Source organism: Rutidosis leptorrhynchoides, chromosome 6, assembly GCF_046630445.1.
Source record: "Rutidosis leptorrhynchoides isolate AG116_Rl617_1_P2 chromosome 6, CSIRO_AGI_Rlap_v1, whole genome shotgun sequence".
NCBI lineage: Eukaryota > Viridiplantae > Streptophyta > Magnoliopsida > Asterales > Asteraceae > Rutidosis > Rutidosis leptorrhynchoides.
Genome location: NC_092338.1, coordinates 379,406,651 through 379,478,739, shown reverse-complemented (window position 1 = coordinate 379,478,739; position 72,089 = coordinate 379,406,651). Strand labels below are relative to the sequence as shown.

Sequence of the window (72,089 nt, the reverse complement as noted above, 5' to 3'; positions counted from 1 at the left end):
TATATATAACAACAAGAACATAGTTTGAATGATTTCAAACTTGTTCGCAAACTAAATAGATCCATCTAAATTGACTTTTAAAACACTTCAAGACCTGTAATATATCATAATGATATGCTAACTTAACAAGATACAACTTGATTTTACAAAGAACACCTTAAAACTGAATCTACGTCATCGGAGTGCAACCGGGGGCTGTTTCGGGTTGGATAATTAAAAACTATCTTAAACTTTGAATTGGAAGTTTATATTTTGGAAAAATGATATTTCTTATGAATATGTTAACATATAAAAATCTCATGGTATAACTCAAAGTGTAAGTATTTTTATAAAAAAATGATCATCTAGATGTTGTTTTTATGACGAAAATGACCATTTTCATAAGATTCACCCAAGTTTGACCTATAACCTATGATTTAGAATGTAAACCAAGGTATTTACAGTTCATATTCATAAATAATGGCTCGATCCAAGGAATTGGCAAGTTGAACCAACAAAAACGGAGTTGTATCGAAGAAACTATGGCTAAAATAAAATTGGGTATCCGAAGCTAGTTTAGCTACGAAATTATTTGGAATAAAACTAAACTAATCATATCTTTGCTAATTAATATGATATTTTATATATATTTACTTATGATTTGATTTTATGTATTTCAGGACCACCCGTAAACAACACGAGAAGATTAATTATAAGACCTCATGATTGTACACAATACGTCATTTGACAATACGGTACTTTGGGTCACGATTTTAAATCATAAGACACCATGTACACAATACGTCATTTGACAATATGGTACCATGGGTCGAGATTAATTCCGTTCAATACGAATACGATGGGGTCTTTATTTATTTTATTGAACAACTAATTGTGGACCACTAACATCGGACTGCTAACTACAGACTATTGGATATTAAAAGTATTATAAGTATACATGTAACGAATTATTTGAAAAGAAAATATGTTGATATATTATATATGGTTAGGTTCGTGATATCTATCGGAGACCAGGTCGGGTTATATATCTTCAAGGCAAAAGTGAGTATATAGTCCCATTTTTAAACTCTAAATATCTCAGGATGAGAATACATGCATTTTATGATTTACGTTATGGACACAAGTAATTAAAAATATATTCTACGTTGAGTTGTACCACTGGCATACTTCCCTGTAGCTTGGTAATTACTATTTACATGCGATATTGTAAACGCGAATCCTGTTGATAGATCTATCGGGCCTGACAACCCCAACCGGACTGGACGACCAGTATTCAACGGTTGCACAGTACTTCGTTTCGGTAACTATACTTGGTACAGTGTAGTGAAATTTCATAATAAAGGGAATATGTGACGTTTATTAAATGTTAAGTATGGTTATCAAGTGCTCAACTACTTAGAATATTTTTTATTAAAACTTTTGTGTATATGAAATCTTGTGGTCTATATTTATAACGCTGCTAGCATTAAACCTATATCTCACCAACTTTATGTTGACGTTTTAAACATGTTTATTCTCAGGTGATAAATAAAAGCTCCCGCTGCATTATGCCGAATTTAAGCAAGATTTGGAGTATGCATATTTGTGTCAAAAATAAAACTGCATATCGGAAGATTTGTAATGTGAAATATGTTGGAAATCGTATTGTTATTATCAAATGTAAAGTTTGTAAGACTAAGATTATCGCTAAACGATAATCATTATTATGTTGTTTAAGCCTTTGGTTATAATAAAGGTTATGGTTTGTATCATAAAAACGTATGCAGATTTTGAAAAATGTCACATATAGAGGTCAATACCTCGCAATGACACCAATAAGTACGTGACGTTTATAATCGATATGAACGGGACGCTTCAGATTTCTTCTAACGGAATAGTGAGATCTTCTTTAGCAAAACATTTCTTCAAATTTGAGACGTGGAAAGTGTAATGTACAGCTGCAAGTTGTTGTGGTAAAATAAGTCGGCAAGCTACTGGTCCGACACGATCAATAATATTGAATGGTCCTATATACCTTGGATTTAATTTCCGTCGTTTACCAAATCGAACAACGCCTTTCCAAGGTGCAACCTTAAGCATGACCATCTCTCCAATTTCAAATTCTATATCTTTTCTTTTAATGTCGGCGTAGCTCTTTAGTCGACTTTGGGCGGTTTTCAACCGTTGTTGAATTTGGATGATAGACTCTAACGCACCCTAAAAACCACGGGTTGTAGATAGACTCTAATGCACCCTAAAAATCACGGGTTGACCACATTAAGACCGCCTAGTTCCCTACAACCAACGCTCTGATACCACATGTGACGACCCCGTCAAAACACTTAACGGATCCGTCAGTTGGTCCCACAGCTTGATCGGACTTAAATAAATTAAATAAACAAAGTTGCATTCTTTTATTACAAATGTTTCCCAAAAAGGAAACAAACCAAAATAAGTAGTTTTAAAACAACCAACCATAGTAATAAACCAAAAGTTGACACAAAACCTTGCCAACAACCCACAAGTTTAAATTATCCAAAAATAGAATGCCAACTTAAGTTTCATAAATTGTTTCAATAAAATCTGCCCAAATGCATGCAGACTCTTCTAAAGACAGCGGAAGCATCATATAACTCAAGTACCTGTGAAAACATGCAAGTAAACTGTCAACACAAAGGTTGAGTGAATTATAGGTTTAAATAAATAAGTAAACTTTAGACCACAAGATTTAAAAATGTTATAAAACATTAAACATTATTCCATTATCAATGAGCCACCTGGTAACCACTTAACCCTTTATTTACCCTTTCCAAACACAATAAAAATATACACTTGGACAGTGTATCTACAACAAATTACGAAGTACTAAACATCCCGATTATAAATTGCTAGCGCGACTAGCTCGAAATGGGGTTGTCAAACCCGATAGATCTATCCGTAGGATTCGCGTTCACCAGTAGAAACCAATGATTACAGTTACCAGACTAGGGAATATTTTTGTCCAACTCACAATGAATAATTAAATTTAACTGTTACTTGTGTCTAAACGTAAATAAAAATGCATGTAATCACATCCCAAAAATATACTTTAAAAAGTATGTAAAAACGGGACTATAACTCACCTTAAAAGCAACTGAAGAAACCACACAAACAAGCGAACAGCAAATAGAGTAAAGTGATCAGGAATGATCACAACGCCGACCTATAAATAAAGCAGGTCGATATAAATAACTAACTTAGGTCAAGTCTTAGTATGATAGCTATTGTACATGTTGCAAGTAGACATGGAACAATACTCGACAAGCATCGTTTTGACTGGAAGAGCGTACGGACACATACTTTCTATTTTTAGAAAGTTTCTATTTTTAGCAGGTTTCCATTTTTGGAAAGTTTCTATTTTAGGAAAGTTTCTATTTTAGGAAAGTTTCTATTTTAGGAAAGTTTCTATTTTTGGAAAGTTTTTATTTTAGGAAAGTTTCTATTTTAGGAAAGTTTCTATTTTTGGAAAGTTTTTAAGTTAGGAAAGTTTCCTTATTTAGAAAGTCAACAAAAGTCAACTGAAAGTCAAAGTCAACCGAAAGTCAACTCAAAAGTCAACCTTGGTCAAACATAGTCAACATTACTTTGAGAAGTGTAAATTATAATAATAACATAAGTTATAACGTTTATTAGAGTTAAAAGTGTATAATTATGTCATAACATAAGTTTAATTAAATAAAATGAATTATTAAAGTTAATTTAAGTTGAAATGATATAATTAATATAACATAAGTATTTAATTAATTAATTAAACATTAATCATAATATAAGTATTATTAATTAATAATAAATTTTAAACCATATCATAAGTATTATTAATTAATAATGAATTATTAATCATATCATAAGTTTCTAATTATAATTATTAAATCATAAGTATTTAATAATTAAATCATAATTAAATAATAATTAAGTCTTATAATAATTAAATAATTATTTAATCTTTATTATAAGTCTTATAAAAATATTCTTATAAAATACATTTAATACTTATCATAAGTATTTTCCATTAATAATAAAAGTATTATTAATCATAAGTTAAATTAAAATGTTAATTAAATCATAAATAATAATCAAGTGATATAATAAATATTTATATCATAATTCTTAAATAATAATAATTACTTCTTTTATCATAAGTAATTAATTAATAATGAGTTTCATTATTTTTATCATAAGTTTTAATTCAAAAGTTCATCGGGTCGTATCTTGAGCCCCGGGTGTCGATTTCTGGCGAGTCTTATATGCATCTCCGCCTATTCAAACCACCCGACACAATAGTGCACTCAAGAACACACCAAGAACAGTCCACAAGTCGTGGTAATCAGCCATGACACCACTTGGACCTTCAATCTTCTCAAAACCGTGTTTTAGTCGTAACGGGTGAACCGTGGCTCGGATTTAGGTGACCCGAACATGAAAGTTCGTCCCACCATCAGTCCTAACACACTAAAACACCCTAAAGACACCAAGGAAGGTCACAAAGTCGGACCAAACCTGTTTCATGTCAATCCACAATTCAATTTTAACAAAATAGTAATTTGATCATAACTAGGGCTCCGGGAATCGAAACGACATGAATTCGGAGTCTAAAATTAATGTCTTGATGAGAGGAACTCATTTACATACTTTATTTTAACTTTTATCTCAGTCACAAACCCAGAATACACGAAAAAGCTGCTGTCCAGAATTTAACAAACCGAAAACATGCAATTATGAGTACATCTATGCATACAAACATCATTACAATAATCCACAAACATCATACTACTAAATAATCATCAAAATACAGTAAATAAATGAAAATTTGAAAATTCTAGGGTTAGGGTTTATACCCTAATCGAGAAACGTTTTATGTAATCGCGTAGAGAAGAACGAGAGGAACGCGTTGGTACTAATCACTCCTTGATCCAAGCTTTAATTTTAGATGATGATGGTGATGTTGGTGATGAATGGCGATGGCAAGGGGAGAGCAAAAAGGGAGAGCACAAAATAGAACTAGGTTTTTGGATAAATTTAGAAGTGATAAGATAAAAATATCAAATAAAGAAAAATAAGGAGTATTAACCCCCTCCCCCCCTTGGCTTCGGCCGAAACTTGCATGGGGGTAGGCCCCATGGGTCCACTTTTGATAAATTATAATTTCCTGATGACCCGAAAGCCCGAACGAGTCCCGAAACGCAAAAACACGCTTACGTGATTAAAAATCCGGAAAGATAACAAACGCGCGACGAAAAATAAATATAAATACACTATATAATAATATGATCTTAAAATATCATATTTAAAATATTTAGGATTTAAAAATCCCGAAAACGCGTCCGTTGATTTTAAAACCGAAAAGATTCGCCGGATAGAAATTCGCGAGACGTAGAAACGTATAAATTAAAATATGAATACAAATATTCACATAACACATAATAATTAATATATATATTATTACAAAAATAATAATATAGGTCATAGAAATGACATGGCACCCTAACAGTTAACGGTCGTTAAATAATTAACTGAAAAAGATAACGGAAAAAGTAGGGTCGTGACAGTACCTTCCCGTTACGGAAATTTCGTCCCGAAATTTAAGCAGACGCAGGGGTTGACTCGGCATCTGAGAACAAATGCGGGTACTTCTGCTTCATCTGGTCTTCACGCTCCCAAGTGAACTCGGGACCGCGTCTAGCGTTCCATCTGACCCGAACAATAGGAATTCTGCTCTGTTTAAGAGTCTTAACCTCTCGGTCCATGATTTCAACAGGCTCCTCAATAAAATGCAATTGCTTATCAACTTGAAGTTCCTCCAAAGGAATAGTCTGATCAAATTCAGCCAAGCACTTCTTTAAATTCGAAATATGGAAAACATCGTGAACAGCTCTGAGTTCTTGTGGCAATTTCAAACGATAAGCCACCGGTCCAACTCTTTCAATGATCTCAAACGGTCCCACGAAACGAGGACTTAACTTCCCCCTTTTACCAAAACGGATTACGCCCTTCCAAGGAGAAACCTTTAACATAACACGATCACCAACTTGAAATTCAACATCTTTCCTTCCCTTATCGGCATAACTCTTTTGCTGACTTCTAGCAGTTCTCAACCTTTCTTTAATTTGTACAATCTTCTCAGTACTCTCGTGAATAATCTCTGGACCTGTAAGTTGAGCATCCCCAACCTCATTCCAACAAATAGGAGACCTACATTTCCTACTGTACAAAGCTTCAAACGGTGCGACTTTAATACTTGCGTGGTAACTGTTGTTATAAGAAAACTCAGCTAGTGGCAAATATTTATCCCACCCATTTCCAAAATCAATGACGCACGCTCGCAACATATCTTCTAATGTCTGAATGATCCTTTCACTTTGACCATTCGTTTGAGGATGATAAGCGGTGCTCATATCCAACCTAGTACCCAAGGCTTCCTGTAAAGATCGCTAAAACCTCAACACAAATCGACTGTCTCGGTCGGAAATAATGGACACGGGAACACCATGCCTAGAAATAATCTCTTTCAAATACAAACGGGTGAGTTTCTCCATTGAATCTGTTTCCCTAATTGGTAAAAAGTGAGCCGACTTCGTGAGTATATCTACAATCACCCAAATTGCATCATAGCCACCCGAAACTCTTGGTAACTTAGTAATAAAATCCATAGTGATACCTTCCCACTTCCATTCGGGAATTTCTGGTTGCACCAAAAGTCCAGACGGTTTTTGATGTTCAGCTTTGACCTTAGCACAGGTCAAACATTTAGCCACATACGTAGCCACATCACCTTTCAAATTATGCCACCAATACAGCTCCTTAAGATCCTGATACATCTTTCCTGAACCAGGATGAATAGAGTATCTAGACTTATGAGCCTCATCCAAAACAAGTTGTCGAAGACCTCCAAATTTCGGAACCCAAAGACGTCCCGCAAAATACCTAGTACCATCAGCTCGTACTTCAAACTTCTTAGCTACCTTTTCTACATTCTCCTTCACGAAATTCTCCTCCTTTAAGGCTTCTTGTTGTGCCTCAAGAATCTGCCTTGCGAGGTTTGATCTAACTGTCATATTCAAGGCCCTAACCCTGCGAGGTTCAGTCCTTTCTTTACGACTCAATGCATCAGCCACAACATTGGCCTTACCCGGGTGATACAAAAGGTCACAATTATAATCATTCAACGTCTCAATCCATCTTCGTTGTCTCATGTTCAACTGTTTCTGATCGAGAATATGTTGAAGACTCTTGTGATCGGTGTACACAGTACTCTTAACACCATAAAGATAGTGTCTCCAAATTTTAAGTGCAAAAACAACAGCCCCCAACTCTAAATCATGAGTTGTATAGTTCTGTTCGTGAATCTTCAACTGTCATGATGCATACGCAATAACCTTCTTTCGTTGCATCAAAACGCAACCATAGCCTTATCGCGATGCATCATAATAAACAACAAAATTGTCATTTCCCTCCGGTAGTGACAAAATCGGAGCGGTAGTCAACTTCTTCTTCAAAATCTGAAAAGCATCCTCCTGTTCATCCTTCCACTCATACTTCTTCCCCTTATGCGTTAAAGCAGTCAAAGGTTTCGCAATACGAGAGAAATCCTGAATGAACCTTCGATAGTAACCTGCCAACCCTAAGAACTGACGAATCTGAGTAGGAGTTTTCGGGGTTTCCCACTTCATAATCGCCTCAATTTTAGCAGGATCAACTTGTATTCCCTGTTTACTAACAATATGACCAAGGAACTGAACTTCTCTTAACCAAAAAGCACACTTAGAGAACTTAGCGTACAACTCTTCTTTCTTTAACAAATCAAGCACTAACCTCAAGTGTTCTTCGTGCTCTTCATCACTCTTAGAATAGATAAGGATGTCGTCGATGAAAACAATAATGAACTTGTCCAGATAGGGTCTACACACACGGTTCATGAGGTCCATGAACACAGCAGGTGCATTTGTCAATCCGAACGGCATAACAAGAAATTCAAAGTGACCGTAACGGTTGCGAAAAGCAGTTTTTGAAACATCAGATTCTTTAACAAGCAACTGATGATAGCCAGAACGAAGATCAATTTTTGAATAAACAGAAGAACCCTGAAGCTGATCGAACAGATCATCAATTCTCGGAAGAGGATAACGATTTTTAACAGTGAGCTTATTCAGTTCATGATAGTCAATGCAAAAACGAAAAGAACCATCTTTCTTCTTAACAAACAGAACGGGAGCTCCCCAAGGGGACGAACTAGGATGAATAAAACCTTTGTCTAACAACTCACGGAGTTGACTCGACAATTCTTGAAGTTCGGAAGGCGCAAGACGATAAGGAGCACGTGCTACAGGAGCAGCGCCGGGAACAAGATCAATTTGAAATTCTACCGCGCGTTGCGGCAGAAGGCCAGGTAAGTCATCGGGAAACACCTCGGGAAAATCCCTAACAATGTGAACGTCATCAACGTTCTTCACTTCCTTACTAGGATCAACAACATGAGCAAGAATAGCATGACAGCCTTTGCAGAGATGTTTACGAACTTCCATACAACTAATAAGATTTAACTGTGTGCATTTCTTATCTCCAAAGACCATCAGTGGCTCTCCAATCACATCAGTAATACGAATATCCTTATCATAACACACGATCTCAGCATGGTTCGTAGATAACCAATCCATACCAATAACAATATCAAAACTACCAAGTTCAATCGGTATCAAATCTATCTCAAAATCCCTACCATCCAGATTAATGTTACACTTACGATGTACAGTCTTAGCAGTAAGTTCTTTACCATTAGCTACTTCAACAACATAAGTATTGTCTAAGGGAGTTAACGGCATTTTGATTCTCGGACTTAATTTACTCGACACAAAACTTAAATCAGCCCCTGAATCAAATAGTACATAAACTGATAAATCGTTGACTGAGAACGTACTAGTAACAAGCTTAGGATCTTCCTCCGCATCCTTAGCATTAATGTTAAACGCTCGGTCGCGTGCAGTTTCAGCAGTCTTCTTGTTGGGACAAGCATCTCGGAAATGCCCCGGCTTCCCACACTCGTAACAAACCCTTTGATTACTTCCATTATTCGGTTTCCCATTACCATTACCGTTACCACCTCTATTACCAACATTATTATTACCACCAGCCTCGGGAGTAGCAGAACCCGACAAAAGTACTGTACAATCTTTAGCAATGTGGCCTTGCTTAGAGCACCTCTTACAAGTAACTGTGCAGTAACCATCATGAGCTTTATAGCAACGAGGACACACACGCTGATTTCTGTTGTTAGCACCTGAGGTATCCTGTTTCTTCTGCTGATTTTGGTTTTGATTGCAGTTGTTATCCCACTTTCGTTTCCCATTATCAGCCTTCTTGACAACCTCCTCACTAGTTTCAACAACTGTAGTCTTGCTTCTTCTCAACACCTTGTCATTAAGTTTGTGGGCCATAGACATAGCCGCCTCAATAGTCTGGGGTTCACTAGACTCAACCCCGTGTTCAATCTTCTCGGACAAACCATCAATGTAAGCCTCAATTTTGCGGTCCTCATCCGCATAAACCCTAGGACACAGCAGAGTTAACTCGAAAAACCTTCGTTCATAGGCATCTAACTTGGTGCCATGCATTTTCAAATTCTTGAGCTCAACCTCTAGCTTCTTAAGCTCACCCCGAGGTCTATAGCGGGTGATCAATCTTTCCTTAAAATCATTCCAGGCCAAACCATAAGCTACATCATTCCCCAAACTACTAACCAGATTGTTCCACCATGTCAAGGCACTATCCTTGAGAGTGCAACTAGCGAAACTAACTTTGTCCTCTTCACGGACCCGACTGACCCTGAAAATAGATTCGATTTTCTCGAACCAACGAGTAAGCCCTATTGGTCCTTCCGTACCACTGAATTCTTGGGGTCGACCAGCCATAAAAGTTTTGTGGGAGCATCCCACCTGGTTGTTGTTGTTGGCGTTAACATTAGCATTTGCTGCCATAGCAGCAGCAATTCCTTCATTGATCAGGCGTTGCATACGCGCTTCAGTGGATTCTCTTAGAGGCATGATCTTCAAAATAGAATAACACATCCGTTAGTACCAAGAATAATACTAGTGTCATAAAGGAATAGATCAAAACATGAAAAGACTAACCATTAAAATATTAGTCAACTAACACTATGAGTAATAACATGACAGTTATGATTGTTATAGAAATAACCATCACATGCATACATATTTTATGATAACATCATACAACATACATAGCACCTAACATACATGAACATATATTACGCATAATATAACATGCCAAGAGCCACAACATCAAAAATAAAACATGATAATGATAATAGATGTCATAAAAATAACCATCCATACATAATGAAAAAAAAATATCCCATAACAAAATCTTAATAAAATCCTCGGCAAAACGCCGTACATAACCCAAAATGTATGTATAAAAAGGACATTAAGTCTGATGAAATAGATAATCAATATGAATAATCATATCACATTCACTTAGAGCGGGTGTGATAAGCTGGTCCAGCATGAGTCTCAGCGGGATCCTCATACTTACGCAACTTCCCTTTCACAACATCCAACTCTTCCTTCAACACACGAACAGTGCTCTCGAGAGCCTCGAACTTAGCCTTAACTTCTCGATCACGCTTACGGTTCTCATCCTCAACCCTATGCTTGAAAGTGATAAAGTTATCCATGTCGGCACGGATTTCGTCCATAACTTCATTATGTGGCAAAGTGCGCAAACAATCACTAAGGGCGTTAATACGTGTCACCTCATTATAATCCCGGTTCATATGAGTAATGGTAGAAAAATAGTAATGAACAGGATCATCGATCTCTGGTTGATTAGCACGACGTCTAGCAGGAGACGGTGGAGCAGGAGCAGCAACGGAGTTATCGCTCGAAGTCGACATCTGCAAACAGCAAAACCGCAAACCACATACCAAAAAGATATAAAAGCTAATAATATAACTTATACGAAATGAAATGCATATTAATGCTATAGCATAAAGGTCGGGTTGTAGATAGACTCTAATGCACCCTAAAAATCACGGGTTGACCACATTAAGACCGCCTAGTTCCCTACAACCAACGCTCTGATACCACATGTGACGACCCCGTCAAAACACTTAACGGATCCGTCAGTTGGTCCCACAGCTTGATCGGACTTAAATAAATTAAATAAACAAAGTTGCATTCTTTTATTACAAATGTTTCCCAAAAAGGAAACAAACCAAAATAAGTAGTTTTAAAACAACCAACCATAGTAATAAACCAAAAGTTGACACAAAACCTTGCCAACAACCCACAAGTTTAAATTATCCAAAAATAGAATGCCAACTTAAGTTTCATAAATTGTTTCAATAAAATCTGCCCAAATGCATGCAGACTCTTCTAAAGACAGCGGAAGCATCATATAACTCAAGTACCTGTGAAAACATGCAAGTAAACTGTCAACACAAAGGTTGAGTGAATTATAGGTTTAAATAAATAAGTAAACTTTAGACCACAAGATTTAAAAATGTTATAAAACATTAAACATTATTCCATTATCAATGAGCCACCTGGTAACCACTTAACCCTTTATTTACCCTTGCCAAACACAATAAAAATATACACTTGGACAGTGTATCTACAACAAATTACGAAGTACTAAACATCCCGATTATAAATTGCTAGCGCGACTAGCTCGAAATGGGGTTGTCAAACCCGATAGATCTATCCGTAGGATTCGCGTTCACCGGTAGAAACCAATGATTACAGTTACCAGACTAGGGAATATTTTTGTCCAACTCACAATGAATAATTAAATTTAACTGTTACTTGTGTCTAAACGTAAATAAAAATGCATGTAATCACATCCCAAAAATATACTTTGAAAAGTATGTAAAAACGGGACTATAACTCACCTTAAAAGCAACTGAAGAAACCACACAAATAAGCGAATAGCAAATAGAGTAAAGTGATCAGGAATGATCACAACGTCGACCTATAAATAAAGCAGGTCGATATAAATAACTAACTTAGGTCAAGTCTTAGTATGATAGCTATTGTACATGTTGCAAGTAGACATAGAACAATACTTGGCAAGCATCGGTTTGACTGGAGCAGCGTACGGACACATACTTTCTATTTTTAGAAAGTTTCTATTTTTAGCAGGTTTCCATTTTTGGAAAGTTTCTATTTTAGGAAAGTTTCTATTTTAGGAAAGTTTCTATTTTAGGAAAGTTTCTATTTTTTGGAAAGTTTCTATTTTAGGAAAGTTTCTATTTTAGGAAATTTTTTATTTTAGGAAAGTTTCTATTTTTGGAAAGTTTTTAAGTTAGGAAAGTTCCTTATTTAGAAAGTCAACAAAAGTCAACTGAAAGTCAAAGTCAATCGAAAGTCAACTCAAAAGTCAACCTTGGTCAAACATAGTCAACATTACTTTGAGAAGTGTAAATTATAATAATAACATAAGTTATAACGTTTATTAGAGTTAAAAGTGTATAATTATGTCATAACATAAGTTTAATTAAATAAAATGAATTATTAAAGTTAATATAAGTTGAAATGATATAATTAATATAACATAAGTATTTAATTAATTAATTAAATATTAATCATAATATAAGTATTATTAATTAATAATAAATTTTAAATCATATCATAAGTATTATTAATTAATAATGAATTATTAATCATATCATAAGTTTCTAATTATAATTATTAAATCATAAGTATTTAATAATTAAATCATAATTAAATAATAATTAAGTCTTATAATAATTAAATAATTATTTAATCTTTATTATAAGTCTTATAATAATATTCTTATAAAATACATTTAATACTTATCATAAGTATTTTCCATTAATAATAAAAGTATTATTAATCATAAGTTAAATTAAAATGTTAATTAAATCATAAATAATAATCAAGTGATATAATAAATATTTATATCATAATTCTTAAATAATAATAATAATTACTTCTTTTATCATAAGTAATTAATTAATAACGAGTTTCATTATTTTTATCATAAGTTTTAGAATTAATCATAAGTTTTAATTCAAAAGTTCATCGGGTCGTATCTTGAGCCCCGGGTGTCGATTTCTGGCGAGCCTTATATGCATCTCCGCCTATTCAAAATACCCGACACAATGGTGCACTCAAGAACACACCAAGAAAAGTCCACAAGTTGTGGTAATCAGCCATGACACCACTTGGACCTTCAATCTTCTCAAAACCGTGTTTTAGTTGTAACGGGTGAACCGTGGCTCGGATTTTGGTGACCCGAACATGAAAGTTCGTCCCACCATCAGTCCTAACACACTAACACACCCTAAAGACACCAATGAAGGTCACAAAGTCGGACCAAACCTGTTTCATGTCAATCCACAATTCAATTTTAACAAAATAGTAATTTGATCATAACTAGGGCTCCGGGAATCGAAACGACATGAATCCGGAGTCTAAAATTAATGTCTTGATGAGAGGAACTCATTTACATACTTTATTTTAACTTTTATCTCAGTCACAAACCCAGAATACACGAAAAAGCTGCTGTCCAGAATTTAACAAACCGAAAACATGCAATTATTAGTACATCTATGCATACAAACATCATTACAATAATCCACAAACATCATACTACTAAATAATCATCAAAATACAGCAAATAAATGAAAAATTGAAAATTCTAGGGTTAGGGTTTATACCCTAATCGAGAAACGTTTTATGTAATCGCGTAGAGAAGAACGAGAGGAACGGGTTGGTACTAATCACTCCTTGATCCAAGCTTTAATTTTAGATGATGATGGTGATGTTGGTGATGAATGGCGATAGCAAGGGGAGAGCAAAAAGGGAGAGCACAAAATAGAACTAGGTTTTTGGATAAATTTAGAAGTGATAAGATAAAAATATCAAATAAAGAAAAATAAGGAGTATTAACCCCCTCCCCCCTTGGCTTCGGCCGAAACTTGCATGGGGGTGGGCCCCATGGGTCCACTTTTGATAAATTATAATTTCCTGATGGCACGAAAGCCCGAACGAGTCCCGAAACGCGAAAACACGCTTACGCGATTAAAAATCCGGAAAGATAACAAACGCGCGACGAAAAATAAATATAAATACACTATATAATAATATAATCTTAAAATATCATATTTAAAATATTTAGGATTTAAAAAACCCAAAAACGCGTCCGTTGGTTTTAAAACCGAAAAGATTCGCCGGATGGAAATCCGCGAGACGTAGAAACGTATAAATTAAAATATGAATACAAATATTCACATAACACATAATAATTAATATAAATATTATTACAAAAATAATAATATTGGTCATAGAAATGACGTGGCACACTAACAGTTAACGGTCATTAAATAATTAACTGAAAAAGATAACGGAAAAAGTAGGGATGTGACATATATGCTTCGGAGTTTTCGGGGTTTCCAATTTTTCAACAGTTTCAATCTTTGCTGGATCCACCTGAATACCTTCTTTGTTCACTATGTGACCGAGGAATTGAACTTCTTCCAACCAAAATGCACACTTTGAAAACTTACCGTACAGTTTTTCTTTTCTCGGCAACTCTAGCACTTTTCTTAAATGTTCTTCATGCTCTTGATCATTCTTCGAGTAAATAAGTATGTTATCGATGAAAACAATGACAAACTGGTCAAGATATGGCCCACACACTAAGTTCATGAGGTCCATGAACACAGCTGGTGCGTTCGTCAATCCAAATGGCATAACCATAAACTCGTAATGACCGTAACGCGTCCTAAAAGCAGTCTTTGGAATATCATCCTCCTTCACCCGCATTTGATGATACCCAGAATGTAAATCAATCTTCGAATAAACCGACGAGCCTTGTAGTTGATCAAATAAGTTGTCGATTCTCGGTAGTGGATAGCGGTTCTTGATGGTAAGTTTGTTCAACTCTCGGTAGTCGATACACAACCTAAATGTACCATCCTTCTTCTTGACAAACAAAACAGGAGCTCCACACGGTGATGTGCTTGGTCGAATGAAACCACGCTCTAAAAGTTCTTGTAATTGGCTCTGAAGTTCCTTCATTTCGCTAGGTGCGAGTCTGTATAGAGCACGAGCTATTGGTGCAGCTCCTGGTACAAGGTCTATTTGAAATTCAACGGATCGGTGTGGAGGTAGTCCCGGTAATTCTTTCGAAAATACATCGGGAAATTCTTTTGCGATTGGAACATCATTGATGTTCTTTTCTTTGGAATTGACTTTCTCGACGTGTGCTAGCACAGCATAGCAACCTTTTCTTATTAGTTTTTGTGCCTTCAGGTTACTAATAAGATTTAACTTCGCGTTGCTCTTTTCTCCGTACACCATTAAGGGTTTTCCTTTTTCTCGTATAATGCGAATTGCATTTTTGTAACCAATGATCTCTGCTTTTACTTCTTTTAACCAGTCCATACCGATTATCACATCAAAACTCCCTAACTCTACTGGTATCAAGTCAATCTTAAATGTTTCGTTAACCAGTTTAATTTCTCGATTCCGACATATATTATCTGCTGTAATTAATTTACCGTTTGCTAATTCGAGTAAAAATTTATTATCCAAGGGCGTCGGTGAACAACTTAGTTTAGCACAAAAATCTCTACTCATATAGCTTCTATCCGCACCCGAATCAAATAAAACATAAGCAGATTTATTGTCAATGAGAAACGTACCCGTAACAAGCTCCGGGTCTTCCTGCGCTTCTGCCGTATTAATATTGAAAACTCTTCCGCGGCCCTGCCCATTAGTATTCCCCTGATTCGGGCAATTTCTACTAAAGTGTCCTGGTTTTCCACATCCAAAACAAACTATGGCGGTATTATTTGTTCCGACATTATTTGTTCCTTTAGTTCTGTTATGCATTGGTCCGTAGATTTCGTACTTCTTCGCGCTATGACCATTTCTTTTACACCTGTTTCAAAATGTCGTGCAGAACCCCAGGTGATGCTCTTCACATCTTTGGCATGGCTGTTTTTGGTTTTTGTTGCCATTGTTGTTATTGAAATTGTTGTTGGGATTGTTATTGTTGCTGATGTTGTTGTTGTTGTTGTTATTGTTGTTGGGCCAGTTATTTTAGTTGTTGTTGGGATGTTTGTTGAAGTTGTTGTTGCGATTGATGTTGCGGTTATTGGGATAGTTGTTGCGATTTTGGTGGTGATTGTTGTTGTTGTATTGGTGATTCTTGTCATTGGTTTCTTCCCACTTTCTCTTGACTTGTTTCATGTTAGCCTCTTCGGTCGCCTGATCTTTAATCCTTCCTTCAATCTGGTTCACTAATTTGTGAGCCATTCAACATGCCTTTTGTATGGAGGTGGGCTCGTGTGAACTCACATCTTCTTGAATTCTTTCCGGTAACCCTTTTACAAATGCGTCGATCTTCTCTTCTTCGTCTTCAAATGTTCTGGGACACAATAGGCACAATTCTGTGAATCGTCGTTCGTACGTGGTGATATCGAAAACTTGCATTCATAATCCTCTAAGCTCTACCTTGAGCTTATTGACCTCGTTCCTGGGATGATACTTCTAGTTCATCAATTGCTTGAATGCTGACCATGGTAGTGCGTAAGCAGCATCTTGTCCTACCTGCTCGAGATAGGTATTCCATCACGTTAACGCCGTACCTGTGAAGGTATGCGTTGCGTACATAACTTTGTCCTCTTCAGTACATTTACTTATGGCAAACACCGCTTCGACCTTCTCGGTCTACCGTTTCAATCCAATTGGTCCTTCGGTTCCATCAAATTCCAAAGGTTTGCAGGCAGTGAATTCTTTGTAGGAGCATCCTACACGATTTCTTGCGGAATTAGTTCCACTGCTAGATCCAGAGTTATTGTTATTTTGCATTGCATCCTGCACTGCGGCTATGTTCGCAGCAAGGAAAACACGGAAGTCTTCCTCATTCATGTTCAAGTTCTGACGAGTCGCCGGTGCCATTTACTTCAAAATAGCCAAAAGAATTGAGTTAATCATATAGAATTTAAGAGTAGTCAATAGTATTTCTTAGCATAATTTGAACTTAATTATAAAAGCTTTTTCTTCATATTAGCATTTTATAGTTTTAATTCGGGTAGTACCTACCCGTTAAGTTCATACTTAGCAGCTATTATACAATTCAACTACTACGATTCTATATGAAAAACTTATTACAATAATATTTCGCGTTCAAACTTTATACAATATTTTACAAACTTACAATACCGCTATAATACATATAGGATGAAATATAGCACATAATAACTTTGCTACTCGGCAGCTATGAAGGCAATTCTAGTTAATACGCAAGTCGTTCAGCAAAAGAAATAAAGACACGTAATTCATAAGTCCAGAAACAAGTCATGCATTCAGGTTTTACTAAGACGACTTCCCATCCTTGATCTTGTGGAAAATAACCGTTATGACCATTGGCTAGGCAGCATGTTGTAATGTTGTCAAAAGGATGAGGGTTTCGTAATGTCCAACAGCCCCGTAATAATCTAAAAACCTTGTTTCTCACCCCAACTACTGAATCCGTCACTTGTGGGAAGGTTTTATTTAAAAGCTGCAATCCGATGTTCTTTTTCTCACTTTGGTAAGAAGCGAACATCACTAACCCGTAAGTATAACATGCTTCTTTATGTTAGAAGCTCTTTCTAATTCACAAAATCCTATGTTGAGATATGTTAAGTCAAAATAGGTTCTTAATCCGTAGCGTAAAATTGCATTTGGGTTCCCCGCATTTAACGCTTTAAAGAAAATACGGCGTAACTTACGGTCTCCCCAATGTGATATACCCCACCTATCAAAGGAAAGCCTTTTATAAACTAAGGCATTTCTGGAAAGTCTTTCAAATGTTTGACAAGTTAATTTCGCCATAACTAAATGTGCTGATGAATTCTGACCGACTCTAGACAAGATTTCCTCAATCATATCCTCTGGTAGGTCTTTTAAAATATTCGGTTGTCTACCCTTAACGTCCATTTTGTTTTTATACTGTAAAATAGACAAGGATTAGATTCGTAAAAGATAATTAACAAACAATACAAGCAATTTTTACATAGAACATAAAAGTACAAGCACACTACAATACATATAATACACAATATGATTATAACCCTCTAATCTGAATCACTGGTTTCTTATTCTTCAGACTTGGTTCGTTTTCCTAATTTTCTAGGAATATATGGTGTTCCTCTATTACGAGCCGTCATTTTCCACAATGGTTTAGAAAAACCTGGTGGTTTAGAGGTTCCCGGGTCATTGTTACATTTTAGGAAATACGGATGTTGCTGATACATATAAAGTTCATCGGGGTTGGAATCGGGTTTCTCTATTTTTATACCTTTTCCCTTATTATTTTCTTTCGCTTTATTAAATTGGGTCGAGGTAATTTCTATAACATCATCGGAATCCTCATCGGGATCCGATTCATCGGAAAATTGATAATCTTCCCAATATTTTGCTTCCTCGGTGGAAACATCATTGACCATTATTAACTTTGGTCCATTGGTTGAGGATTTTCTTTTATTTAATCGATTTACTATAGGTATCAATATTTCTTCCTTCGGAACCTCTTCTTCTTCTTGTTCCTCCTCTTCCGGTTCCTCTTCTTCCGGTTCCTCCTCTTCCGGTTCCTCCTCTTCCGGTTCCTCTTCTTCCGGTTCCTCTTCGGAAATTTGTGAATCTTTCCAAAATATATTCGACTCTTCATTATTATTAGGTGAATCGATGGGATTTGTACTGGTGGTAGACATCTATCACACAATATCAAACACATTAAGAGGTTAATATATCACATAATATTTACATGTTAATAATATATAGTTTCCAACAAAAGTGTTAAGCAATCGTTTTTAAAGAAAACACGATCGAAGTTCAGACTCACTAATGTATCCTAACAAACTCGATAAGACACACTAATGCAAATTTCTGGTTCTCTAAGACCAACGCTCGGATATCAACTGAAATGTCCCGTTCATATTGATTATAAACGTTCCATATTAATTGATTTCGTCGCGAGGTTTTGACCTCTATATGAGACGTTTTTCAAAGACTGCATTCATTTTTAAAACAACCATAACCTTTATTTTATCAATAAAGGTTTAAAAAGCATTACGTAGATTATCAAATAATGATAATCTAAAATATACCGTTTACACACGACCATTACATAATGGTTTACAATATGAATATATTACATCAAAAATAAGTTTCTTGAATGCAGTTTTACATAATATCATACAAGCATGGACTCCAAATCTTGTCCTTATTTTAGTATGCAACAGCGGAAGCTCTTAATAATCACCTGATAATAAACATACTTAAAACGTCAACAAAAATGTTGGTGAGTTATAGGTTTAACCTATATATTATCAAATCATAATAATAGGCCACAAGATTTCATATTTCAATACATCCCATACATAGAGATAAGAATCATTCATACGTTGAATACCTGGTAACCGACATTAACAAGATGCTTATAAGAATATCCCCATCATTTTGGGACAACCATCGGACATGATATAAAAACTCGAAGTACTAAAGCATCCGCTACAACGGATGGGGTTTGTTGGGCCCAATAGATCTATCTTTAGGATTCGCGTCAATTAGTAGACTGGTTTACTAATTCTTAGGTTACCAAGTAAAAGGGGCATATTCGGCTTCGATCGTTCAACCATAGAAAGTAGTTTCATGTACTTGTGTCTATTTTGTAAAACATTTATAAAGCTGCATGTATTCTCACCCCAAAAATATTAGATTTTAAAAGTGGGACTATAACTCACTTTCACAGATTTTTACTTCATCGGGAAGTAAGACTTGGCCAATGGTCGATTCACGAACCTATAACAAATATGTACATATATATCAAAGTATGTTCAAAATATATTTACAACATTTCTAATACGTTTTAATGTTTTAAGTTTATTAAGTTAGCTGTCCTCGTTAGTAACCTACAACTAGTTGTCCATAGTTAGATGTATAGAAATAAATTGATATATATTATCTTGACCCAATCCACGACCCAGTGTATACACGTCTCAGGCTAGATCACAACTCAAAGTATATATATTTTTGGAATCAACCTCAACCCTATATAGCTAACTCCAATATTACTGCATATAGAGTGTCTATGGTTGTTCCAAATAATATATATAGATAGGTCGATATGATATGTCAAAACATTTGAATACATATCTATGGTATCCCAAGATTACATAATATATTAGAATATATGTATTATACAATATAAGTTAGCTAGTATATGATTAATATAGATTTGTTACCAATTTTCACGTAGCTACAACAAATAAAAATATTCAATCTTGTTTTTCCCATAACTTCTTCGTTTTAAATCTGTTTTGAGTGAATCCAATTGCTATGGTTTCATATTGAACTTATGTTTATGAATCTATACAGAAAAAGTATAAGTTTGTAGTCGTAAATATAGGTTACAAGTCGTTTTTGTAAAGATAGTCATTTCAGTCGAAAGAACGACGTCTAGATGACCATTTTGGAAAACATACTTCCACTTTGAGTTTAATCATGATTTTTGGATATAGTTTCATGTTCATAAGAAAAATCATTTTCCCATAAGAACAACTTTTAAATCAAAGTTTATCGTAGTTTTTAATTAACTAACCCAAAACAGCTCGCGGTGTTACTACGACGGCGTATATCCAGTTTTATGATGTTTTTCGTGTTTTCAGGTTTTAAATCATTAAGTTAGCATATCATATAGATATAGAACATGTGTATAGTTGATTTTAAAAGTCAAGTTAGAAGGATTAACTTTTGTTTGCGAACAAGTTTAGAATTAACTAAACTATGTTCTAGTGATTTCAAGTTTGAACCTTCGAATAAGGTAGTTTTATATATATGAATCGAATGATGTTATGAACATCATTACAACCTCAGGTTTTGTGGATAAACCTACTGGAAATGAGAAAAATAGATCTAGCTTCAAAGGATCCTTGGATGGCTTGAAAGTTCTTGAAGCAGAATCATGATACGAAAACAAGTTCAAGTAAGATTTCCACTCGAAATAAGATTGTTATAGCTATAGAAATTGAATCACAGTTTGAATATGAGTATTACCTTGTATTAGAAAGATATCTTTCTGTGTATAAGAAAGATTTTTTAAGGTTGGATGATCACTTTACAAGATTGGAAGTAAGCTAGTAAACTTGGAAGTATTCTTGATTTTATGAAACTAGAACTTATAGAATTTATGAAGAACACTTAGAACTTGAAGATAGAACTTGAAGATAGAACTTGAGAGAGATCAATTTGATGAAGAAAATTGAAGAATGAAAGTGTTCGTAGGTGTTTTTGGTCGTTGGTATATGGATTAGATATAAAGGATGTGTAATTTTGTTTACATGTAAATAAGTCATGAATGATTACTAATATTTTTGTAATTTTATGAGATATTTCATGCAAGTTGCCAAATGATGGTTCCCACATGTGTTAGGTGACTCAAATGGGCTGCTAAGAGCTGATCGTTAGAGTGTATATACTAATAGTACATACACCTAAAAGCTGTGTATTGTACGAGTACGAATACGGGTGCATACGAGTAGAATTGTTGATGAAAATGAACGAGGATGTAATTGTAAGCATTTTTGTTAAGTAGAAGTATTTTGATAAGTGTCTTGAAGTCTTTCAAAAGTGTATGAATACATATTTAAACACTACATGTAAATACATTTTAACTGAGTCGTTAAGTCATCGTTAGTCGTTACATGTAAATGTTGTTTTGAAACCTTTAGGTTAACGATCTTGTTAAATGTTTTAACCCATTGTTTATTATATCTAAAGAGATGCTAAATTATTACATTATCATGATATTATGATATATTAATATATCTTAGTATGATATATATATACAGTTAAATGTTGTTACAACGATAATCGTTACATATATGTCTCGTTTCGAAATCATTAAGTTAGTAGTCTTGTTTTTACATATGTAGCTCATTGTTAATATACTTAATGACATGTTTACTTATCATTTATCATTATTAAACATAGTGTATCAATATCTTAATATGATTCATATGAATTTAGTAAGACGTTGTTATAACGATAATCGTTATATATATCGTTTCGAGTTTCTTAATTCAATAAACTCAATTTTATGTATATAACTCATTGTTAAAATACCTAATGAGATACTTACTTATCATAATATCATGTTAAATATATATATATATAATCATATATATGTCATCATATAGTTTTTACAAGTTTTAACGTTCGTGAATCACCGGTCAACTTGGGTGGTCAATTGTCTATATGAAACCTATTTAAATTAATCAAGTCTTAACAAGTTTGATTTCTTAACATGTTGGAAACACTTAATCATGTAAATAACAATTTCATTTAATATATATATATATATATACATGGAAAAGTTCGGGTCACTACAATTATTAGCAATTAAACAAGTTTCAAATGGCATTTATATCAAATTGGTTAAGTTCATGAATTTTAGACTTAAAAAGTCCACTTTAATGCTCAAAAATTATGTTTAGGATCAAAGTTTGGATTATTTAGCAACCTAAACATGTTACACTACTTAATTTAGCAATAATTCATAACAAAAATCGGCCATAACCTGTTTATATCAAAAAGCCCCAATTTTGCTCAAGAACACAAACCCTAGATTATTAAAAATTTGAAGTTTAAGGCTTCTAATCATGTTAAATAGCATCAATCTAGGTTTTACAAGCATAATATACAAATAATTTAAGCACAATTAAGCTAGAATTCATCAAAATTAAATTAGGTAAAATTTTGCTCAAGAACACCATAAATCCGAATTAAAGAGTGTATTGTGTAGAAATTTACCGTTCTCCTTGAAAAACTTTTTGGTAGGATTCTTCTCATCATGATTTTAGCAAGAAATTTGATGATTAAGGGTGAAAAATCGCGTTTTTAGGTGTTGTTTGTGTGTGTTTTTCGCAGAAAAAAATGAGATGTGGTTGTTTTTAGGACTGGTTTGTCGACCAGTTTATCTGGTCTGGAATTTGGGAGCTCCGCGACTGCGTAAGTTTCTATACTTAGAAGCCCCGCGACTGCGGTGCTCTTTTTTTTTATTTTTTTTTATAAAAACCTTTATTAATAAAACAATTAATGGAGTAATTTTTAAAATCTTGTTCCTTTCTTTGGGTTGAGGTCGTTTCGGTACGTTCACCTAGTTCGTCCCTCTACAAAATTTTAAAAAAAAAATCATTTCAAAGTGATTGTTTTAAAAGCAAAGATTTTGGGGTTTTTTTTAATGTTTTTGGCATACTTTAGATCAATAAAATTAAAATAATGATAACAAAATTTCTCGTCCCGCCCTCGGGTAAAGCAATTTCGGTTCAACGACCTAGTATTCAACTCACGATGACTTTTAGAAATCAAATTTTTAACTTAATGAAGTAAATTAAATTTTTGTTTTTAAATTCACACCAAACTTAAATTTAAAATGCATAAAATTTCATATAAATATTATTAGTATTTATATACATTAGTTTACAAACTTACATTTAAAAATAATATAGTTATATATTAATTTAGAAAACAATAAAAATATTTTTGGTCTTTTATCCCACTTTAATCAATCAAATATTAACAAAAATATACGTCCTTCTTTTGGGTAAAGTAATTTCGGCTATATTACCTAGTTTTACTCCTGACGAATTTCTGAAATATTTTGAGTTGATTGATTAAAGATATTTATACCTTATGAATGAACGGTAAATTTCGCAGTGATGAATTAAATTTTTGTCTGATATCAATAATTTCGGTTTATTATACCTAATTTTATTGAATATCAATTTAATACTTTATAGCGAACGATTCAACGTTTATTATCAAAAGGTTAAAAACAATAAATATAAATAAAATAAAGATTGTACATACTTACCTATGAGATAGAATTCTCAGAGACCTGCTTTAGTCGACTCATACGAGAGTCGTTCGATTTGGTTTTCCATAGCTACATAAGCGTAACCTCGATTTTTCAATAATTTTTCTTCTAAACATATGAACGGTCCTTCTCTGCATAAAGTAACGAACTCAGAATTGGAATGTGTTTGATTGTTCGAACATTTCCCTTCGTGTGACCATTTTCCGCATTTATGACATCTTTCAAGGTGTCGTGCTCTTCTTTTTGTTGCGGATTTTGATTTTCCTTTACCAAAATGTATCTTATTATGATCTTTCCTGAGTTCTTTCCTCAGTTTGTCCATTTTGCCTCTTATGAATGATACCAGTTCAATCGGGAAGGTGTTATTATTATGTTTAGTAATCATGGTGTGTAGTAGTAGACCATGGTTCAAATCAAAGAAATTCTTCATCTCGTAACACCTAAAAATACAAAAAATCAGAATAGAGGGAGAAGACTAGTTCTTTAGGGTCTGCTAGGGAAAGACCATTCAGATTCCATTCTCGAGAACTACACGAAAACAGAAAATCTAACTCTATACAGCATTATATCTTAGAACATTTGAATCTCCCCACACTTAGTTAGCTGTGGTGTTGAAGTTGTGATTAACTTCATTATTAATTTCAATTGGACCATCAACAATTTTCATATTTCTGACTTTTGCTTCAAGCCATTTGTTGATTTCCTCTATAACATTCATAAATTCAATTAACATCGCCTTTTCTTTAGGTGACAAATTGGATACTAATCGGTTACATAACTTAAAGTTCCCCTTAATCCTAGCATCTTGTATCCGTTTATAAAGTTTCTTCGTTGAACTGTTAAAAACGGGCTCATCTAAATTTGTATCAACAACGGGGTTCTTTGTTATCGGGTCATCATTAGGTGTTACTACATCTTCCCCAAACTTAGGTGTTTTTATTGGTTCAACAGTTTTGGTTGGTGAAGATTTAAACTTTCAGTTTATAAAGGTGACCGATTTGTCACCATCCTTAAGTGTCATTCTACCTTCTCTTACATCAAAGAACGCCTCGGTGGTTGCTAAAAATGGGCGACCTAAAATTAGAGGAATATCAAGGTCTTCCTCCATATTAATAACTATGAAGTTTGCAACAAAGGTCAAACTTCCCACTTTAACAAGTAAATTGTTGGCTATTCCAACCGAGTGTTTAATGGTTTGGTCAAATAATTGAACACCTATTTTGGTTGGTCTTAATTTACCCACACCTAATCTTTTGTATAAGGAAAGAGGCATAACATTTGCACTTGCTCCTAAATCTGCGAGCCCATTATACATAGCACCATCATTAAGTAAGAAGGAAATGATAAATTCTCCTGGGTCTCCTACTTTAGTAAATAGATTTGGTTTGTTAACCTTTTCCGTGTGATCTTTTCTTGGTTCTTTCACTTCTACTTTAGTAAATATTTTTCTTCTTCATCACTCCAATTTGAAGCCTCCCCGTCTTCCACTTTTGGTTTTTCACATGTTGTTGAAAACATATTTATGTTTTCATTCTGAGGGTTTTCTTTGGTGGTGAAATTATGATTAACTTCATTGTCAACTTCCATCAGACCATGTATGTAATGTTTAACTCTGTGACCATTAACTTTAAATTCAATCCCATTTGAATTTATTAACTCTATTGTTCCGTATGGGAAAACTTTTTTGACTATGAATGGTCCAGACCATCTTGATTTCAATTTTCCAGGAAATAGCTTGAATCGTGAATTAAAAAGAAGAACTCTGTCTCCTTCCTTAAATTCTTTTGAACTTCTGATTCTTTTATCATGCCATTTCTTTGTTCTTTCCTTATAGATTAACGAATTCTCATATGCATCATGTCTTAATTCTTCTAATTCATTTAGTTGACTTAATCGTAGACGTCCGGCTTCATGCAAATCAAGATTACATATCTTTAAAGCCCAAAATGCTTTGTGCTCAATTTCTACTGGAAGGTGACATACTTTTCCGTAAACGAGTTTAACATGTGTGGTGCCAATTGGAGTTTTGTAGGCTGTTCTAAAAGCCCGGAGTGCATCCTCCAATTTCATGGACCATTCCTTTGGATTTGATCCTACAGTTTTCTCTAGAATACGTTTTAAAGCTCGTTGGTATTTTCAACTTGTCCACTTGTTTATGGATGATAAGCGGTTGAGATTTTATGAGTTACTCCATATCTTTTGAAAACTTTCTCAAGTTGATTATTACAAAAATGAGTACCCCGATCACCTATTAAAGCTTTTGGTGTTCCGAACCTAGCAAAAAGACGTTTTAAGAAGTTGACTACAACTCGTGCATCGTTAGTTGGGAGAGCTTGTGCTTCCGCCCATTTAGATACATAATCAATGGCAACGAGAATGTAGAGATTATTATGAGATTTTGGAAATGGACCCATAAAGTCAATACCCCAAACGTCGAATACTTCACATACTTGAATGACATTTTGTGGCATTTCATCACGTTGACTTATTTTTCCAGCCCTTTGACATGCATCACAGGATTTACAAAGAAGGTGTGCTTCTTTGAAAATTGTAGGCCAATAGAATCCAGTGTCGTAAACTTTTCTTGCTGTGAGTTAAGGCCCATAATGCCCTCCTGTTGGTCCCGTGTGACAATGGTTTAAGATTTGACTAGCTTCATCCCCGAATACGCATCGGCATATTATTCCATCGGGACATCTCTTAAACAAATGTGGATCTTCAAAAAAATAGTGTTTTATATCACTAAAGAATTTCTTTCGTTTTTGGTACGACAATCCTTTTTCAAGGAATCCACATACTAAGTTGTTTGCAAAGTCTGCAAACCATAGAATTTCACTATAATCGATCTTCAATAGATATTCATCAGGAAACTTATCTTGTATGGCCGATTCATTTAGAACTTCTAATTCAGGATTTTCAAGACGAGAAAGATGATCAGCGGCGAGATTTTCTGCTCCCTTTTTGTCTCGAATTTCAATATCGAATTCTTGTAAGAGTAAGATCCAATGGATTAATCGTGGTTTGGCATCTTGTTTTGAAAATAGGTATCTAAGAGCAGAATGGTCGGTATAGACCACCGTTTTTGCTAGAACGAGATATGAACGAAATTTGTTAAAAGCAAAGATGATAGCAAGGAGTTCTTTTTCAGTAGTTGTGTAATTCGTTTGTGCTCCTTGTAACATCTTACTAGCATAATAAATAGGTTGAAATCGTTTTTCAATCCTGTGACCTAAAACGGCTCCCATTGAAAAATCACTTGCATCGCACATGAGTTCAAATGGTAAATTCCAATTTGGAGTTATCATGATCGGTGCATTAGTGAGTTTTTCTTTAAGAATATTAAAAGATTTGATGCATTCATCCGAAAAGATGAATGGAGCATCTTTTTCAAGGAGTTTATTCATAGGAGTGGCAATTTTAGAAAAATCTTTTATGAAACGTCGGTAAAAACCGGCATGCCCTAGAAAACTCCTAACTCCTTGAACATTGGTGGGATGTGGAAGTTTAGCAATTACATCTACTTTAGCTCTATCCACTTCAATTCCTTCCTTTAAAATTTTATGACCAAGAACGATGCCTTCTTTAACCATGAAATGGCACTTCTCCCAAATAAGTACTAGATTTGATTTCTCGCATCTAATAAGCATTCTGTCAAGATTAATTAGACATGATTCAAAAGTATCACCGAAGACTGAAAAGTCATCCATGAAAACTTTCATGCATTCCTCTATCATGTCATGAAAAATTGCCATCATGCACCTTTGAAAGGTTACAGGTGCGTTGCAAAGTCCAAATGGCATGCGTTTGTAAGCAAAAGTACCATAAAGGCACGTGAAGGTGGTTTTCTCTTGGTCCTCGGGTGCGATTGGAATTTGAAAGTATCCGGAGAAACCTTCAAGAAAATAATAGTAACTGTTTCCTGCTAACCTTTCCAACATTTGATCAACGAAAGGTAAGGGAAAGTGATCTTTTCTGGTGGCGTCATTTAATTTTCTATAATCAATACAAACACGCCATCCTGTTACAGTCCTATTAGGAATAAGCTCATCTTTTTCATTTGTGATGACAGTCATGCCACCCTTCTTAGGTACACATTGAACTGGGCTTACCCATAGACTATCAGATATTGGATAAATTAAACCTGCATTGAGCAGTTTAATAATTTTTTTCTTAACAACATCTTGCATATTATGTAAGAATCCGAAACTAATCCTCCCGGACAACGTCTTCAACAGTTGGTCCCATCGCGATGATCGAATCCAAGTAATATCCTTAACATGAGCTAATGCACAGCGGAAGACTTAATTCATACCTGAGAATAACATGCTTTAAAATGTCAACATAAAGTTGGTGAGATATATAGGTGTGATGCTAGCAGCGTTATAACTATGGACCACAAGATTTCATATACATACATAATACACTTCCCGTGTATGGAAAAGTCATTGAGCACTTGGTAACCATACTTAACATTTAAATCACAGCAGCATATTCTTAAATAAACCCTACACCGTACCAAGTGTAGTAACGAAACGAAGTACTGTGCAACCGTTTAAAACTGGTCGTCCAGCCCGGTTGGGGTTGTCAGGACCGATAGATCTATCAACAAGATTCGCGTTTACGCTTCTCACGTAAATATTAGCTACCAAGTATAAAGAGATATGCCATGGTACAACTCAACGTAGATTTTTGATCACTTGTGTCCATAACGTAAATCATTTATAAAAACAGCGCATGTATTCTCATCCCAAAAATATTTAAAGTTCAAAAAGGGACTATATACTCACCATACTGTATTTTGTAGTAAAAATACATATAACATCATTGAACAAGTGTAGGGTTGGCCTCGGATTCACGAACCTATATCATTTATGTATATATTAACACATATAATTGTAGTCGGATAAATTTATTCTTAATTTATATATCTTATATATTTAATTTGTAATAATTGTATTCTTATTTAAAAAAAATATTTATTTGTTTTAATAATATTTTTAGTATAAAAATAATAATATTTTGTTATTATATTAATATAGATGTTAATAAATTATTATGTTAATAATAATAATGATAATAATATTGGTAATTTTATTAAGGATAATAATAATAATATTTTTTTAATAAAAATAGTAATTTTGATAATTTTAATTATAATGATATTGTTAAATAAAAATGATGATAATAATAATAAATATCAATTTATACCTTAGAAGCATTAAAAAGAAATAAACTGTCTGGGACGGGACTCGAACCTACGACCTCTAGTATAACATCAGCACACTTAACCATCAAGCCATTTCTGTCTTTCTGATATGAATTACTGAGCAAGTTTCCTTATCCCGTTTTAATCAGCCCAAGTAACAACCAAATCCCTGGCCCAACACCCATGAAATTCTCGGCCCAAGATTAAATAGAATTTTTGTTTTGGTTTTTGCAGGTTATCTCAAATACGGAGTATTTATATAAAAAGATCTTCATGCCAGCTGGTCACTCAATCCCTACTTCCTAAATTAATTCACGGCCCAATCATATTGTATTCATCAAACAGAAACTCGCCTCCTTATCATATTATGGATCCCGGTCACTTTCAAAGGGATTTAAAAAGTCTCGAACTAGTACAAAATATTCTTGTCATGTTTTATAAAGTCATTAGATTAGATAAACAAAACCATGTGTGGGTCATTCCACTTTCCATCGGTCGGCCATATGAAAAGCAAGAATACGCAGGAAACTGTTTTTCCCCTTCAACTTCATTAACGTACATCGTGCGTTAAACTTTAACAGAAAAAAAATAGAAGACAGTAAATCGAAGTATGAGAAGGTTATGGTGTTCATGACGAAGTGATGGTGGTTGTTTGCGGTTTTGAAACAGAAACAGAAATCAGGAACCATCGTATGTTCATGGTGATTCTTAGTGATGCTAAATGGGTTTATCAAGGTTTGCAGGTGGTTTTCGTTTTAAACAGATTCAAAGAAGAGAGAGAAGGAAACAAAATTTTATCTACGATGTTTGTTTTGGTTGGGTTGTGGTTTCGGTTCATCTAGGAAACAACTAAAACAGAAAAGATTGAAGTAGAAACAATGGTGGTGTTAGTGATAGAGTAACAAGTTTGCAGCAACACTTAGAGTTTGTGGTGGTTGTTTGGTGTTCGAGAATTGGAGACAAATAAGGTGGCGAGGGTGGTGACAACATGGGTGGTGATGGAGATCGTTGATGGTGAGGGTGGTGGTGGTCGTGTAAGTGGGTGTGCGGGTGGTGGTTGCAGCCATAAACGCGAAGATGGTGATGATTAGATCAAGGATGGCGGTTCAAGTAGTAGTAGTGATTAGATGATATTGATGATCGGAGATGGGTTTTTGATTTGAGTTGAAGTCGACGGGATGGTGTTCGATTGGTGTGTCTAAGGCAAAACAAAATGGTAACAATAATGGTTTGGGAACTGGAGTGGGTTTCAAACTTGTGTTCGGTGGAAAAAAATATATATGAAAGTAGTTTGTATAGATGCATGCATATATGCATTCTCAAAAGTTGAACAGACAAAAATAACAACAGTAAATATCCAATCAACTTTTCAATATATGTATTTTATATTAAAAAGAAAACGCGTGAAAGAAAACAGCTAATTACACTTAGTATTTATATTACCGACAATTTTCCCACGAAGTGATATATCGTGTCCATTGCTAAACAGTTTATATATAAAAGTGTTCCTAAAAATCCCAAATTTTTAGATTAAAAATATTTAATTAATTCACTCATTAATTATATTATAATATATTAAATCTTTAATACTTATTAATTACAATATATATATATATATATAGATTCATTTTAACATACAAGTTTATTATCTTATCTATTATATTTCATATTTAATTCTAATGGTTAAATTATATCATTACAAGTATTTACATTTATATATGTACGTATTCAATTACATGCAATTGTTCGTGAATCATCAGGCATGGTCAAAAGGTAATTGATTAATCAAATATAGATTTCAAACCTCTAGACTCAACCTCACAGATTTTGCTTATCGTGTCGGAAACATATAAAGATTAAGGTTTAAATTTGGTCGGAAATTTCCGGGTCGTTACAGTACCCACCCGTTAGAGAAATTTCGTCCCCGAAATTTGGTAGAAGTTGTCATAAATAACAATAGGAATGTTTTCATGACGAATATGAGATAATAATAGAGTTTTATCATTATCGGAAGATATGGATAAAACCATTCGATCATGTGAAGCGCACGAGTGAAGCTATCACAAAAGAATGAAATGAGTAAGTATAGAATTGTTTTAACCGATGATGTGATTAGATTTGATTTCCAGAATTTAAGGGATTTAAAGAAAATCTTATGTAGTAAGAATTGGTTTTTCGGCGATTTAAGGAACAGGATCTCCTTTGTTTTAATGCGGTAATCTGTTTCGATTTCTTTGTCGGATATTTCACTATAAAACCACCTCCTTTCCTTTCTTACTTCCCACATCTTCTGTTCTCAATTCATACCTTAGAGTATTTTTTTAAAATGCTCCATCCCATTCTGATTCTTGATATACTCTTAATTTTCACATCTATCATTCTTCTTTTTCATTTACCACCAGAAGAGTCTATTTACTTCTACTATACTCTTGCGTTGATAGTGCTTCTAGTTCTCCCGTGTCTCTATATTGCTATCAGCATTGATATACATGGGTTGTAAATCCTGGGTAGTTGTTGGTTTTTATTTCCTTCATTATTTCAGAGCTTCATGTTTTCGTTTTTCTCTTCCCGACTTCGAGTCAAGCGAGTAATGATCCAGAATTCTTATATATGTAATTTGGAATGTGCATAGTTAATGCTATTAGAAAGAAATGGTAATGACACAATTTTGATTTGTCACATTACCAGAATATCTTGGAAAGATAGAACGATATGTTCTTAATATGTTTGGAGATTAGAATGTAAGAGCCGTGTAACATGGCACATGATGACGGTACTGTAAATCATCATATTCCATTAGAAACTTAACATGGCTTACTATAATATAATGAAGTTGATCAAGTTTCATTATATTATACTAATTCATGCATCAGTTCCCAACACTGCTTCAGAACATTCCTATTTTAAACTCGAAAGTTTAAGAACTTAGAAACTAACACAGTTTCCTTGGTATTGTAACGCAGAAGTTACGGAAGGATAAATGATCTTAGATAGGAATAGTTGTGAAAATATCTCCAGAAATATGGAGAATATGTATAACGGTAGATATGAAGATACCTTATAATATCTAAGATAAGATGATGATGAAGAATATCATCTGGAAGGATTTAAAATAAGAAGTAGGGTTCTTTCTAATGATTTCAGCAGGCACTGAATCATTCCACACCTTCCTTCATACTTTGCGCAATCCGTTTTCCAGTTCCAATCCTTCTCTTTTTCTGAGATTTACCAACATACTATTCTTTGTCATCAAACTTTTGACTGTTAAGGTTGTTTACAGTTTTTGCTGCTTCATCAGCATTTTAAGAACTACTTCATAGTTCAGGATGTTTTTCAGAACTTCACATTCGAAATATATAATTCTTAGGGATAGACGTTTTCGGTATAACTGGGAGAATTTCTACGAGATTTTCAAAATACTGATTGCGGATTTCGCCCAAGAGATAACGAGTTGCTGGTACGTCTGCTGATGATGTTGTGAAATATAAAAGGTTCTCCGGTAACGACGGCGAAAGGACAAGGTATAAATATCGAGATTATAATAGGAGTAGTCTCACTGAGAAGTCGAAGTGGAGCTGTGACAAAATTAGCTTCCTGAAAAGAAATTGTAGGGTTGTTTTTGCTAATAAATGGCATAGGATTCAACACGATATGTGTTAAACTATGAATTTGGATTAGAGAGTTTTTCAGGTGCATGAATCTTTTCTTCCGTAGATGAAGTGCGGTTGGTTCATCTTTCCGATCGAGGTGTTTTCAAGAATCATAAAAAAAAATTTGAATGCGAATTGTAATCGTCAAGATACGAATGAGGTTTAAGTTAGAATCAAGTGGCAAACTTGAAGATTAATTTAGTTTCATATATTATAATCAATATTTTAATTCATTTTACTTATCCAACGTTAGCAGTCCAATAGTTCAATCGTTCAATAGTTCAATGGTCCAAGGGTTCAACAGTTCAATATATTCATATTTAATATAATATATATATATATATATATATATATATATATATATATATATATATATATATATATATATATATATATATATATATATATATATATATAATTAATTAATACGTATCGTGACCCGTGTACCGGTCTCAGTGTCGATCACAACTCAAACCATATATATATTTTGGAATCCACCTCAACCCTGTATAGTTAACTATAGAGTGTCTATGGTCATTCCGAAATATATATATAGATGGGTCGATATGATAAGTCGAAACCTTGTATACGTGTCCCGTTATTTAAAGTGCGTAAAATAAATAAATATATATCATGACCCATTATACAACGTGTTGTCTCAGAATTAATCCGACGTATTGTTGTACATGTGTCCCGACAGTATGTACAGTGCAGAAATTAAAATTGCGAGAAGGTAAATTGCGATAAATTAAATGTTAATCAGTTAGCTGGGAACAGTTAGCCGGAACAGTTAGCGTGGAATCCTTAACAGATTTACAATTAGTTAATTCGTGTGTTTCTAACAATTTTTAATTTGTCAAATGTTTCTTCTTTATGCCACTTGTTGGATTCGGATAGGTAAAAATCCAAATATGAAATTTGAATGGAAATGGTTATTCTGTGACGAACGGATACGTATATCGGTGATTGTAAGTAGGATAGTAAATGTCCGTTGAATCAGATTCGAAGAATGTACAGTGTAACTTATTAATGTGAATTCTAAATATTCCTTGGGTACTACCCACCCGTTAAAATATTTTCATCATTAACAGTTTGTACGAAAGAATTTCTAATTACAATCTTTATGAAAATATAATTGGATATATATTTTCTTCAGATGTAATTATGGATTTAATGAGTCAATAAGATATTAAACTCACTTGATATATCGTTAATACTAGATTACATAATCTCTGAAACTTTAGAAATTACATAATCACCATGCCGAATGAAGATATATGAGGTAGAATGATACGTAAAGCGAAGGTATTCGATGTAGAACGATATGTAGAACGAAGTTCATACTCGGAGTACAGATGGTAATATTGAGGCGGGTGAGGTTGATATCCGAGGTATAGTTTGTGATGTTGAGGTTTACGAAGCGGTTGTAATTGAGGGTGATAAGGGTACTGTCGACGTTGATGATGGTGATCCTGATTATGCTGCTGGTGCTGCTGCTGGTGTTTACAACCTTCGCACCATGTTCTCCAAAGCCGTCACGCGAGCGCGAAGTTCGTTAACTTCTGCTAGTACACCGGAATGGTTGGCGGTTGGAACGAGCGAATGAACAAGATTCGAAATATGGGATAGTATATAATCGTGACGAGATACTTTAGAAATGAGAGAGAAGATGGTTTCTCGAACAGGTTCGCCGGTAAATGCTTCAGGTTTATCGTCAATAGGGCAATTTGATGGATGGAAGGGATCTTCGTCGTGAAATGATTTTCGAATATAGGATAATATTCTAACTTCATAGAATATATATGTATATAGTGCTAAAGATTTCGTAGACTACGAAGGAATTTACGGCATATGTCAAGCAATTCTACAGATGCGCTAAGATAGGAATTATCAGATATGTTAAGATATGAATTTTGTCTATACACTATCAATGCAGTAAATGCAGTAAGGCGTGTCTAGACTTTAAGAATGACAATCAGGCAATTTCCTAGGGATGATAAATAGATGATTTCCGACTAGAATGATAAGCAAAACTTTTTGACAGGCAGACACGGTCGAAGTCCAGACTCACTAATGTATCCTAACAACTACTAGTCAGACACACTAATGCAAGGCCTGGTTCACTAAGACCAACGCTCTGATACCAACTGTAAGAATCCGAAACTAATCCTCCCGGACAACGTCTTCAACAGTTGGTCCCATCGCGATGATCGAATCCAAGTAATATCCTTAACATGAGCTAATGCACAGCGGAAGACTTAATTCATACCTGAGAATAACATGCTTTAAAATGTCAACATAAAGTTGGTGAGATATATAGGTGTGATGCTAGCAGCGTTATAACTATGGACCACAAGATTTCATATACATACATAATACACTCCCCGTGTATGGAAAAGTCGTTGAGCACTTGGTAACCATACTTAACATTTAAATCACAGCAGCATATTCTTAAATAAACCCTACACCGTACCAAGTGTAGTAACGAAACGAAGTACTGTGCAACTGTTTAAAACTGGTCGTCCAGCCCGGTTGGGGTTGTCAGGCCCGATAGATCTATCAACAGGATTCGCGTTTACGCTTCTCACGTAAATATTAGCTACCAAGTATAAAGAGATATGCCATGGTACAACTCAACGTAGATTTTTGATCACTTGTGTCCATAACGTAAATCATTTATAAAAACAGCGCATGTATTCTCATCCCAAAAATATTTAAAGTTCAAAAAGGGACTATATACTCACCATACTGTATTTTGTAGTAAAAATACATATAACATCATTGAACAAGTGTAGGGTTGGCCTCGGATTCACGAACCTATATCATTTATGTATATATTAACACATATAATTGTAGTCGGATAAATTTATTCTTAATTTATATATCTTATATATTTAATTTGTAATAATTGTATTCTTATTTAAAAAAAATATTTATTTGTTTTAATAATATTTTTAGTATAAAAATAATAATATTTTGTTATTATATTAATATAGATGTTAATAAATTATTATGTTAATAATAATAATGATAATAATATTGGTAATTTTATTAAGGATAATAATAATAATATTTTTTTTAATAAAAATAGTAATTTTGATAATTTTAATTATAATGATATTGTTAAATAAAAATGATGATAATAATAATAAATATCAATTTATACCTTAGAAGCATTAAAAAGAAATAAACTGTCTGGGACGGGACTCGAACCTACGACCTCTAGTATAACATCAGCACACTTAACCATCAAGCCATTTCTGTCTTTCTGATATGAATTACTGAGCAAGTTTCCTTATCCCGTTTTAATCAGCCCAAGTAACAACCAAATCCCTGGCCCAACACCCATGAAATTCTCGGCCCAAGATTAAATAGAATTTTTGTTTTGGTTTTTGCAGGTTATCTCAAATACGGAGTATTTATATAAAAAGATCTTCATGCCAGCTGGTCACTCAATCCCTACTTCCTAAATTAATTCACGGCCCAATCATATTGTATTCATCAAACAGAAACTCGCCTCCTTATCATATTATGGATCCCGGTCACTTTCAAAGGGATTTAAAAAGTCTCGAACTAGTACAAAATATTCTTGTCATGTTTTATAAAGTCATTAGATTAGATAAACAAAACCATGTGTGGGTCATTCCACTTTCCATCGGTCGGCCATATGAAAAGCAAGAATACGCAGGAAACTGTTTTTCCCCTTCATCTTCATTAACGTACATCGTGCGTTAAACTTTAACAGAAAAAAATAGAAGACAGTAAATCGAAGTATGAGAAGGTTATGGTGTTCATGACGAAGTGATGGTGGTTGTTTGCGGTTTTGAAACAGAAACATAAATCAGGAACCATCGTATGTTCATGGTGATTCTTAGTGATGCTAAATGGGCTTATCAAGGTTTGCAGGTGGTTTTCGTTTTAAACAGATTCAAAGAAGAGAGAGAAGGAAACAAAATTTTATCTACGATGTTTGTTTTGGTTGGGTTGTGGTTTCGGTTCATCTAGGAAACAACTAAAACAGAAAAGATTGAAGTAGAAACAATGGTGGTGTTAGTGATAGAGTAACAAGTTTGCAGCAACACTTAGAGTTTGTGGTGGTTGTTTGGTGTTCGAGAATTGGAGACAAACAAGGTGGCAAGGGTGGTGACAACATGGGTGGTGATGGAGATCGTTGATGGTGAGGGTGGTGGTGGTCGTGTAAGTGGGTGTGCGGGTGGTGGTTGCAGCCATAAACGCGAAGATGGTGATGATTAGATCAAGGATGGCGGTTCAAGTAGTAGTAGTGATTAGATGATATTGATGATCGGAGATGGGTTTTTGATTTGAGTTGAAGTCGACGGGATGGTGTTCGATTGGTGTGTCTAAGGCAAAACAAAATGGTAACAATAATGGTTTGGGAACTGGAGTGGGTTTCAAACTTGTGTTCGGTGGAAAAAAATATATATGAAAGTAGTTTGTATAGATGGATGCATATATGCATTCTTAAAAGTTGAACAGACAAAAATAACAACAGTAAATATCCAATCAACTTTTCAATATATGTATTTTATATTAAAAAGAAAACGCGTGAAAGAAAACAGCTAATTACACTTAGTATTTATATTACCGACAATTTTCCCACGAAGTGATATATCGTGTCCATTGCTAAACAGTTTATATATAAAAGTGTTCCTAAAAATCCCAAATTTTTAGATTAAAAATATTTAATTAATTCACTCATTAATCTGAATTACCTGTAATTGATTAATCAAATATAGATTTCAAACCTCTAGACTCAACCTCACAGATTTTGCTTATCGTGTCGAAAACATATAAAGATTAAGGTTTAAATTTGGTCGGAAATTTCCGGGTCGTTACATATTAGGATTTAGTCTTCATTGGCGTTGCACATAGGTTTTATGATTTTCTTCCATAAGGATTTTATATGTGCAATACGAAGGACTTATACCTTTAATGTCATGAATCTTTCATGCAATAGCTGGTTTATGAGCTTTTAGTACAGAAATGAGTTGAGATTTTTCATTTTCCGTAAGAGAACACGAGATTATTACAGGTAATTCAGATTCACCATGTAAATAAGCGTATTCCTAATGGGTTGGAAGTGGCTTTAACTCTAATATCGGTGGTTCTTCTATCGATGATTTGTATCGATATCTGTCTTCCTCTTTTAGCATTTGATGTTCTTCTGTTGTTGGTTCGTATTCATTAGCCATGAGTGTGGCTAATATTTTAGCTTCATCAATTGGTTCAGTTCCTTCTCCTAAAGAACATTCTCCCGTTCCTTGTAATTCTGGAAATTCTTGTAACAATTCTGCATGTGAATCTATAGTTTGAATATAATAACATGTATCGTCTGCAGATTTCGATTGTTGCATGGCTCTATCAACAGAAAAGGTAACACTCTCGTCCTCTATACTTAGGGTCAGTTTCTTACCAAACACGTCTATTATTGCTTTAGCCGTGTTTAAGAATGGTCTTCCTAATATAAGATGAACTCGAGAATCTTCTTCCATGTCCAGAATAACAAAGTCTACTGGAAATACTAAAGTACCAACTTTAACTAGCATGTTCTCCATTATCCCTCTAGGGTATTTTACTGATCGATCGGCTAGTTGTATGCTTATTCGTGTTGGTTTCAATTCTCCGAGGTCTAGTTTAGCGTATAATGAATATGGCATTAAATTTATACTAGCACCTAAGTCTGCCAATGTTTCTATTAAATTAAGACTACCCAGAAAATATAGAATTGTGAAACTTCCTGGATCTGATAATTTTTCTGGTAGTTTATTCAATAGCACTGCAGAACAATTAGCATTCATAGTAATAGCTGAGAGTTCTTCCATTTTCTTTCTATTTGTGATTAGATCTTTCAGGAATTTAGCATATCTTGGCATTCCTGAAATCACATCAATGAAAGGAAGATTGAAATTTATTTGTTTAAACATATCCAAGAATTTGGATTGCTCGGCTTCAATTCTTTCTTTTCTCATTTTACTCGGGTAAGGAAGCGGTGGTTGGTATGGTTTAACATAAGGCTTTGCCTTAACTGTGTTATCTTCATTAACCTTTTCAACTACCGGTTCTGATTCCTTCTCTTGCTCAGATTGTGATTCATGTGTAGTAGGAATAGAGTCATCAGAATTTACAGGCATTTCAGGTGGTTTAAGTGTAATACCACTTCTTGTGGTAATGGCTTTAGCTGTTTCATTTCGGGGGTTAGCATTTGTATCACTAGGTAGACTCCCCAGTTTTCTTTCACATATTAACCTTGCTAGGTTGCTCACTTCTTGTTCCAGATTTTGGATAGAAGCTTGTTGATTTCTAAATGCTTGAGCATTTTGTTCATTAGTTTGTTTCTGAGATGTGAAAAATTGAGTTTGAGATTCAACTAGCTTTGACATCATGTCTTCTAAATTTGGCTTTTTATCATCGTTTTGTGGTGGTTTATTTGAAAAAATAGGTCTTTGATGGTTGTAAGTATTGTTAGATACTTGTTGATTGCTAGGACCTTGTTGGTTGTTGTATGGAACATTTCGGTTATAATTCTGATTTTGATTGTAGTTTGGTCTTAGCGGTTGATAATTATTTTGATAATTATTTCCAGGCCTTTGGTTCATGTATGAAACATTCTCTCTTTGTTCCATTGTTTGTTCAATACTGAGACAATCTTTTGTCATATGTGGTCCTCCACACTGCTCACAACTAATTCGTATTGCGTGAATATCTTTAGTCATCTTTTCCATTTGTCTCTCGAAAGCATCTAACTTTGCGGAAATGGAATCAAAGTCATGACTAGAATCGGCTCTAGCCGCTTTAGATGAACGAAGAATATCTTTTTCTTGATGCCACTCATGTGAGTGGGAGGCTGTGTTATCAATAATTTTTTGAGCTTCGGTTGCGGTTTTCTTCATAATGGAACCACCAGCTGCTGTGTCGATGTCTTTTCATGTAGCAACGTCGCATCCTTGGTAGAATATTTGTACTATTTGATAAGTATCTAAACCGTGCTGAGGACATCCTCTCAACAACTTTCCGAATCTTGTCCACGCTTCATATAATGTTTCATTTGGCTTTTGCGTGAATGTAACAATTTCTCCTTGAAGTCTTACGGCTTTAGATGCCGGAAAGAATCTTTTAAGAAATTTCTCAACTAAAACATCCTATGTATCAATCGCTCCTTCAGGTAATAATTCTAACCAATCTTTGGCTTCTCCCTTTAAAGTCCAGGGAAATAACATGAGATAGATCTGTTCATCCTCAACTTCTCTGATTTTAAATAGAGTATAGATCCTATTAAAGGTACGAAGACGTTCGTTTGGATCTTCTTTTGACGTACCACTAAATTGGCATTGATTAGTTACCATGTGTAGGATTTGTCCTTTGATTTCATAATCTGGCGCATTAATTTCTGGTTGAGTAATGGCATGACCTTGGCCAGTGCGTGTGGCTCTCATTCGGTCTTCCATACTTAGAGGTTCCTGATTTTCCATGATTGAATTTGTTGAATCTAAATCACTAGAGGATTCTGATTTAATGGTTTCTTCCTCGACAATCTCTGTATGAGTAATTTGTGGTTCAGGATCTTTGAATTGTCCTTGAATATCCTCCGGGTTCTCAATTGTGAGGTCGGGTTCAAAAAATGGATTATCGAAAATTTGAATTGGAGTATTTGTTCGACTAGATGATGATTCTAAAGAAAAATCAATGGCGACAATATTGGCTAGATGTCTTGATCGAGTTACAGGTGGTGAACGTATGAAAGGTGGTAAACATTTTGCTCGGTGCATTCACTGAATATCCTATTAGTTATAAAGATAAAAATTATATAAGTTATCAAATTAATAGACCTTTCTGATTTTACCCACATTTCGAATAGCCAATAGATGCAGCAGGTAGCCAGGACCCTTTAAATCAAAAGCCCACAACTCACCACTAACAAATCCAACTATTACTACGAACCAGAAAATTTTGGATGTCTATCAATTTAACCGCTTAAAATAATTTTTCGTCGAAATTTAAAGAAAATAAAGAAAATTCTATGTCCTAAAAACTAGAGCGTAGAAATGAGAAAGAAAAAGCGCGTCGAAAAATAAGAGGTCGAAAATTAAATCGTCGAAAAATAATAATAAGAAAGTAGAGCGTCGAAACTTAAAAGTCTAAAAACTAAAAATTAAAACTTGCGTCTAAAAGTATTAAAACTTAAAAGGAATTCTATATCTAAAACGGCAATAACTTAATTAGGCAAGTTAAAGCCGAACATCAAAAGCCGTATGGTAAGTTGCAACCGTTAGAGATCCCGAAATGGAAATGGGAGCACATTACCATGGATTTCATCACTAAATTACCTAAGACGGCGAGAACTCAATATGATTCGATTTGGGTTATAGTTGATCGGTTGACGAAAAGTGCTTTGTTTCTTCCCATTAAAGAAGCAATATCGTCGGAGGCCTTGGCTAAGTTGTTTATCAAGGAAGTGGTCTCGCGACATGGCGTTCCTATATCTATTATTTCGGATCGAGATACCCGTTTTACATCTCGATTTTGGGAAAAGTTTCACGAAGATATGGGTACACAATTAAAGTTGAGCACGGCGTATCATCCTCAAACGGACGGTCAAACCGAACGTACGAACCAAACTTTGGAAGATATGTTACGGGCGTGCATTATCGATTTCGGTGGTAGTTGGGATGAGCATCTACCTTTGGTGGAATTTTCGTACAATAATAGTTTTCATACTAGTATCGGGATGCCACCGTACGAGATTCTTTATGGTCGAAGGTGTCGAACTCCCATTTGTTGGGGAGAAGTGGGACAAAGGGAAATCGGGAGTACCGATTTGGTTCTAGAGACGAATAACAAGATTGATATTATCCGGGAGCATTTGAAAAAGGCTCAAGATAGGCAAAAGTCATATGCCGATAAACGTAGACGGACGATCGAATTCCAAGAGGGCGACATGGTCATGCTTAAGGTTTCGCCATGGAAGGGTATTATTCGATTTCGAAAACGGGGAAAGTTAGGTCCTCGGTTTATTGGGCCGTTTAAAGTCTTAGCTCGTGTTGGTGAAGTTGCATATCGATTGGAATTACCCGAAGAACTTGCGGGGATCCATAATACGTTTCATGTTTCCCATCTCCGTAAGTGCCTTGCGGATGATTCTTCATGGATGCCATTAGACGAAATCGAGCTAAACAATAAGTTGGAGTATATTGAAGAGCCGATTGCTATACTTGATGAAAAGGTCAAGAGGTTGAGGCATAAGGAGGTTAGGACTTTTAAAGTTCAATGGCGGCGGAATAAGGGTTCCGAGTTCACTTGGGAACCTGAAGAGTTTGTGTTGGTTTATCTTCCCGCTTGTCATGTGGCATGGATTGCGAGGACGCAATCCGAATAAGTGGGGGAGAGTTGTAAGACCCGTGTAATTATTGTACATAATGTTTGTATGTGTAATTATATGACTAGAGTTGTGGAGTTCATGTTTCATACATTTAAAAAGGGGAAAATTATTGCTGAATTGGGGTCTGCGCGCCGCGCAGATGAGGCGCGCGCCGCGCAACGCGGCTGCCAGCTATTCCTTGTTTTTATTTAAATTTAAACGTGGGTATTTTGGTAAATTCACATCAAGGCCGAGTTTAATGCTTGGTTCAGTAGTTTGGGAGCTCATTTACTCCCTTGTTCACCAACCTTATCACCTCCCAATTTATTTTAGTGAGAGAGTGAGTTTTAGAGAGGAAAAGCTCACTTTGAAGAGGAAGAAGAGGGTTTCTTGCTAAAGTCCAAGTTCTAAAGTTGTTCATCTCGTCATTCGTTACATTTTGATAGTTGTGGTATGCCTTAACTTTCAATTCTTGTTTTGATTTCGTGTATGGGTTAGGGTTTGTGTGAAGATGAACATTAAGACCCATTTTTGGGTAAATTGGGTGTTCTTGGGTAAATTGGGTCATGTAGGCTCAATAATGGGTTAGCTAGGGTTTTAAAAGTATTAATTGTCGTCATGAAACCCTAATTGGCTAATAATTTGTTAGAACACCTTAAGGAAGAGTAAATGGGTGTGATTTGGGTATAAATGACCCAAAATGGGTGTATTGACTTTTATTGAGTCAAATGGGTCAAAATTGGACCAAGGTTGGTAAATGGTTGTGTTTTGTGATAAAACCTAGTAATCTAATGTGTAGAAAGGCCTTGAGTGCCAAGCGTTAGGGTTTTTGGTGAAAATGACCCAATTTAGGGTTAAGTGTCCAAATGGGTCAAGATGACCTAGGAGGGTGTGGGTTGTAAGATTAGACCAAGTTGATTGATTATATGCTTGTGAAAATAGGTACGTTACCTCGGAACTCAAGCTTGGTTTAATAATCACCGAAGGCATAAGGTGAGTGGAATAATTATGCGTATGTGTATATAATGTATTTATTTGTGTCGTATGAATGTGGCATTGTCGCGTTGCTTAAGACACCACATTGTAAAGAAGTGGATGTCGCGTTGTTTAAGACACCACATGGTAAAGAAGTGGATGTCGCGTTGTTTAAGACACCACAATGTAATGGAGTGGATGTCGCGTTGTTTAAGACACCATCCATCGTATTGAATGGCATGTGGAATCGTCGCGTTGTTTAAGACGCCACATTGTAAAGGGTGAGTGAGTCGCGTTGTTTAAGACATCACCCGGGGGATTAGTGACTACGCGTTGATTAAGTAGCCCTAACGGATGTTATGAACTCCAACGGTCTTGTATGTACCGTTTCCCTTGTTCGAATTGGTTAACCAAGGTTGCGTGAGTTATGTATTGAAAGTATTTATTTATGAATCGTATGCTTTTGTATTATTAGCTACTTGTGGATTTGCGGTTTATGGTATATGCATAATATTGTTGCATGATTGTCGAATTGTTAAACCGAGTATGATGTTGTGTAAGTGATGCAAGTAAGTAGATTATATATGTGTATGTATAATTATTGTGCTCACTAAGCTTTGCTTACCCTCTCGTTGTTTACCTTTTTATAGGTTCGTGTGTGGATAAGGGTAAGGGCATTACCTTGGATTGAGTTTCCCGCTTCGATGATTAAGAAGCGCTTTTGGTTTTGGCTTGGAGTTTGACCGAGACTTGGGTAGTTTAACCCCAAACACCATGCTCGTTGTGTCGTTTGGCAATTAAACTTTTGTGATCGAAACTCTAATTTGTATTAAACTTGTATTCTTACACTTAGTGGCAATTTGGGCACGTGTGGGCCCCACTTTGTAAAACTCGCTCAAACCTTAGTTATGTGCTAGTTTTACATATATTAATGTACGGTTAAAAGCGTTTTGGCTAAATGTGTCGGGAAGTCGCTCATCTTTTTCGCATTAAAGGCAACCGGCAACAGCCAGCTTTTGCGCGGCGCGCAAGCCGGGGTGCGCGGCGCCCAAACAGTCTGCCAGCAAAAAATTTTTTTAGCTAAAATTTAACGAGGTTTAGTGGTGGTTGGTTTGGGTTGTCACAAAAATGAAACAGGGGTAAAAAAGGATGAACTTTGGAAAATCTACACATAAAAACAGAAACAAAGTACAAGCAAGTCTCAAATAGAGCAAACCTGGCACCCAAAAGTTTCTCACCTAATGGGTCCTTTATCTAAAGGTCTTAGTTTTAGTACCAAGTTTTACTAGTGGACCCCACTTGAAATAACCTTGTGAAATCAATGGGAAAGATCAATATCTATTATTATAGGAGTATCATTGAACCATTGAGTCTAATCAGTGGCGGAACCAGCATGGGGCGGGGGGGGCAGATGCCCCCAGTCGATTTGCAATTTTTAGTGTAAAAATTTTGGGTTTTTCGATTTTGCCCCCAGTGAAAAAAAAATTTTGCCCCAAAACCACCATATTTTGCCCCAAAACCTCCGTATTTTGCCCCAAAACCTTCATATTTTGCCTAAAAACCTTCACATTTTGCTCAAAAATCACCATATTTTTCCCCAAAACCTCTATATTTTACCAAAAAAAAATTGATACGCTTTAAAAAAAATTTCGCCCCGGGTAAAAAAAATTCCTGTTTTCGCCACTGAGTCTAATCTAGATAATTAGTACTACTACTTTGACTGAATAGTATTTTAAAAAATTCTACTAACTATAATTTTCACCAAGTTTCATACCTATTCATTAAAGTGTTGTCCGGTTGGTTAAATAATAAAGTTGATACTTATATATGTACGACTCAACGTAGTAATTTGACCACTTATAATGAATCAGTAAGAGTAATATTCTTTAGATCGCGCTTTTATAAATGAAAGGACGTACACATAGATGTATGTTTGAGTAAACATAGTAAGTACACCAGCATCATGCTATGAAGCTCCTTACACGAGAATTATGAGCATAAAATCTTGAAAATATATAAACATATATTTATGGCGACTAAAGTATTATATGAACTTATTAGATGTATCTGATGCTTACCTTGAAGAATTACTCCAAAGTCCATGTTGATGAACTGTAGACGGCCTTCCTCCATTTTCAGCCATTGATTTTGTCCGTTTTAAGTTTTGAATATCAAGTAAAATATCATCACAGGTAGCTACCGATGATCCATTCTCATGAACATCCCATTGCCCTAGTTAATTTTAGGTTCATCAACATGTTTTCAAATTCAATAAGCTTATTAAACTCCGAGCTAGTTAGTAATCTATAAAAGTAGAAATAGAAAAGTAAGTGGAAGACAATTATGATTTACCCGAAGAAGTTGGAGCTCTATCAGTTGTTTTAATGGTTCTATACATCTGCAAGACAAAGAACAAATAACTCTTGTGTCAGAGTTAAATAGTGCAAAACAAAGTCTCACATCATTATAGGGCGTGTGTAGATGTTTGTCATGCCACATAGGCGTGGGTAAGGCCACAAACAACGCGTTATCTGTGGTCTTAAAAAACATTTTCTCCCACAAAGCAGGTAACATTGTTCACCCAGAGCAAAAGATTAATTAGAGTTCAGGCTGAAAATACATACATAGAGAAACGGAAATTGTATGCCTTTATGATATATGTCTCCCTCCGTTAAACTATTATCGCGTGTTTTGAAGTGTGTAATAAAATAACTAAAATTTAAAGCACATTTTTATGTTCATCTTAAGGCACACAAAACTTTTTCCTTAGATCTGAATGTAATTCAATTCAATTGTTTAGAGTACCTTGTTAGTCCAAAGGGGTAATTTAATGCCTGAGCCATTGTAAGCTTTTTGTTAAAAATCGAAGGTTTATTAATTAAACCATGACTCCATGCATAGAAAAATCAAAAACTGCATATCTTGATGGCAATCCCATAAAGGTGTAAGTCAGCTGCAAAATTGACTTAACCATGGTTACATATGCATCTACACGTACATATCATTGATGAATGATGGCGTTTTATGTCCTTTTTTCAAATCTCGAGTTCTGTAAAAGAGAATATGATATATTTTTTTTCATCTAATTCCAATTCCAACAAAATATTCAAAAGAAAACAAAATTGTCACAATAAAGTGTGTGTAATCTTGTCCAGGCTTGGGTTATGTGTCCGTGTTTTCAATTCTTTGGTCTTTGTTGTCTTGTACCGTACACTGGCCGGGTAATATATATGTACTCGTCTAAATTTAAGAAATAAAAAAATACAGCATTGAAAAAATAAACAAATTTATGGTATAATTATAAACGAGAACTAGTTTTCTCATAAAAAATACCTTGTACGTATTAGCTAATACTACGTATCTTTTATTTATATTTATATCAAATGCTAATGACAACCCTTAGGATTGTCATTAAGAGGTTTTCAATGCAAAAGTAATTGTACATTTGTAAGTTAAAAGGTAATTTTTTCTATTAAAATAAGTAGTTATTATAATGTACAATCAAAATATTCATACACAAATTTGTTAATGATAACCCTTAGAGTTATTATTAGCATTTTTCTTATATTTATATTTATATTTGTATTTATTTATATTTATATTTATATATAAGAGTTATAGTAAAACATTATATACATAGGATACAATAGTTAAAGAATAAACATTAAAAAAAACATCTAACCTAATACGAAGTATTTAAGTAAAAGGGAAAAGTTGATTGAAAAAAAATATAGGTCTAGCAGCAGCCAGCAGGGAGAAAAACAGGTGCCAAGAATTAGAAATACTTGTCTGCAGGTAAACAACCATAGGGATTTGAAAATTTTTATCATAATTAATTAGATGATAAATTTTTATTCCTTATCTACTAAATTACCCATAATGTTTAAAAAGTTTAAAAATCAAAACAACCCGGAGTAATAAACTAAATCATCTTTTTCTGCAATTATGCATATATTAAGGACTTCTATGTATGACGGTGCTTTTATGTTAGTGAGTTTAGTTTAATCCAACGATCATTTTAGTGTATTAACTGAATAAATTTGCTAAGTTGAAAGTGAAAACAATCTTTAACACTGTAGAATGGATTTAAAAAACATAATGTGGAGTGCACGTCCATTAAAAGTTAAAGTGTTAGCTTGAGTGGGAAACTTGTTTGTGCAAAGACAAACAAGGTTGGTTGTCCGGGGAGGTGGTGCGCGACACCTTCTTGGTGCACCGCACCATATAGTGTAAAGGGACCTTGTTTTCACCAGAAGAATTCTGATGTGCCACATTGCTCTTTTGGTGCACCGCATTGGTCTGAAAAAGGCATAGGTGCGCCACACCACCAAAGTGGTGCGCCGCATCTCTTTGCAGAATGTGCTGAAAAGCCACAACTGTTCATAAACGTTTTGAAACGTTTCACAAATGGTCGCCTTGTTTTCCTGGACGTTTTGGGACATGTTTAAGTGCTTTATTAGGGTATAAATGCACCATTTCAATCATGTCTTTTGCCAAGAGATGTGTCATTTAATTGTGGCCATTTATCAAAGGTCGCAATGCTTCATTGCGCCTTTTGACCCATTATAAATATAATACTCCATTCCATGGAGACGTGTTTCAGAATTTGATCATTCTAAAGTTACTTTCAACACACAAACATCCAGAAAATACTCTCTACAATTGTTAGGATAATCATCTTTTAGCCAAGAAAATTATCCATTCCTTGTCTTATCCCAATCTTGATTTCGTGCGAACCATTATGGCTAATTGGGTCGAAATACTTGATTATGAAAGTGACTACAGGATTATGAAAGTGACTACAGGATTCAAGGATCAATCTGACTTCATATTCTCTACCACAAACCCATTTATCAATCACTTTATTGCATATACAGTCCATATGTCTATAAAGAATTTTAAAATAGTACTTTGAAGAATTCAAGATTCTTGAACAATTTTAGCTTATAGTTTTTTGTTGAAATGAGAAGCTAATTGGTGCATGTGTACCTGCAAGTGAGATTTGACATGTGCTAATGTGAGATCTTTTACATCCATTAGCTCAAGAACTGACTTTGGTGTTGCTCCTAAACTCATTACAACAACATAACATATTAGTAACATTAATAGTTAACATATACGGAGTATCATTTATAACAGTAATTATAAAATTATAATTGTTTCATATAAACATACTTTCATGGCCACCCAAAAGCTCAACAGCATGAACAAATCTAGAATGAAGAGTAGTAGTCCACCTCATCCTTGGAGCTCTCATGCTTCTTTTGGTTGAAAACCTCACCTCAGACAAGAATCTTGATTGTGCATTAATGTTGGGGTGAGTTAAAGAAGGTGGACAATTATTGGTGGAACAAGAAGAATTTAGTACAGATTTATGTTGGTAATGAGGTAGTATTTGTAGATTAGGAGGATTATCGGTTATATTGTTATGGTAATAAATAGGAACCCCTTTAATAGGTGTCAAGAACCCTAGTTGTGATCTGAACCCTGGATGATGGTTTTGGTTGGTGAGATGGGTGGAATGTGTTGGGTTGGGTGAGTTGAGCTTTAAAGTGGGTTCATTTGTGGATGATGAGTTATGTTGTTGTGAGCTCAAAGCTCTCTTCCAAAAATGGCCTAAATCAAGATTATGATGATCTTGATCACTTCTTGTTGGTTTTATGGTGGGTGGGCTAATTTGTAGAGATAAATCTGGTTGTGCTGGGAAAAGTTCCATTTACTCTAGCAAATTAAATTTCTCTCTCTTTTTGATTGCTCTAATTGGTTCTAGGTATTTGTTAAGTTTGTTTAATTTGTTTGAGGTTGTAAAGCTAGGTTTTATGATGGAACATGAAGTACATAAGTGAGTTGTAAGGAGTTATATCTGTTCCAAAGTTGTGATATTATATTGGATATGGAGTATGAGAATTTAAGATTTCTTTAGATTTGATTTTGGCATGAATGTATGGTGAATATGGTGAATTGGTGATGGGATTGTACTGTTTGAAAATTTGAGAGAGGAAGAGAAGAATGGTTGTATCTCTCTCCTTAGAATTGAAGTGTATGTGAAAAAATGACATTTGAAGAGACCAGAGAGAATTTATACGTGGAGGAAAGAAAAGTAGATTCAAAAAACATTAATCAATACTCCAACTTAAAAATTGAATGGATGCTTAATTACTCATTCTGACGATCGCTCCAAATCCATATGGACGAACACGTCATTAATCAATTTCATTGCGAGGTATTTGACCTCTATATGATACGTTTTGTAAACATTGCATTCTTTTGAAAAGGCACACCATAAATGAATATTTAAATCAAAGGTTTTCGACATCTGATGATTTCTACATATAGACAATCACCGTAAATAATAGTTTACAATAATAGTTCCGTTGACAATGCAGTCAAAATAAGATACATGGTGATGATTTGGTGAATGCAACGTTTCCTTGAAAAATATGTCATGTAAGACTCCATGCACATAGCTTGTCTAACATATAAGCAAACAGCGGAAGACTTCTAGGGAACCTGAGAATAAACATGCTAACAAGTGTCAACACAAATGTTGGTGAGTTCATAGTTTTAGTGTTTCGCATAATCTGTATATAAAAGTGGATCACAGGATTTCAGTTGTTTCATCCAGAAACGTTTATCAATATATTCTAAATAACAGAGCACCCTGGTAACTAAACTTTAACGTTATAATGATAAATACCCCATTCGTTTTAATACACACAAACCAACGTGTCCTAAACTCAAATAACACACGTCCGTTAAAAGGCTAGCGCTCTAGCTCGGACGGGGATGTCAAGCCCTATGGATCCATATACTGTTATTCGCGCCCACCAGTCCATATCCTATGTACTGGCAGCTACTAGTTACCAAAGCTAAGGGATTTCGGTTTAAACTCAGTGTAGAATTTAGTATGTACTTGTATCCATTGCGTTTAAAATAAAGTGCATGTATTCTCAGCCCAAAAATATAGATTGCAAAAGCAATTAAAAAGGGATCAATGAAACTCACCTTAGCAGCATATAAAGCTTTTACCAAAATGTGACCGAAACTCGGAATATCAAATAACCGTAGATCTCAACCTAGAGAACATATGTTGGTCAATAAATGTCTATCAAGCTAGGTCAGGTCATAGTGTATCACAATCCTAATGCTCGAGATCGACATACAAAAGTTATCCAATGTCGTTTCAAAAAGTCAATTTTGACAATAGTTCAACAAAACGAGCCGTACCTTATATAAGGATTCATTTACTAGGTTGATAATATTCAAAAATCTATTTTATCAATCTTGTAAACAAGTTGTTTAAATCTTAATTGCAGATTCAAAAGCAATTTCAATTAACGTCAATCATAATTCAGTTGATCATATCTTTTAATCCGTTCATCGAAACTATTCGGTGTCTAAATGAAAAGTTATTGATTTTTCGCCAGCTTTCCAAAAACATGCATATCATATACCTTTTATCAATAATATATGTATTTAATTCGTGATTCATTATAAACTGTTTAACGACAAGATTTAGCATACAAGCATACATATACATATATGCTCGAGCACTAGACATGGATACACAATTAATATATAAAAGATAAAATATGAATGCTTACGTATAAATATTGAGATTCAATATTGTAGGAAAGTACGTAGACGCAACAGAGATGAAAAACACTAGGTTTGACTTGCGAACAGTACCCATGAATATTACCCATAACCTCCATAGTTATAACCCATAGTTTCCTTAGCTCTATCCCGTTTGAAAACCAGTTTTGAAAGTGACACGCTCATAACTTCGTCGTAATATTTTATGTATAATATTACTAAAAATATTAAGATTAATAATAATAATAATCTTAATAATATAATAATAATAATAATAATAATAATAATAATAATAATAATAATAATAATAATAATAATAATAATAATAATAATAATAATAATAATAATATTAATAATAATAATAATAATAATAATAATAATAATAATATATATAGAGATCGAGAGATAGAAGGTGGATGGATTCAGCAAAGAAAATGCGGGCTTTTATAGCCATTTCTGATTTTGACAGCCCCGCGATCGTGGAGTTTTTGTGCCTTACAGCTTCGCGATCGTGGAGTTCCCTGATCCAGCTCACACCTGATTTGTTTTCTTGTTTGTCGACATTTTATTTTAATATATAATATAATATATTTAATTTATATTAATTAATTATATATTATATTATATTCTCGTGCATAGTTGACTTGAAATTTTCGTTCCGATGTCTCGTACGTTGTCACTCGACTTATGCCCCGGTTCCGATTTCTCGAACGCATTTTCGTATGCTTAGAAAACTATCACTTTACGTTTCGTGACTCGTACCTTTGTCAAAATATAGTCTTAAATTATCAATAAACTATACCACTCAAAGTATATCTTAATCTTTTGAGTGTTTTGGTCATTTACTTCTATAAATCATTGTCTCGTTATTTATTAATATAATACTCCCTCCGTCCCATTACAAGTGTCCACTTACTTTTTGCACACAGTTTTAGAAAATCCCACTAACTTCATTTTCCACCAATCAGAAATTTTCTCTCTCCAGAATAACCTCTTCTCATTAGTTGAAATACAAAGTGGACACTTGTAATGGGACATCCCAAAATAGAAATGTGGACACTTCAAATGGGACGGAGGAAGTAGTATTTATCAAACGTTTCATAACCAAGTTAATATCTATTCTCAATATTTATAAACACGTTTTAAAATACATATCGCAATTTATTCATATATCTAATTCTAACAGTTAATATTCCTTATTATTGTATGTGTCCAAATTACGTTATTTAAACAAACACTTTACCATTTATTCCGAATACCGTTAAACATGAATGATTTCCCAAATCAACGTGGACCTCACAACAGAAACTCGTAATAATATTATAATTCTTAAGGAACTTAATAAATATCTTTTAATTCAATCATTTGGCATAATCTTTTAATTCCGTAGTTAAATATATCAATCAGATAATCAAACCAATAACTTTACTGCACAGTATCATTTTCTTAACACTTTGTTACGTTTTCAAGTTATAGTATATATATGTATCTATTTACATATAATTGTTCGCGAATCGTTGAGAACAATCGAAGGGTATTTGAATAGTTCAAGAATTTTGAGATTCAACTTTACAGACTTTGCCTATCGTGTCGAAAATGTTAATCATACAAAGATTAAGTTTAATTTGGTCAGAAATTTCCGGGTCATCACAGTCATTTATCTTAATTATCATCATATCATCCTTTTCTTTTCCACTTCGATTTTTTTTAACAACAATATCGACATCATTCAGAGGGGAATTAACCCGCGATCACTTGCCACACACACGTCATGAAATGTCCCGTTCTTATTGATTAAAAACGTTCCATATTAATTGATTTCGTTGCGAGGTTTTGACCTCTATATGAGACGTTTTTCAAAGACTGCATTCATTTTAAAACAAACCATAACCTTTATTTCATCAATAAAGGTTTAAAAAGCTTTACGTAGATTATCAAATAATGATAATCTAAAATATCCTGTTTACACACGACCATTACATAATGGTTTACAATACAAATATGTTACAACAAAATAAGTTTCTTGAATGCAGTTTTTACACAATATCATACAAGCATGGACTCCAAATCTCGTCCTTATTTAAGTATGCGACAGCGGAAGCTCTTAATAATCACCTGAGAATAAACATGCTTAAAACGTCAACAAAAATATTGGTGAGTTATAGGTTTAACCTATATATATCAAATCATAATAATAGACCACAAGATTTCATATTTCAATACACATCCCATACATAGAGATAAAAAATCATTCATATGGTGAACACCTGGTAACCGACATTAACAAGATGCATATATAAGAATATCCCCATCATTCCGGGACACCCTTCGGATATGATATAAATTTCGAAGTACTAAAGCATCCGGTACTTTGGATGGGGTTTGTTAGGCCCAATAGATCTATCTTTAGGATTCGCGTCAATTAGGGTGTCTGTTCCCTAATTCTTAGATTACCAGACTTAATAAAAAGGGGCATATTCGATTTCGATAATTCAACCATAGAATGTAGTTTCACGTACTTGTGTCTATTTTGTAAATCATTTATAAAACCTGCATGTATTCTCATCCCAAAAATATTAGATTTTAAAAGTGGGACTATAACTCACTTTCACAGATTTTTACTTCGTCGGGAAGTAAGACTTGGCCACTGGTTGATTCACGAACCTATAACAATATATACATATATATCAAAATATGTTCAAAATATATTTACAACACTTTTAATATATTTTGATGTTTTAAGTTTATTAAGTCGGCTGTCCTCGTTAGTAACCTACAACTAGTTGTCCACAGTTAGATGTACAGAAATAAATCGATAAATATTATCTTGAATCAATCCACGATCCAGTGTATACGTATCTCAGTATTGATCACAACTCAAACTATATATATTTTGGAATCAACCTCAACCCTGTATAGCTAACTCCAACATTCACATATAGAGTGTCTATGGTTGTTCCGAAATATATATAGATGTGTCGACATGATAGGTCGAAACATTGTATATGTGTCTATGGTATCTCAAGATTACATAATATACAATACAAGTTGATTAAGTTATGGTTGGAATAGATTTGTTACCAATTTTCACGTAGCTAAAATGAGAAAAATTATCCAATCTTGTTTTACCCATAACTTCTTCATTTTAAATCCGTTTTGAGTGAATCAAATTGCTATGGTTTCATATTGAACTCTATTTTATGAATCTAAATAGAAAAAGTATAGGTTTATAGTCGGAAAAATAAGTTACAAGTTGTTTTTGTAAAGGTAGTCATTTCAGTCGAAAGAACGACGTCTATATGACCATTTTAGAAAACATACTTCCACTTTGAGTTTAACCATAATTTTTGGATATAGTTTCATGTTCATAATAAAAATCATTTTCTCAGAATAACAACTTTTAAATCAAAGTTTATCATAGTTTTTAATTAACTAACCCAAAACAGCCCGCGGTGTTACTACGACGGCGTAAATCCGGTTTTACGGTGTTTTTCGTGTCTTCAGGTTTTAAATCATTAAGTTAGCATATCATATAGATATAGAACATGTGTTTAGTTGATTTTAAAAGTCAAGTTAGAAGGATTAACTTTTGTTTGCGAACAAGTTTAGAATTAACTAAACTATGTTCTAGTGATTACAAGTTTAAACCTTCGAATAAGATAGCTTTATATGTATGAATCGAATGATGTTATGAACATCATTACTACCTTAATTTCCTTGGATAAACCTACTGGAAAAGAGAAAAATGGATCTAGCTTCAACGGATCCTTGGATGGCTCGAAGTTCTTGAAGCAGAATCATGACACGAAAACAAGTTCAAGTAAGATTATCACTTGAAATAAGATTGTTATAGTTATAGAAATTGAACCAAAGTTTGAATATGATTATTACCTTGTATTAGAATGATAACCTACTGTAAGAAACAAAGATTTCTTGAGGTTGGATGATCACCTTACAAGATTGGAAGTGAGCTAGCAAACTTGAAAGTATTCTTGATTTTATGTAACTAGAACTTGTAGAATATATGAAGAATACTTAGAACTTGAAGATAGAACTTGAGAGAGATCAATTAGATGAAGAAAATTGAAGAATGAAAGTGTTTGTAGGTGTTTTTGGTCGTTGGTGTATGGATTAGATATAAAGGATATGTAATTTTGTTTTCATGTAAATAAGTCATGAATGATTACTCATATTTTTGTAATTTTATGAGATATTTCATGCTAGTTGCCAAATGATGGTTCCCACATGTGTTAGGTGACTCACATGGGCTGCTAAGAGCTGATAATTGGAGTGTATATACCAATAGTACATACATCTAAAAGCTGTGTATTGTACGAGTACGAATACGGGTGCATACGAGTAGAATTGTTGATGAAACTGAACGAGGATGTAATTGTAAGCATTTTTGTTAAGTAGAAGTATTTTGATAAGTGTATTGAAGTCTTTCAAAAGTTTATAAATACATATTAAAACACTACATGTATATACATTTTAACTGAGTCGTTAAGTCATCGTTAGTCGTTACATGTAAGTGTTGTTTTGAAACCTTTAGGTTAACGATCTTGTTAAATGTTGTTAACCCAATGTTTATAATATCAAATGAGATTTTAAATTATTATATTATCATGATATTATCATGTATGAATATCTCTTAATATGATATATATACATTAAATGTCTTTACAACGATAATCATTACATATATGTCTCGTTTAAAAATCATTAAGTTAGTAGTCTTGTTTTTACATATGTAGTTCATTGTTAATATACTTTATGATATGTTTTCTTATCATAGTATCATGTTAACTATATATATATATATCCATATATATGTCATCATATAGTTTTTACAAGTTTTAACGTTCGTGAATCACCGATCAACTTGGGTGGTCAATTGTCTATATGAAACATATTTCAATTAATCAAGTCTTAACAAGTTTGATTGCTTAACATGTTGGAAACATTTAATCATGTAAATATCAATCTCAATTAATATATATAAACATGGAAAAGTTCGGGTCACTACAGTACCTACCCGTTAAATAAATTTCGTCCCGAAATTTTAAGCTGTTGAAGGTGTTGACGAATCTTCTGGAAATAGATGCGGGTATTTCTTCTTCATCTGATCTTCACGCTCCCAGGTGAACTCGGGTCCTCTACGAGCATTCCATCGAACCTTAACAATTGGTATCTTGTTTTGCTTAAGTCTTTTAACCTCACGATCCATTATTTCGACGGGTTCTTCGATGAATTGGAGTTTTTCGTTGATTTGGATTTCATCTAACGGAATAGTGAGATCTTCTTTAGCAAAACATTTCTTCAAATTTGAGACGTGGAAAGTGTTATGTACAGCCGCGAGTTGTTGAGGTAACTCAAGTCGATAAGCTACTGGTCCGACACGATCAATAATCTTGAATGGTCCAATATACCTTGGATTTAATTTCCCTCGTTTACCAAATCGAACAATGCCTTTTCAAGGTGCAACTTTAAGCATGACCATCTCTCCAATTTCAAATTCTATATCTTTTCTTTTAATGTCAGCGTAGCTCTTTTGTCGACTTTGGGCGGTTTTCAATCGTTGTTGAATTTGGATGATCTTCTCGGTAGTTTCTTGTATAATCTCCGGACCCGTAATCTGTCTATCCCCCACTTCACTCCAAAAAATCGGAGACCTGCACTTTCTACCATAAAGTGCTTCAAACGGCGCCATCTCAATGCTTGAATGGTAGCTGTTGCTGTAGGAAAATTCTGCTAATGTTAGATGTCGATCCCAACTGTTTCCGAAATCAATAACACATGCTCGTAGCATGTCTTCAAGCGTTTGTATCGTCCTTTCGCTCTGCCCATCAGTTTGTGGATGATAGGCAGTACTCATGTCTAGACGAGTTCCTAATGCTTGCTGTAATGTCTGCCAGAATCTTGAAATAAATCTGCCATCCCTATCAGAGATAATAGAGATTGGTATTCCATGTTTGGAGACGACTTCCTTCAAATACAGTCGTGCTAACTTCTCCATCTTGTCATCTTCTCTTATTGGTAGGAAGTGTGCTGATTTGGTGAGACGATCAACTATTACCCAAATAGTATCAAAACCACTTGCAGTCCTTGGCAATTTAGTGATGAAATCCATGGTAATGTTTTCCCATTTCCATTCTGGGATTTCGGGTTGTTGAAGTAGACCTGATGGTTTCTGATGCTCAGCTTTGACCTTAGAACACGTCAAACATTCTCCTACGTATTTAGCAACATCGGCTTTCATACCCGGCCACCAAAAATGTTTCTTGAGATCCTTGTACATCTTCCCTGTTCCAGGATGTATTGAGTATCTGGTTTTATGAGCTTCTCTAAGTACCATTTCTCTCATATCTCCAAATTTTGGTACCCAAATCCTTTCAGCCCTATACCGGGTTCCGTCTTCCCGAATATTAAGATGCTTCTCCGATCCTTTGGGTATTTCATCCTTTAAATTTCCCTCTTTTAAAACTCCTTGTTGCGCCTCCTTTATTTGAGTAGTAAGGTTAGTGTGAATCATTATATTCATAGATTTTACTCGAATGGGTTCTCTGTCCTTTCTGCTCAAGGCGTCGGCTACCACATTTGCCTTCCCCGGGTGGTAACGAATCTCAAAGTCGTAATCATTCAACAATTCAATCCACCTACGCTGCCTCATATTCAGTTGTTTCTGATTAAATATGTGTTGAATACTTTTGTAGTCGGTATATATAATACTTTTGACCCCATATAAGTAGTGCCTCCAAGTCTTTAATGCAAAAACAACCGCGCCTAATTCCAAATCATGCGTCGTATAATTTTGTTCGTGAATCTTCAATTGTCTAAACGCATAAGCAATCACCTTCGTTCATTGCATTAATACACAACCGTGACCTTGCTTTGATGCGTCACAATAAATCACAAAATCATCATTCCCTTCAGGCAATGACAATATAGGTGCCGTAGTTAGCTTTTTCTTCAATAACTGAAACGCTTTCTCTTGTTCATCATTCCATTCAAATTTCTTCCCTTTATGCGTTAATGCAGTCAAGGGTTTTGCTATTCTAGAAAAGTCTTGGATGAACCTTCTGTAGTAACCAGCTAGTCCTAAAAACTGGCGTATGTGTTTCGGAGTTTTCGGGGTTTCCCACTTTTCAACAGTTTCTATCTTTGCCGGATCCACCTTAATACCTTCTTTGTTCACTATGTGACCGAGGAATTGAACTTCTTCCAACCAAAATGCACACTTTGAAAACTTAGCGTACAATTCTTCCTTCCTCAATACTTCTAACACCTTTCTCAAATGTTCACCGTGTTCTTGGTCATTCTTTGAGTAAATAAGTATGTCATCAATGAAAACAATGACAAACTTGTCAAGGTATGGTCCACACACTTGGTTCATAAGGTCCATGAACACAGCTGGTGCATTAGTTAAACCAAACGGCATGACCATAAACTCATAATGACCGTAACGTGTTCTGAAAGCAGTCTTTGGAATATCATCTTCTTTCACCCGCATTTGATGATACCCGGAACGTAAGTCAATCTTTGAATAAACAGACGAGCCTTGTAGTTGATCAAATAAGTCGTCGATTCTCGGTAGTGGGTAGCGGTTCTTGATGGTAAGTTTGTTTAACTCTCGGTAGTCGATACACAACCTGAATGTACCATCTTTCTTCTTAACAAACAAAACAGGAGCTCCCCACGGTGATGTGCTTGGTCGAATGAAACCACGCTCTAAAAGTTCTTGTAATTGGCTTTGCAGTTCTTTCATCTCGCTGGGTGTGAGTCTGTAAGGAGCACGAGCTATTGGTGCAGCTCCTGGTACAAGATCTATTTGAAATTCAACGGATCGATGTGGGGGTAATCCCGGTAATTCTTTCGGAAATACATCGGGAAATTCTTTTGCAATGGGAACATCATTGATGCTCTTTTCTTCAGTTTGTACTTTCTCGACGTGTGCTAGAACAGCATAGCAACCTTTTCTTATTAGTTTTTGTGCCTTCAAATTACTAATAAGATGTAGCTTCGTGTTGCCCTTTTCTCCGTACACCATTAAGGGTTTTCCTTTTTCTCGTATAATGCGAATTGCATTTTTGTAACAAACGATCTCTGCTTTCACTTCTTTCAACCAGTCCATACCGATTATCACATCAAAACTCCCTAACTCTACTGGTATCAAATCAATCTTAAATGTTTCGCTAACCAGTTTAATTTCTCGATTCCGACATATATTATCTGCTGAAATTAATTTACCATTTGCTAATTCGAGTAAAAATTTACTATCCAAAGGCATCAATGGTTAACTTAATTTAGCACAAAAATCTCTACTCATATAGCTTCTATCCGCACCCGAATCAAATAAAATGTAAGCAGATTTATTGTCAATAAGAAACGTACCCGTAACAAGCTCCGGGTCTTCCTGTGCCTCTGCCGCATTAATATTGAAAACTCTTCCGCGGCCTTGTCCATTCGTGTTCTCCTGGTTCGGGCAATTTCTAATGATGTGGCCCGGTTTTCCAAATTTATAACAAACTACATTGGCATAACTTGCTCTGACACTACTTGCTCCGCCATTACTCGTTCCGACACCATTTGTTCCTTTCGTTCTATTAACCCCTGGTCCGTAGACCTCACACTTCGCTGCGCTATGACCATTTCTTTTACACTTGTTGCAAAATTTGGTGCAAAATCCCGAGTGATACTTTTCACACCTTTGGCATAGCTGCTTCTGATTGTTGTTGTTGTTGCGGTTATTATTGCTGTTGGGATGATTGTTGTAGTTGCTGCTGTTATTGTTGTTGTTGTTGTTGTTGGGCCGTTTGTTGTAGTTGCGATTGATGTTGCGATTGCTGGGATAATTGTTGCGATTATTGTTGTAATTGCTGTTGTTGTTGTATTGGTGATTCTTATCACCGTTTTCCTCCCACTTTCTTTTGACTTGCTTCACATTGGTCTCTTCAGCAGTATGTTCTTTAATTCTTTCTTCAATCTGGTTCACTAGTTTGTGAGCCATTCTACATGCCTGTTGTATGGAGGCGGGCTCGTGTGAACTTATATCTTCTTGGATTCTTTCCGGTAATCCTTTCACAAACGCGTCGATCTTCTCTTCCTCATCTTCGAACGCTCCCGGACACAATAGGCACAATTCTGTGAATCGTCTTTCGTACGTGGTAATATCAAATCCTTGGGTTCGTAACCCTCTAAGTTCTGTCTTGAGCTTATTGACCTCGGTTCTGGGACGGTATTTCTCGTTCATCAAGTGCTTGAATGCTGACCACGATAGTGCGTACGCATCGTCTTGTCCCACTTGCTCTAGATAGGTATTCCACCATGTTAACGCAGAACCTGTGAAGGTATGCGTAGCGTACTTCACTTTGTCCTCTTCAGTACACTTACTTATGACAAACACCGATTCGACCTTCTCGGTCCACCGTTTCAATCCGATCGGTCCTTCGGTTCCATCAAATTCCAAAGGTTTGCAGGCAGTGAATTCTTTGTAGGTGCATCCTACACGATTTCCTGTACTGCTAGATCCAAGGTTATTGTTGGTATGTAGTGCAGCCTGTACTGCGGCTATGTTTGAAGCTAGAAAAGTACGGAATTCCTCTTCATTCATATTCACAGTGTGTCGAGTAGTCGGTGCCATTTCCTTCAAAATAGTCAAATGGAACAAGTTAATCATACAGAATATTAAGAGTAGTTAATAGTATTTCGTAGCATAATATGAACTCATTTATAAAAGCTTTTTCTTCATATTAGCGTTTTATAAGTTTAAATTCGGGTAGTACCTACCCGTTAAGTTCATACTTAGTAGCTAATATACAATTCAACTACTACAATTCTATATGAAAAACTGATTATAATAATATTTCGCGTTCAAACTTTTACACAATATTTTACAAACTTACAATACCGCTTATTTTACATATAGCATGAAATATAGCACACAATAAATTTGATACAAGATGGTTGTGAAGATAATTCTAGCTAGTACACAAGTCGTTCAGCAAAGGCAATAAAGACACGTAATTCATACGTCCAGAAACAAGTCATGCATTCTGGTTTTACTTGGATTACTTCACATCCTTGGTCTTGTGGAACATAACCGTTATGGCTGTTGATAAGACAGCGTGTTGTAACGTCGTCAAAGGGACGAGGGTTACGTAATGTCCAACAGTCCCGTAACAATCTAAAAACCTCATTTCTTACCCCCAATTACCGACTCCGTCACTTGTGGGAACGTTTTGTTTAATAGTTGTAGCCCGATGTTCTTGTTCTCACTTTGGTGAGAAGCGAACATTACTAATCCGTAAGCATAACATGCTTCTTTATGTTGCATGTTAGCCGCTTTTTCTAAATCACGAAGTCCAATATTCGGATATATTGAGTCAAAATAATTTCTTAACCCATTGCGTAAAATAGCATTTGGGTTCCCCGCAATATATGCGTCAAAGTAAACACATCGTAACTTATGGATTTCCCAATGTGATATCCCCCATCTTTCGAACGAAAGCCTTTTATAAACCAAGGCATTCTTGGAAAGTTCTTCGAATGTCTTACAAACTGATCTCGCCTTAAATAGTTGTGCCGAAGAATTCTGACCGACTCTAGACAAGATTTCATCAATCATGACTCCGGGTAGGTCTCTTAAAATATTGGGTTGTCTATCCATTTTGTGTTTTTATACTGTAAAATAGACAAGAGTTAGATTCATAGAAAAAAATACTTATTAATACAAGCAATTTTTACATATATCATAAAGCATAAGCACACTATATTACATATATTACACCACACGAATACAACTATCTTATTCCGACTCGCTTGTTTCTTCTTCTTCGATTTTGGTTCGTTTTGCCAAGTTTCTAGGGATATATGATGTTCCCCTAATACGAGCCGTAATTTTCCACATTGGTTTAGAAAAACCTGGTGGTTTAGAGGTTCCCGGGTCATTGTTACAACTTAAGGACTTCGGGGGTTGACGATACATATAAAGTTCATCGGGGTTGGAATTAGATTTCTCTATTTTTATGCCCTTTCCCTTATTATTTTCTTTTGCCTTTTTAAATTCAGTTGGGGTAATTTCTATAACATCATCGGAATTCTCGTCAGAATCCGATTCATCGGAGAATTGGTAATCCTCCCAATATTTTGCTTCCTTGGCGGAAACACCATTGACCATAATTAACCTTGGTCGGTTGGTTGAGGATTTTCTTTTACTTAACCGTTTTATTATTTCCCCCACCGGTTCTATTTCTTCATCTGGTTCCGATTCTTCTTCCGGTTCCGATTCTTCTTCCGGTTCCGACTCTTCTTCCGGTTCCTCTTCGGGAACTTGTGAATCAGTCCACGAATCATTCCAATTTACATTTGACTCTTCATTATTATTAGGTGAGTCAATGGGACTTGTTCTATAGGTAGACATCTATCACATAATATCAAACGCGTTAAGAGATTAATATATCACATAATATTCACATGTTAAAAATATATAGTTTCCAACAAAATTTGTTAAGCAATCATTTTTCAAGTAAACACGGTCGAAGTCCAGACTCACTAATGCATCCTAACAAACTCGATAAGACACACTAATGCAAAATTCTGGTTCTCTAAGACCAACGCTCGGATACCAACTGAAATGTCCCGTTCTTATTGATTAAAAACGTTCCATATTAATTGATTTCGTTGCGAGGTTTTGACCTCTATATGAGACGTTTTTCAAAGACTGCATTCATTTTAAAACAAACCATAACCTTTATTTCATCAATAAAGGTTTAAAAAGCTTTACGTAGATTATCAAATAATGGTAATCTAAAATATCCTGTTTACACACGACCATTACATAATGGTTTACAATACAAATATGTTACAACAAAATAAGTTTCTTGAATGCAGTTTTTACACAATATCATACAAGCATGGACTCCAAATCTCGTCCTTATTTAAGTATGCGACAGCGGAAGCTCTTAATAATCACCTGAGAATAAACATGCTTAAAACGTCAACAAAAATGTTGGTGAGTTATAGGTTTAACCTATATATATCAAATCATAATAATAGACCACAAGATTTCATATTTCAATACACATCCCATACATAGAGATAAAAAATCATTCATATGGTGAACACCTGGTAACCGACATTAACAAGATGCATATATAAGAATATCCCCATCATTCCGGGACACCCTTCGGATATGATATAAATTTCGAAGTACTAAAGCATCTGGTACTTTGGATGGGGTTTGTTAGGCCCAATAGATCTATCTTTAGGATTCGCGTCAATTAGGGTGTCTGTTCCCTAATTCTTAGATTACCAGACTTAATAAAAAGGGGCATATTTGATTTCGATAATTCAACCATAGAATGTAGTTTCACGTACTTGTGTCTATTTTGTAAATCATTTATAAAACCTGCATGTATTCTCATCCCAAAAATATTAGATTTTAAAAGTGGGACTATAACTCACTTTCACAGATTTTTACTTCGTCGGGAAGTAAGACTTGGCCACTGGTTGATTCACGAACCTATAATAATATATACATATATATCAAAATATGTTCAAAATATATTTACAACACTTTTAATATATTTTGATGTTTTAAGTTTATTAAGTCGGCTGTCCTCGTTAGTAACCTACAACTAGTTGTCCACAGTTAGATGTACAGAAATAAATCGATAAATATTATCTTGAATCAATCCACGACCCAGTGTATACGTATCTCAGTATTGATCACAACTCAAGCTATATATATTTTGGAATCAACCTCAACCCTGTATAGCTAACTCCAACATTCACATATAGAGTGTCTATGGTTGTTCCGAAATATATATAGATGTGTCGACATGATAGGTCGAAACATTGTATACGTGTCTATGGTATCTCAAGATTACATAATATACAATACAAGTTGATTAAGTTATGGTTGGAATAGATTTGTTACCAATTTTCACGTAGCTAAAATGAGAAAAATTATCCAATCTTGTTTTACCCATAACTTCTTCATTTTAAATCCGTTTTGAGTGAATCAAATTGCTATGGTTTCATATTGAACTCTATTTTATGAATCTAAACAGAAAAAGTATAGGTTTATAGTCGGAAAAATAAGTTACAAGTCATTTTTGTAAAGGTAGTCATTTCAGTCGAAAGAACGACGTCTAGATGACCATTTTAGAAAACATACTTCCACTTTGAGTTTAACCATAATTTTTGGATATATTTTCATGTTCATAATAAAAATCATTTTCTCAGAATAACAACTTTTAAATCAAAGTTTATCATAGTTTTTAATTAACTAACCCAAAACAGCCCGCGGTGTTACTACGACGGCGTAAATCCGGTTTTACGGTGTTTTTCGTGTCTTCAGGTTTTAAATCATTAAGTTAGCATATCATATAGATATAGAACATGTGTTTAGTTGATTTTAAAAGTCAAGTTAGAAGGATTAACTTTTGTTTGCGAACAAGTTTAGAATTAACTAAACTATGTTCTAGTGATTACAAGTTTAAACCTTCGAATAAGATAGCTTTATATGTATGAATCGAATGATGTTATGAAAATCATTACTACCTTAATTTCCTTGGATAAACCTAATGGAAAAGAGAAAAATGGATCTAGCTTCAACGGATCCTTGGATGGCTCGAAGTTCTTGAAGCAGAATCATGACACGAAAACAAGTTCAAGTAAGATCATCACTTGAAATAAGATTGTTATAGTTATAGAAATTGAACCAAAGTTTGAATATGATTATTACCTTGTATTAGAATGATAACCTACTGTAAGAAACAAAGATTTCTTGAGGTTGGATGATCACCTTACAAGATTGGAAGTGAGCTAGCAAACTTGAAAGTATTCTTGATTTTATGTAACTAGAACTTGTAGAATATATGAAGAACACTTAGAACTTGAAGATAGAACTTGAGAGAGATCAATTAGATGAAGAAAATTGAAGAATGAAAGTGTTTGTAGGTGTTTTTGGTCGTTGGTGTATGGATTAGATATAAAGGATATGTAATTTTGTTTTCATGTAAATAAGTCATGAATGATTACTCATATTTTTGTAATTTTATGAGATATTTCATGCTAGTTGCCAAATGATGGTTCCCACATGTGTTAGGTGACTCACATGGGCTGCTAAGAGCTGATCATTGGAGTGTATATACCAATAGTACATACATCTAAAAGCTGTGTATTGTACGAGTACGAATACGGGTGCATAAGAGTAGAATTGTTGATGAAACTGAACGAGGATGTAATTGTAAGCATTTTTGTTAAGTAGAAGTATTTTGATAAGTGTATTGAAGTCTTTCAAAAGTTTATAAATACATATTAAAACACTACATGTATATACATTTTAACTGAGTCGTTAAGTCATCGTTAGTCGTTACATGTAAGTGTTGTTTTGAAACCTTTAGGTTAACGATCTTGTTAAATGTTGTTAACCCAATGTTTATAATATCAAATGAGATTTTAAATTATTATATTATCATGATATTATCATGTATGAATATCTCTTAATATGATATATATACATTAAATGTCTTTACAACGATAATCGTTACATATATGTCTCGTTTAAAAATCATTAAGTTAGTAGTCTTGTTTTTACATATGTAGTTCATTGTTAATATACTTTATGATATGTTTTCTTATCATAGTATCATGTTAACTATATATATATCCATATATATGTCATCATATAGTTTTTACAAGTTTTAACGTTCGTGAATCACCGATCAACTTGGGTGGTCAATTGTCTATATGAAACATATTTCAATTAATCAAGTCTTAACAAGTTTGATTGCTTAACATGTTGGAAACATTTAATCATGTAAATATCAATCTCAATTAATATATATAAACATGGAAAAGTTCGAGTCACTACACGTCAGGGGAAAACCACATTGGAAAAAACCTCCAGAGAATAAATCTAGCGATTTTGTCAATGCCAGTGATCAAACTAGTGACCTCTTGAAACCCAGACTAGCTGGGGTACCGTTCGGGCAATGCCTAATTGGTTCCCTCTTCGTTCTTTCTTTTCAAGCTTCACGTCTCCCATTCCATCCTCTAGTGGTTTTTCGTTTTCGATATCGGTTGCCTTAACCTCGAAGATTCGGTCAAGCCCGAATGCTCCAACATTCTAACATTTTGTGCACCGGTGGCTTAGGGTGACCAGACACATCGTTTTCTCATAGGGTTTTGAGTTTTTTTCCTAATGTATCACTTTTTCAGTCTCGCCAGAGACTACTTCCCGATCATCCTTTTTCTGCCGATCACACATAGCGAACACACCACTCTTTAATTTAGTGTTCTATATTCGACATTGGGATTTTACTCAGAGTTTTGGGCTAGTTTTAATCATTATTGTTGGCTGCAATGGGGACAAGAGTTTTCTATATTTCGGAGGTTTTTTCTTGGTGGGGGCATGTCTCCTTTACGTTTGGTCTATGTTCCTTTGCTGCTCCGGATTTTTATTGATGGATTTCTTGTTGAATTTGTTGTTGTAAATTCGGTCGGATTTCTTGTTGGTGTTTTTGCCATAAGTATCCGGGTTTTCTCCTTTTCCCATTTCCACTTTCTACATTTCCGTCACTTTACTTTGGTTCGCGCACTCCATCACTCATGCCGTCGATTTTTGTTCGGTCGGAATCAATGTATTTTTGTCTTAGACGATGCGCCAGGTTTTTGGATTGATTTGGTATTTGTTTCGGTTTTAATTTATTTGGCTTTCTACAAGGTGGTGTTCTCAGTGGTATTTGGGCCGACCGTACGACGGTTTTTCGTTGACCGATGGTTTTTAGTTGGCTCCTATGAGGTTTATTGGTTAGTGGAGTTATCTTGAGTTAGCTAACAGTTGGTCTCGATGTGGGTGTTTTTGGGTTGTCCAATGAACGTTTCTTAGGGTATTGTTGATTATTTTATTATTTTTAGTTGGACGTTGCTAGGTGTAGTTACTGATAGATTGTAGTCGCCAAGTTTCATTTCGTTGGCTTTTGAGGAGTGGTGAATCTAGTGGTTAACTGCGATGGTTTGATTGAGCCTAAGTGGCTTTCATGCTTATAGGTTTGATTTTCGATGGTGGTTGCAGCATTTGTCAACTTTCGATGTTAGTTATGATGTTTGGTCAATTGTGGTTCTTGTATATAATTTTGTTCCTTTTTAGCTGAATATATGATTCGTTTTGCGTTCTTGTATATAATTTTGTTCCTTTTTAGCTGAATATATGATTCGTTTTGCAAATTGACTAATTTTAAGGTGATTATTCAAATTCTGGGTAGACGGAAGTACGAACTATCCAAAATGATTTTTAATGCGATGTCAATCTCTTCTCCAACACTATTTTTAGGAGTAATGGTTCACTGTGACCAACTGAAATAATTTCAACCCATCAAAATATGAAAGCGTAGCAAAATGAGGGTTGTGATTCTCTTCAGTAACACGATGAGCCATCTTACTTGTTTGTGAGTAATGGTGATTATAAATAATAAAATAAATTAATATTAATAATGTAAATAATAAGGGACTCAGTTTATTACTCTCACATAATACACAACTCCATCAATCCGTCTAAAAACAATCGGACTCTCGTTCACCCTCCCATTCAATATTGACGAATCTGCTAGATCCTTTCACACCTAGAACTACACAAGCGAGGTGTGATCTACTGCATCAAATATGAAGGAAAGTTGCATACGAAATAACATATACCACACTGTATACTCTAAGAGTATTGTAATAAGCAATGTGCTAAGAGTATTGATGGATAACAAAGTTAGAAAATCGCCCGAAACCTCGAGAGCTATCGGCGGGTAAGTTATGGGGAATAAATGCAACCTTCTATGGCCACTGTTGGGAAGAAGCAGATGGTGAGATGGGTGGGTTTTTTTTTGAAATAGTAATAGTTTTTAATATGTTTATAAAACTAGAAATTTGGAAAAAAAAATTACAAAACTAGTAAAACCGGAGTTTCAAACTTATTACGTTATTACGAAGTAATAACTATCTGAACTTTCACTTCTTAGACTACATTAAAAGAAGTTTCAAATTAGCTTATTAATAATTGATATTCATCCCTTAAATCTAGCAAAAATAATTAAACTTTTTTTCTAAAAAAATAAATGAGCTCATCCCAGAATTCCTAAAAAAAAAAAGCCACGTGTCAAATCGGTGTTCCAAAGTCCGGTTTCTATATACTTTGTCCACATGGCAGAGTGACATGGCAAACCGGACTTTGAAACACCGGTTTGACACGTGGCTTTTTTTTTTTTTAGGAATTCTGGGATGAGCTCATTTATTTTTTTAGAAAAAAAGTTTAATTATTTTTGCTAGATTTAAGGGATGAATATCAATTATTAATAAGCTAATTTAAAACTTCTTTTAATGTAGTCTAAGAAGTGAAAGTTCAGATAGTTATTACTTCGTAATAACGTAATAAGTATGAATTTATTTGAAATCTTGCGTAATCAAGTTGGGAAATGAAATAGACATGAATGTAATGTTGGGAAATGGAATGGACTCTGAGCTGTGTGATTTGGTCTCTTTGCATGAGTAAGTATAACTTGAGAAGTCATCATGTCATCTACGCATTATATATATATATATATATATATATATATATATATATATATATAACTTTTAAAACAATTAAAGTTTTTTTCTAAACAAATAAACGAGCTCATCCCAGAATCCTTAAAAAAAAAAAAAAAAAAAAATCACGTGGCAAACCGGTGTTTCAAAGTCCGGTTTGCCATGTCACTCTGCCATGTGGACAAAGTAGATAGAAACCGGACTTTGGAACACCTGTTTGGCCCAAACCGGAGTTTGAAACTCCGATTTTACTAGTTTTGTAAAGATTTTTTCCAAATTTCTAGTTTTGTAAACATATTAAAAAATATTACTATTTCAAAAAAAAAAATTCGTATAAATAGGGGCAGGTGGAAAAGACGAAAATACTCTTTAGTTTTAAAATATAGGAGTGAACACTAATCCCTTAAGCTCTCAGTACTCGCGTGATCAATCGATGGACGGGGGAATTGCGTGAATGACGAGACCGGCCTAACCTAAAGTGGGTCCTCCCCCTTGATGGCGAATCTTGATTGACTGACACTAGGAACCGATTCAGAGAAAGAAGAAGCATGGCATGAGATAGGCGGCGGAAGAATTTCCGATAGCGAATTACTTGACTCGACGGATGGAGGTAGAGCCCTCCAACTCAAGCACGAAATCAATGTTGAGTCAACAATAATCCAGAGGGGCACCACCAAGCGGGATCGAGACCAGCCCCTTGTATTTAGGGTTCCAAACCTGCGCTTCTTCAGCAAGAGGAGAGAGGTATTGGTTTATTTATTGCTTTAACTCCATTAGCGCTCGCTTTTCAGGTAGCAATGTAGTCGGCTTATCGCCTGTTTAAACTCACTCTGTAGGTCAGTTTATTGCTTCTTTGGTGTGATGACCCGGAAATTTCGACTAAATTTAAACTTAATCATAAATGATTAATGATTTCGACACGATAAGCAAAGCCTATGAAGTTGAATCTCAAAATTTTGAACTATTCAATTACCCTTCGGTTGTTCTCAACGATTCGCGAACCATTATATGTAAATAGATACATATATATACTATAACTTGAAAACGTAACAAAGTTTTAATTGCATGATACCATACATTAAACTTATTGGTTTATATATCTATTTGAATATATATGATTTCAAGTTATTTAGTAAACGATAGTAACATTCGTTTATTGATTCGATTGATATTTAGATAAGTTAACTAAAGCGTTTAAGATGAACCAGTAAAACACTAATTTGCTACAGTGCTTTCAAATTGCCACATTACTCAAAATGTAACAGTGTTTTCGAAAATCACTATTTGCTACAGTGAAATTGACTTTGCTACAGTGGATTGCTACAGTAACTTTACTACAGTAAAACACAATTTTAAAATGTATTTTAACAAATAGCGAGACGATGATTTATAGAAGTAAATGACCAAAACACTCAAATGTATAAGTTATAATTTGAGTGATATAATTTAGGGATAATTTAAGTTTATATTGTGACAAAGGTACGAGTCACAAAATGAAAAGTACTAGTTTTCTAAGCGTACGAAAATGCGTTCGAGAAACCGAAACCGGGACATAAGTCGAGTGATGACGTACGACTTATCGGAACGAAAATTTCAAATCAACTATGCACGTGAATTTAATATAATATATAATTAATTATATATATTATATATATTATATTAATATTTAATTATGTCGACGAACTACAAAACAAATCAAATTTGAGCTGTCATTTAAGCTCATGCGATCGCATGAGCATACCAAAGAAACTCCATGCGATCGCATGGAGGCTGGATCCAGAAAACATCTATAAATTCAGTCGAATTCGTTCCATTTTTTTCACATATATTACTCCGTATAATATTTATTATTATTATTATTATTATTATTATTATTATTATTATTATTATTATTATTATTATTATTATTATTATTATTATTATTAGTGTTATTATTTTTGTGATACAAAAATAATAATGTACATAAAATATTACGACGGAGTGCTGTCCAAGTAATTTTCAAAACGAGTTTCCAAGCGAGCTAGAGCTAGGGAAAATATGGGTTATTACCAAGGAGGTTATGGGTAATGTTCGGGGGTATTTTTTTGAAGCAAACCTCGTGTTTATCATCTCCGATGCGTCTACGTGCTTTCCTACAATATTGTATATCAATATTAAACAGTGAGTTTCATAAGATCCCTTTTACTCTCTACATTTTTGGGCTGAGAATAAATGCAAATGCTTTATTAACCGATATACAATATTTATATGTGTGAGTTTCATTTGCTCCCTTTTTAATTGCTTTTGCAATTTATATTTTTGGGCTGAGAATACATGCACTTTATTTTAAACGCAATGGATACAAGTACATACTAAATTCTACACCGAGTTTGAACCTAAAATCCCTTAGCTTTGGTAACTAGTAACTGCCAGTTATAAGAACTGGTGGGCGCGAGTAGTAGTATATGGATCCATAGGGCTTGATAACCCCGTCCGAGCTAGAGCACTAGCCTTTTAACGGACGTATGCTATTTGAGAAGCGTACATGTTGGTTTGCGTGTATTATTAAGATGATTATACAAAGGGTACAAATTATATAAACATTAAAGTTTAGTTACCAGGGTGCTCAACTTTGTAGAACCGATTGATAAACGTTTCGGATGAAACAACTGAAATCTTGTGGTCCACCTTTTATTTAAAACATATTGATAAACGTTTTGAATGAAACAACTGAACTTTTGTAATCCACATTGATATACGGATTATGTGTAATATTAAAACTATGAACTCACCAACCTTTGTGTTGACACTTGAAGCATGTTTATTCTCAGGTTTCTAGAAGTCTTCCGCTGTTTGCTGATACGTGATACAAGTTATGTGCTTGGAGTCATACATGCTATATACAAGAAACTTGCATTCACCAAACCATTACCATGTACCTTATTTTGACTGTATTGTCAACAGATGTATTATTGTAAACCATTTAAATGGTGATTGTCTATACGTAAAAATCATCAGATATTAAAAACCTAGAATTTATATATTCATTTATGAAATACCTTTTCAAACGAATGCAATGTTACAAAACGTATCACATAGAGGTCAAAACCTCGCAATGGGACCAGATGTTGATGTATTCGTCCAGGTGGATTAGGACGGGTCATCACAGTTGGTATCAGAGCGTTGGTCTTAGCGAACCAGAATTTGCATTAGTGTGTCTAACCGGTTATTGTTAGGATACATTAGTGAGTCTGGACTTCGACCATGTCTGCATGATAAAAGTTGTTGCTTATAATTTCTTGTTAGAAATTACCTGCTTATCATTCCTTGTATGGAAAATTACCTGCTTATCATTCCTTGTATGGAAAATTACCTGCTTATCATTCCTTGTGTGGAAAATTACCTGCTTATCATTTGTAGTCTAGACACACCTTATTGCATGGATTGCATGGCTAGTGTATAGACAAAATGAATATCTTAGCGTATCTGTTACTGTTACCTTTATTTGACAGTTTCCGAAAGTTTCTCCGTAATTTGCGGAACCTTTGTACTATATATAGGTATTCTATGTAATTAGAATATCATCCGATATCCAAAAATCATTTCACATCGAAAATTCTTTATCTAACCGTGTAAGATGAATTCTGCAAGTAATTCGAGTTCTTCGGATTCCGATATGGATTTCCACCCGAGTTCCGAAAGTAGTATAACCGGAATGAATCAACCAATCAGTCATCACCAATTCTAGATGAATTGGGGATGGGTTCGTAATCAACTTAATCAATGGAGACAAGAGGAAGGCGAT

The 72,089-nt window shown here is 34.5% G+C and overlaps 1 protein-coding gene and 1 non-coding gene across 2 annotated transcripts; one reads left to right on the top strand and one right to left on the bottom strand.

The window, feature by feature from the left end:
• Positions 1-39,372: 39,372 nt before the first annotated feature.
• Positions 39,373-48,845, bottom strand: LOC139854934 (probable transcription factor KAN2). The gene is made up of 5 exons (XM_071844204.1): positions 48,305-48,845; positions 48,119-48,195; positions 45,482-45,527; positions 45,208-45,361; positions 39,373-39,409 (listed from the first exon to the last, which is right to left on the bottom strand). The coding sequence occupies exons 1-5, from the start codon at positions 48,843-48,845 to the stop codon at positions 39,373-39,375; spliced, it is 855 nt and encodes a 284-aa protein (XP_071700305.1).
• Positions 39,778-39,884, top strand: LOC139856295 (small nucleolar RNA R71). The gene has a single exon (XR_011761786.1). It is a non-coding gene; the product is annotated as a small nucleolar RNA R71 (small nucleolar RNA).
• Positions 48,846-72,089: the final 23,244 nt, after the last annotated feature.

Coding starts and splice junctions, on each gene's coding strand:
- LOC139854934 (XM_071844204.1), bottom strand. CDS start 48,845: ATGGAACTTTTCCCAGCACAACCAGATTTATCTCTACAAATTAGCCCA. Junction 48,196..48,304: donor GCTTTTGGGTGGCCATGAAA/GTATGTTTATAT, acceptor TAATGAGTTTAG/GAGCAACACCAAAGTCAGTT. Junction 39,410..45,207: donor CTTTGGAGTAATTCTTCAAG/GTAAGCATCAGA, acceptor TGGAACAAAGAG/AGAATGTTTCATACATGAAC.